The sequence below is a fragment of the Chenopodium album genome, chromosome 19 (genome assembly GCF_948465745.1).
Source record: "Chenopodium album chromosome 19, dcCheAlbu1.1, whole genome shotgun sequence".
Lineage (NCBI taxonomy): Eukaryota > Viridiplantae > Streptophyta > Magnoliopsida > Caryophyllales > Amaranthaceae > Chenopodium > Chenopodium album.
Genome location: NC_137852.1, coordinates 5,610,291 through 5,662,410, shown reverse-complemented (window position 1 = coordinate 5,662,410; position 52,120 = coordinate 5,610,291). Strand labels below are relative to the sequence as shown.

Here is a 52,120-nt window from a genome sequence, read left to right as displayed (position 1 = left end):
ATAGATAATTTAGGTATGAGTGTTCGGTAAAGTAGCGGTTGACTATCTGTTACATATTAAAATCAATATTTTATATTTAACACTATAGATTAAATTTTCAAAAGCTACCTCTAATTTCAAAAGCTAATATTTCTAACTTTTTACAAAAACTACCTTCACCACTAAAAGCTACCCTAACATGTGTGTATTACTAATTTCAAATTACATATTTAAGGTGATATTAGCATGTGTGTCAAGTTTATTCAAAAAAAAAAAAAAAAAAAAAAAAAGGAAACATCAAATGCCTTACCATCTTAACTACCAATTATTTATGTTCTATTCTTCCACATAAATTTATTTAAATGCAGAATACAAAATTGCATCGATCCAAACTCAAAAACAAAGAGACACATATTATTCTTTATGTTCTCTTCAATATTCAACATTACATTCCAAATTAGTAATATTTCAAATACTTTATTTAAAAAAAAACGAAAAGAAATTACTCAAAGTAACATCCCGGGACAACGCACGGGTGACACACTGGTTATACAAACTAAAAAGTGCACACTATAGTTTAAACTTTGAAAATCATGGAGATAGGGTTTTGCAGCCGAACATATATAAAAGTCGGCTAATTTGACTCTATGTTATGCACTCGTCGTTGCTCCCTGTATTTAATTTCGCACAAAAACTACCCTTTCTTACTCTCCCACTTCTCCCACTTCTTCTGCACTTCAAAACTGCCCAGAAATCACCAAATCTTCAATTGATATCTACCCTTTCTTCGATTTTTAAGGACAGCAAAAATCAGCGGGAAGAAAAATTTGTGGGATTTGAGGAGATGGGTGGTTCTAAAGATGGGTCAGTTGAAGATGAGCAACATAAGGGTAACTCTAATTCAATTGATGTCAATGATTATGTTGTTGTTAAAGAAGGAGAGGCTGAGATTCTTATGCATAAGGGTAATCAAGTGTTCTTTAATAAAACCCAGGTGATTTTTTTAATTAGTTTATGTTGATTTTCATCTGGGGTTTATGTTAATTGGTTTAATATTATTAAATTTGAATTGGGGTTTTGTGATTTTGCTCATTGGGTTATTTTTGGTGAAATGATTATCTGCCTTTTTTGTTGTTCTTTGATGCATTGGTTTGTATGAATATAGTGTTGTTGATTATTGTAATTTTTGATTTGCAATTGGAATAGATTAATGTTTGCTGATTAGGGCAAAGATTTAACCTTTGATCTTGTATGTTGGCTTGTTTAATTTAGTGAGGTTACCTCGTTTTGTATGAAGTTTTGTGGAGGAAGTGTTAATGCATTAGTGCATTTATTTTAGTAGGGCCACATTGCTTTATTTTTTTTTTTTTTGAATAGCAAAAATATTTCATTAATTAAAAGTCATACGACATCTACAATAGAGATTCGATGTTAACAAATACATAAGATATTGAATCAAATAGAATTTTCCTTCATAAAAACTACGATCGTCGAGTAGATCTTGCACTGCGGAGCATCTCTCGCTTATATCGCTGAAAGTTACAGCCTTGTTGGAGAGACAATCTGACGATCCTTTGTAGCCGTGAGGATGTTTTCCTTCTGATTCATCTGTCCGTATTCGAAAACTTGATAACTTTTTCACCAACGAAATAATTTCACGACAATCCATTAGATCTGCTACCATGGAATCAAACCTAAGAAATTTCTCCCTCGAAAAGAGGAGATAAACCTTGTTTTTCGAAGGAGGTCGAAAAACCCTTGTCTTTCGAAGGAGATCGGAAACCCTTTCTTTCGAGGGAGAAAAGTTCCTCCTTTGGGAGGAAGCATTATTATAAACCTAAAAAAAAACAATAAAGAAACAAGGATATATTGGGGCTTTCCACCGATTAAAATCGATGGAAGCCCCTTTAAAATTCAACAATGGAGGCTAGGGTTTTGGAGAGAGAAAGGAGGAGAGAGAGAGGAGAGAGTTATCAATTAGTTGTTATTACCACATTGCTTTATTTAAGTACCCTAGCAAACATACTAATTGGTTTGTGCTCATTTGAGCTGAAGGATTGTGGATTGGTGTAGATTAAGCTGTTGCAAACTTGCAATCCTAAGGTTTTATTGGTAATTGATCTTGCTAGCTTTATCTTTTATTCCGTGATAAAATGGGGGATATAAGAGTGATAAGCTATACAAATCGCGGAATGAGGAGATGAATGGAGTTTTTTTGGGTGATTTTGCTTCTCGATTTGATTCTAAGACTAAAAACTAGCTGGGGGTGATGATGAGATTTTGTTAGAACTAATATTTTTACAGCATATTATGAGACGGTCTTCAATTTGTCTGGCACTACGGAATATAAAGTGACTAAAGTTAGTTTTTGGTGGATCAGTTTTCATTATGACTGATATATTCTCATGATTCTAACTTGATATCCTGTCTTTTCGTTTAATCAGGTTAACAATAGGGACATATCTATTGCAGTCCTGAGAACATATATAGACAAACGTAAACAAGAGCATGAAGCATATCTGTCAAAGAAGGCAAAGGGGGCACCTAAAAGATCTGAAGAAAAAACTGATGCCCCAGCTTCTGAGAATGGACCAGTAGAATCAAAGGATGATTCCCATACATCTAATGGAGTTCATGATAATAATGTTGCTACTGATGGAAAGCCTGAGGATGCTTCTTGTGGAACTGTAGCAGAACCAAGCAAAACCGTGGTAGGCAAGTTTCAGCGGGAACTAAAGCCACCAAGAGTTCTTGAGGTATCAGCTTTTGATTTGCTTTTGTTGTTTTGTCTAATTGTTGAAGATGCTGAAAGTGGCTGATGTTAATATTTTGCAACATGCATCATTATACTTGTGCTTGAGATGAATCTTTTTTATGCCCAACTCTGCAGGCTTTGTCTGCCTCTGGTTTAAGAGCTCTTAGGTATGCTCGGGAAGTTGAGGGACTTGGTCAAATTGTTGCCTTGGACAACGATATAGGTAACTTTCTTTTAAGATTGATTTTCAGAGTTAGCTCTGATACTCTGTGAATGATTTGTTCTAGTTTTGTACATGGCTAGTTTCTTTTATGATTTGTTAGTGGGTTGCCATTGATTGATGGACGTGCTGTTGGAGTTTCATATAATGGATAATCTCTTCTCTGTTTCTTAATATTTGGCCATTGTTGGTTTTATGGTCAAATGCCACTTTTTCCCGATTTGAAAGGTAATCCTATTTAAAAACTGAATAAGATATATCTGCAATATAGTTTATTGCAAAATTGTCAAATGAATTATTGTTCAAATATTGACCTACTTTGAATTGGAGGCAGAATTCGCTTAAGATTTATATGATTTTTATATTTTGCATGAGAGTGCTGTCTTACTGATAGAATTTACCAAATTTATGCAGCTTCTGTTGAAGCATGCCAGAGAAATATAAAATTTAATGGTTCAGTGGCAAGTTCAAAGGTGGAATCTAACTTTGCTGATGCTCGGGTTTATATGCTTACTCATCCTAAAGAATTTGAAGTGGTATGGTTTCATCTTATGAATCTATCTCTAGTCCTGCTTGATATCTGAAATTTTGGAGTTCTGCTATTGTTTTGAAACTTTTGATACTCTATGTTAGTACAATCATTAGCACAATTGCTGAATTGTATCTAAATGTTCATGAATGGATAGAAAAGAGAGCTATGCTCTCATTCAATATTTGTTGTCTTAGTTTGCTAAAATTAATCGTTCTCAGAGATCTTGTTGGATTTGCTTTAAAAATTTCATTGTCTCGACCTTCTAAAGAAAATTTATTGAAAATTTACTTTTGTTCTTTTGACTTGGTAGCTGAAGAAGTGCTATTTTCTTTTTATTTGCTTTTTTTATTATCTTTTTTTTAGGGAATGTACTAATTAGCTATATTGATTTGCTTCCAGGTTGATCTTGATCCTTATGGTTCACCGTCTGTGTTCTTGGACTCTGCCATTCAGTCTGTTGTTGATGGAGGCATGCTAATGTGCACAGCCACAGACATGGCAGTATTGTGTGGGGGTAATGCGGAGGTTTGCTATTCAAAGTATGTATTTTTCTCTATCAAACCCTAATTTGATGAGTTCCCATTCCTGCTTATAGATTATATGTTGTGTTCCTGACTGGTGATTGGTGAATAATTCAAAATTTCAAACAGGTATAATTCAATTCCATTGAAAGCTAAGTACTGTCATGAAATGGCTTTGAGGATTTTGCTGGCTAGCATTGAGGTACTTAATTTTGTAGTCTGAAGTCTGAACCCTCTCTTGGTACTCAATTTTTGCCTACATTTCCAACTTTGAGTAGCCACTTAATTAACTGATTGTTTTTCAATTGCTTGGCATGAATTACTTTTGTTTCTGTATTGATAATCAACCCTGCATTGCTATCAATTTAATCGATGATTCAAGAACTGTGTAATTACTACCTCCGTTAACAGTTATGTGCAACATTTGCCAAAAACAGGTGCTATCTATTATGTGCAACAAACTGATTTTTTTTCCTATTTTGGTAAGTTTTTTTGTTTGAAATGACCAAACTGCCCTCACTTAACCAACTTACTCCTTTAATTATTTCACTAACTATACTCTATTATAACCCTAACTTAAATCATCTAATCTTCTAAAGAAAAAAAATCAAATCTGTAAAAAAACCAAACCTCTCAACATTCATCTAGTTCATCACATTTCTCACTCCTCATTCATCATCATATTCATCAAAATCTCACTCCCCCTTCGTGGTTCATCAACAAAATTTCTCTTTCCTCCTTCATCATCAAAATCTCTCTCCTCCACCATCAAAATCTCACTCCTCCTTCATCATCCCCATCTTCCATGGAGATCTAAAATTGGAGGTGGTTTTGGGCGGCACGAGTATCGTGGATATGGTGGTCAAGGTTTTGTGGGTTTCGTGGGTGGATCTAAGTGTCGAGGGTCTAGGTGGTGTTCAAGGTTTCGTGGGTGTTGTGGGTGGTCTAGGAGGTGTTGGGTTTTATGGTGGTAGTTGGGATTAATTCAATTCGTGGTGGTGGTGGTTGGGATTAATTCAATTCGTGGGGGGAAGGGGGTGGTTCGATTGAGGATTTCGTGGTTTTGGTGGTTGTTTTCAGTGGGTTTGGTGGTTGTTTTCGATAGGTTATAGTGGTGGTTTTCAGTGGTGGTATTTAGTGGATTTTGGTGGTTTTCAATGGGTTTTGATGGTGGTTTTCTGGGTGTTGGTGGTATTCGGTGGTGGTTGTTTCAGTAGGTTTGTTGGTGGTGGTTTTCGGTGGGTTCTGGGTGTCGGTGGTGGTGGTTTTCGGCGGGTTCTGGGTTTCGGTGGTGGTGGTTTTTGGTGGGTTCTGGGTTTCAGTGGTGGTGGTGAATTTGGGTTTCGAGTTTGGTGGTTTATTGATTTTGGTTAATTGTGGTTTTTTAAAAATTAGATTAATACTTAAGTACTACCCTTATATTTCAATAATCATGTTTTAAAACTTTTGCCTAGGAGTCCGCACATGTCCCTTTCGTTGCAAATAACTGTTAACGGAGGTAGTAAATGTTTTGTTGATTGTGGGGCCTGAAGAAGCCTATTTTTTTTTTTTACTGTTGCTCCATAGTTTATGTCTAGATCTCTAGGTGATGATCTTATTATTCCATACAGTAACAAAGTGCCTTTTATGAGGCTCTTACGTAGGCCAAAATAAGGTGTTCATATGTATGCAATAAGGGAGACACTGCTTCTATTAAATGCCATACTGAAATGCCATTGACTCATCTATTATTCCAAAACTACAGTAGTACGATACAGTTTAATGAAAATTTTATGTAGTAAGTTGTGATCAAAAGTTGAAAAATCACCAAATAGCAATTGTTAAAGCATTATTGAAGATGGAAAACCTTGAGAGGGGTGAATGGCCTGTGATCAGCAACTTTCTGTGATCTCTGGATTTCAGATTCCGTGACCTATCTTAATGTATGTAATTGTGGAGATCTAGGTAATTTAATGGTTTTGCTAGTTTGTATTAATTCTGGAGCACTTTCTCAGACCTACTCTCTTGATTGTAAGAGAGTAATCCAAAATACGAGTAAGCTTATTTATCCATTTGGTATAATATATGTATTCCCCTGCTTGGAGAATATATTTATTTAGGAGAGCACAAAGTACAAAGTATTTGTTTTTCCCTCCGAAATTTCATGTTTTGTATTTGACAAACTTTTGAATTATTATGGTCCTTACTTCTAAGATCTCCCATATATATGCCATTAGGGTTAACCTTTTACTGTACTGTGCAGAGCCATGCAAACCGGTATAAACGCTACATTGTTCCCATACTCTCTGTACGGATGGATTTTTACATTCGAGTATTTGTTCGCATATACAGGTGGGTGACCTATCCTACTCAACCAGCTTTAATTTTCAGAGCACACCATGCTACTAAATTTTTGCTGTTATTGTTTGGATTTTCACATTATTTAGTTGCTGCTTCCTCAAATTTGTGTCTTGACATTATGCAGTTCTGCAAGCATTATGAAGGAGACTCCTCTTAAACTATCATATGTTTACCAGTGTGTTGGATGTGATTCTTTCCATTTACAGCCTCTGGGGAGATCTGTCTCCAAGGTAATGTTTTTCTTATGAATAATTTGTCTATTATTTTATACGAAGTATATGTCTTTTTCTTCTTTCGTAATTACCAGTTTGTTTAATATTTACTTTTATTTTTGTAGAACAACAATATGAAATACTATCCTGGCTATGGTCCTGCAGTCCCACAAGAATGCTCTGATTGTGGCAAGAGATTTAACATGGGTGGGCCTATTTGGTCAGCTCCTATACATGATCAAGAGTGGGTGACCTCTATACTATCAGATGTGAAAGCTATGAAGGATCGTTATCCTGCTTATGATAAAATCGTTGCAGTCCTGACAACTGTTTCAGAGGTATTATTTTTTCTCAAGGATTTAATTATCGTTATCTCGTTAAAGAAGCAGAATCTCTGTACATATGTTAACGCATGAACAGTGATGAATCATTTCATAGCTTACTTATAATTTGACCTGTCGTGCAGGAGCTGCCAGATGTTCCATTGTTTTTGTGCTTGCATAACCTTTGCGGAACATTGAAGTGCACATCTCCGGCGGCTGTTATATTCAGATCAGCTGTACTAAATGCCGGTTATCGCATATCAGGAACTCATGCAAGTCCTCTGGGTCTAAAAACAGATGCTCCTATGAGTGTCATTTGGGACATCATGCGCTGCTGGGTAATTATTTGACCTACATGTCTGACATATTGTATTGGACTATTGATGGCTTATGTTAGTATGTATTTGAACTTGGTATATACTCCACAGAGCAAGATTCCTTAATTTGTATTAAGTTGTGCACTGAATTAACATTTTTCTGCTGTAGGTGAAAAACCATCCAGTAAAACCGCAACCTGCCGATCAATCAGGAACTGTGATACTCTCCAAGGAACCAGAAATTCAGGTAACTACCCTCCCCTTGGCCGTCTCCATCTCATACTATATATCATGCCCTCTTTTTCAAAATTATAGGCCACATTCACTTCCATCCTCGAAGTTCACTATTTTGGTCTTTTTGTAACCATGAAAGTCCCATGTAATTTGCATTATTTCAAATGATTTTTTTTTTTCTTTTTTTTTTTTTTTTTTTTTTTTTTTTTTTTTTTCTCTCTAATATAAACAATCTCATGTTGTGTTGGATCTTCTGCTAGGCAAACTTTACCCGAGCAGTTGCCTCTCTTAGCAAGGCACAAGCGAAGAAAGTTGCTCGTTTTCTTCCGAATCCAGAAAGGTATTGGGGGCCTAAAGTCCGGGGAGGCCGCCAGATTACCAGCAAACACGTATCTCTTATGGGTCCAGAGGCCATCAACGGTTCTGCAAACCACGACGAAGAAGAAGGTGAAGAGTCTGATGCTAAGCGTCAAAAGATCGACAATCATACCTCTGATTCATGATAATGGGACTGATGGGAAGTCCAACAGTATGAAGCCATCCTGTGTTGGGAAAGCATTTTGTTTTCTTAATTAGGGTTCTATCATGTGCCATTTTTGAGTTTGGCCTATGTTCTAGATTTTTTACATCTATATGTAATTCAGTTATTGTTTGCTTTCTAATATTTGGCAATTTTGTGACTACAATTATATGATTCTTTGTTATTAACTCGATTTCTTTATATTGATTGATCTTTGAGAAATTTCGACATTGTTGTCTCTCCCTGTTTTTCCCCAAGTATTCAACCATAATTTAGACAAGAGATCGAATTACATTCAGGGATCAAGAAATTAGGAACGTAGTATTAGACATGCAAATCAGTCATATTACCTTCTTCCAATAATACTCTTTAACAGCGTGATTTGGCTTATGTCCTTTGTTCTTTACATCTAATAGTTAATACTTAATATTAGACGATTTTTTTTTTTTTTTTTTCGATTGAGTGTTTTCGGTGTTTTGTGGTCTTTTGTTCGTAGGGATAGTTGGCTTTTCTTAGTACTGTGGTTTCATGGAGAGACTCTGATTTGGAGTCAAGTTCGGTTTTTGCTACATAAGTATGCAGCTAAGAAGGCATGCTTACCCATCAATTTCATCACAGTATAAGCGAGTCTATAAAACATAACAGAACAAAGATCCACAAGACCACAAGCTAGAAGGCGATATGAAGTAAAAGAAAACTCAAAATTTTATTGATCTAAAAGCTCATGGCCTGCAGATAGCCAATGTAATACCTCTATATTATCAGTCCTGAATAGCATAAGCCTGACGTCAAAAGAAAAATTTGCTGAAAGTAAATGCAGAATATAAGAGCAGCTCTGCTAACCTATATAAATTACCCCTAACTCCGACCTCAAGTCAGAAAACAGATGCTTAAAAATAGAGTTTTGGAAAATAGGAGAATGATGTATAATCTGAATAGTTGTTAGTTGATCTACTTGGCATCGCCATTAGCCAACTTGGTCTCAGCTGGGTTGAGCTCGTCCCATGCATCGATCCAGGTGACTATAGCATCGGAAAGCTTCTCAAAGTAGGGGTCTATCTTGGCTAGCTTATCCTTGACCTGAGTAGCAAGCTCCTTGTAGCATTGCTGAACAGTGGTGCATTCCTTAGGAATCACGGCAGATTGGAAGAAGGGGATGATCTCTTCTTGCCAGAAAATGCCCTTGTACTCCTTCCTCAAGTTGGTGAACGGGTTGCTAGCCTTGCTGTGGTAGATGTAGGGAAGTCCGGTTTTCACTCCCAATCCCAAGTGATCACAGATGACCTAGGAAAACCATAAACCGAAGATACATTGTCATTAGCAATTGAAAGAGACTGACTTACATTCCATGGGAAACATCTGAAATTTGTTTTGATACACTAGTTCTTTTTTTTTTTTTTTTTTTTTTTGATGATTTTATATAATGAGTAATTGTCGAAAAAATCAATTTTTTTCGAAAGAGCACCTGAAGGACAATGGTGCATATTAGAAATTCATGTGTGTGTGTGAGACAACAGGGAGAATAAAATACCTTTGTGCACCATCCAGCCCACATATCATCATAACGTCCAATAGGCTGACCATCACCCATGAGTCCAAAGTACATGGCAGGGCCGATGAGCTCACGGTCAAAAGCCAAGTTCATACCACACATGGGAAACAATGTGCCCTTAGGGATAGTCAAAACTGTGTCCACATACCTGAGACAGCATACATAACCAATGATTTAATCAGCAAAAAAATTTCAGTTGAGTAAAACATTAAAATTTTGGAACATGGGTGCACTAGGAAGTCACCTCTTGTTCCTCTCAAGGGGCTTGACAAGTTGAGTGGGTGCGTCATAATCAGGGATGTTGAGCCAGAGACCATGGGAAACAGCAGTAGGAACACCCTCGCGCAGGCTGAAGGGGTATCCACGGACAAAGTCAGCACCATCACGGAATGGGTCATACAAAGTGTTGAAGAAGTATGGTGTTGATGGGCACAGAAGGTTCCTAATGTGCTGCTCGAGAGCATTGATATCATTGCCGGATGGGTCCTTGGCAACCTATACGCCAAAAGGATAGATTCGAGGTACATTAGACAAAGAATTTATTATTTACTTCTAAGAAAAACAGCATAGCATCACCAATAATGTAATATGTAAAGGAATTAGCAGATCAAAGGATTCGGGTCTTTTGACAGACAAGAATCACAGGTCACCACAATCGAATCACAGATTTAGAGATAATTATAAACAATCTATAATAAAGAAAGCTGCACATGGTTTAGCAGGTAGCATCAGTCAACTAAAGTACGTCAAAACACATAAAATTAAACATATTAGTGTCATAATCCTACTAGAAAAATCAGATGAAAAACAGAAATGCAAAGATCAATTCATGATTTTGTCGCGGAATTATCTCTAATTATACACATGTCATCCATAGATTTAAGACTTGTTAACATATCCCTAATACTGAATCATTAGCTGTTTGTCCATAGACTCATAATCTTCCTATCCTATTTTCGGCATCAGCATTGTCAGTTTCAAATGATTTATATCAAATCAGTCTCTAATAAACATGAACTTCATTAGTGTTATAATACAACCACCTTTGCCCCTTATTAGAGCTAAGAGTTTCAAAAATATCTCAGTTATAGAACAGACAATGTGAACAATTAGAAGCAACATTATTCATGGAAAATGATACATTGAACCAGTTAGCGACCCTCACACTGTGATAGGCTAATTCGCGGTATGTCAATAACTGCAATTGAAATTGTAATGATATCTTAATTGAAAAGGAAAGGAAATTAAGGCATAACATGCCATCTGTTTCATTTCCATTTAAAAAGGTGCAAGATTAGAGGCTTTTATGACCCATGATAATAGACTAATAATGTTGTGAGAAAAGCAAAAGGTTGTTACTTTTTGTAGTCAAATGTTACCTAAGCAGAAAGATCTCATTCAAATTTCAAGTGGTATCAAAGAGATCAATGCTCAAAATTAATAATTGCGTCATTTATTTGCAAAAAAAATAGCATTAAAATCATGATATGCTCATTAAAATTGCCATGAAAAAGAAATCAAATCACAATAGACTAACCTCATTCAACAGTTCAATGGCAAAATTCACTAACTACACAAATTCAGCAATTACTCCATCCTAATTTCGTCACATTACTAGTTCAAATTACAATTAATTCTGTTGTCACATTACTAGTTCACATTACACTATCAAAATAAGTTAATAACAATTGAATCTAAACCCATTTACAATATATCAAAATACATCAACAAAAGATAATAAAAATCACAACTTTATAGAGATAGAAATTGAAAACCCCAGATCCATGATCAAAACCCATAATTCAAAAACATAAAAATACATAATCAAACCCCAGAAAACAACAAGATCTAACAAAATTCAACAACCCCGGATGAAAAAAAGAAAAATCAATCAACACCCAAATAACAAAATCAACCAATCAATAAAAAAATAAAATAAAAAAAACAACAAAAATTTAAAAAATTTAAGAACTTACAAAGCAATCATCATCAATGGTGTAGATATACTTCTTCTTAGAAACCATGTAACCAAAACAACGACAAGCAGAATCCTTAAAAGAGATACAATTAGCTTTAGGACCTAAAATCCTGTTAATGTCATCTCTGTTATAGAGTTCATAATCAAAACCATCAGGAACATGAATCTTCTTTGTCGGATCACCATCTTGTACGATGATTAGATGATATGGTTGGAAAAATGGTCTCCACATTTCGAGGAAATCAAGGTTTCTGATTGTCGGAATAACAATGTCGAGCTCATCTTTGAGCAGAGGAGTTGCAGGGGTCGACATTGTTGGAAAAACAGGGGAGATGAGAGAAAGTTAGAGAGAGAAAGAATGAGTTTGGGATGAATTGGAATGATATAATTTTCAAATTTATAGAGGTTTGATTTTTTATTTTATTTTTTTGATGGAATTATTGATTTTTTTAGGGAATTTTTGTTTTCAGAAAAAATAAATATTGATGCGAGAAGAACGTGAGGGGCACGTGGTTTTTGATATGTGAATTCTCCTTAATTGAAGGTTTTTAATTTTTTGGGGGGGGGGGGGGGGGGGGGGGGGGGGGGGGGGGGGGGGGGGGGGGTTGAGAGTTAAGGAAAGAGCGTTAATTTGGGGGCCTACTTTTATGGTCTTGTGTTAAAAATTAAACGTTTTACTCTTATTTAGTTTAGTTTATTTTATTTTAAACTAAATATATGATTAATGAAGGAAATATATGATTGTTGATTTGTTTCCAAGGTCCAAAGGAAACAAATAATTGTGTGATATTTAAGAAAATATTTTGGTTTATTGTTACCATAAGTCCATAAAGTATTCTTTGTAGTTAGACCCTGTTCTCTTCACCTTAAAAAAATAATATTAAGTAAAAATAATTTCAGTTCAGTAAAATTAATTTCAGTTCAGTAAAAATAATTTCAGTTCAGTAAAAATAAGTTCAGTTCAGTAAAATTCAGTTTTCTTAAAGAAGAATTATAATAGAAAATCAGTAAAAATAATTTCAGTTCAGTAAAAATAATTTCAGTTCAGTAAAATTAAGTTCAGTTCAGTAAAAATAATTTCAGTTCAGTAAAAATAATTTCAGTTCAACAAAATTAAGGTGAATGAAACAGGGCCTTACGTGTAAAAGTTGTAATTTTACTATATTGAATTGTAGGGAAGAGAAAAAATAGATAAAAAAATTTTTACCTAGCACAAATGTTAAAATAAGGTGAATATAAGTATATCATTATCATACTATATATTCTGTATTACTTCTTATGGTTGGTTTATTAGTTACCTCGCCTTTTTTTTTAGGTATATCTTACTATTTATATACGATATTTACATAAAAATTAAAGGTTAACATGCTTCAAACAGTATTCTGATCATACATTTCATCACACGAAACACATATACAAGGAAGTATAAGTCCCATGAGAGTAATAATGTTGTAACTTCACATGCATGACTCTTGTTTAATGAACTGAAATACTTACTAAGGTTAAAGAAAATGCAACTTTTGAAGACATCTAGTTAATAAGATGCATTATATGTTGCTCATGTATAAATCTCACACATGAAACAACCACTCTTAGATGAAAATTCTTGTTTAAATTAAAGTTGTCAATTATGAAATGAACTCAAATACATTTTGTTATAGTTTTAGTTTCATGCATCTTGTTGTTCACTTGTCACATTTTTCAAGTTTTAGGGGACTTTGCAAGAAATCACATGGATATTGACATATTGTTCTTCTTTAGCATTTGCATGGGTATGTTTTTAATTATTAAGGGGCATTGTATATTTTCACTGATAAAGCAATAAAGCATGCAATGCATTCATCATATTGTATATATAAACGAGAAATCACCACATTATTATTTAATTCGTTATTTAATCATCAAACTTATCAAGGGATGCACATATTATCAAATTTTCCCGGGAGTAGTAGCTAATTCTTTTGTTAATAATATAATTTTACTTTATTTTTTTTTAACTATGGCTATATTATGATTGCATGTAGACTCAAAGTCATGCTGAATTGCTGATAATCAAGCTAGCACTCGAAGACACGCAGAAAAGAGTGGAAAATAAGTTGGAAATTGAGAGTGGAAGTAAACTAGAAAGTTAGGTTAACTTAGACTTGGACAAAGTGAAAGTGAAAGATAAAGGAACAAGTACTAAGTACTAGGATTCTACGAAAGTGGGAAAATTAATTGGTTTTGTCCCACTTCAAAAGATTGAGGAGTAACTTGCGGTGTGGGTGACACTTTTCTTAATCCTTGAACAATGTTTTGTCTATTTATTCTTATATTTGTACAAATCTTATTGGCTTAGATCCAATTTTTAAGTACTTTTAACATTCTTAATTTTCAAATGTTTATGATGTGTCAATATATAGTCAAAGGGCTAATATATGTGCATTGAAATAGTCGGTTATTAGGTAATAAAATTTTAATTTGCTGCCTTCTTCGTAACTTCTTCTCAACTTAAAGTGTTTCTAGCTCTAAGTACTAATATGGAAACATGTATAATTGTAGAGTACTTATTACAAGTAATATACTACTTCTTTTGTTTCAAAATACATGCTAACTTTAATCAACTATATTAATATATAGAATAATGACATTTAGTTTATTTGTTAACAAGTTAATTCGGTCAAAGTTAAAGAAGAACACTTTAAAAAAAATCAATTTTATTAATAAATGGACAATGTATATATCTTCTAATATATCCCAAATTCATTTCCACAACTTTCACAATATGAATTTCAACTTAATTGGGTCTTCTTTCTTATTAAAGTGGTGATGTGATCAATGACTATAATTAACTACTAATTCTTGCACTAGATGAAATTTCCGCTAACCATTAATATCAATAAACTTTTTTCACGAAATATAAAAGCTTATTGAAATTTCATTTATACATCTCATCGAAATTAAATTCAAGTTTGGTAACTTGAATATACAATAGAAAGTTTTTGTATCATTCTCAAATAATATACATGCATATCTACTACATGAGGCATAAAGCAAATTCCAATTGGAAGACATCAATTTGACTAATACGTAATTTTTTATTGTTGTACATGAACTATTTTCAAGGAACACTTGATAATTATATGCAAAACCAAATAGCCTTGACGCCCTCAAAATGTTTCTATCATAGTCAAATGTTAGGTCGTGGAGTAAGTATTATTATACGGTTTGACTTTGGAATATTTGGTGTCATACTAGTACTATTTTAAACTTTGGTCAACCGCAATCCCAATCTCTTGTCTATTAGGCCTACTGGATATCTGACTGAGCCTTGTTCTTTATAAGGTTTGTGGTTGGCCCAATAAAGCTCAATTATTTCTTCTTTAAAAACTAGTCTAATTGTTGAAAGTTAAAGGTGGCCAACTTTACTTGATCCAAATTGAGTCAAAATTCGAGTTTAATGTTGGACCGAAAATTTAAATGGATTCATTTGCATGTTTGGGCTGAGTGATATTAAAAAGGGCCCAATCATCAGGTTTCATTTGCATGTTTGGGCTAAAAATTTACCCAAAATTGTGCTTGACATTTTTTTTTAATCACTAGAATGTGCTCATATTAATGCATATAATACTTCATATAACAAACTTACAAAGAATTCCGTCAAAAAAAAAAAAAAAAAAACATACTTACAAAAGAAAATTAATGTTGAAAGTAATGATATATTATTGGCTATTTATGGAATGCACAAAAATGAAGGATGATGAGCTTTATATATGTAGGATTTTCTGATCGAGATATATTCACTGCTAATTACTAAAACTTTCAAAATGCTTCTCTGAAATAATTCACAAATATTTCTAGTTTTTTTCAAAACTCGCTTATTAAACATTTTAAGCATACATAGAAGAATATCATTACGTCGCAATTAAAAATTGCGCAAGCCTTGGCGTCCCTTCCTTTCAAGTACTCTTAAGGTCCATACACTAATTGTTTAAGCATGATGTAATCATAATATTGTAAGGTAGAGGAGACACAAAATGATCAAACAACTTGCAACATCATTATCTAAATCATGGTGCATGATAATACATAATAGTACCTTGCTTTTAAAGAAGCTCAAATTCAACAAACCTATTCGTGTGCTTTTAAGGAATATCAAAATTAAAAATATCACACTAAGTTTGTTGCACTTTCTTATAACAAGATGGGTTATGCTTCACTCCTTTAATTTAATTGTGCTCTTTCTTTTTAATTTAATGTTGTTATAAATTTGATAACCTTTCATTTGTGGACATAACTTTCCAGCCTACAAAATATTTATATAAATATAAAATTATATAATAAGGTAAGATAATTAATAAAATTAGTGCAAATGATGATCAATAAAATTGGCAAAGGATGAGATTCACTTTAGGAAGCACACATAGAGAATATGGACAATAAGGCTTTAAGCTAAGACCAGACTGTAAGGTTGCATTTGCTTCTGGGACCAATTTCCAGACTGTACCAAGGTCCCCATGAGATTATACAACCAATCATTCTTACTTCTACATCATTAGCATCAAGAACTACTTTTTTTTTTTTGGAAGAATTTTTATTTTTTATGTTTATATTGACACCTAAATTATTGAAATATGTACTTTAATTTTATCATCATTTTATTCTAAAATTGAGTATCATTTGTGATGGGAATGAAGTTATTGTTGTATGAAATCATAACATCTTTATTTTATAGATGAGTGTTGAAGATTGACATTGAGATTCTTGATACATTAGTTCATTCATTAAATCTTTTTAGCTTCTTTGCATGCTTATGGGTTACGTATTAGTTATGTGACATGGGTGTGTGTCCAAATGTCAAACACAATTACTTTGTAAAATTTTTACTCATATATGATTTGACCTCGCCTTATACAATAATTATATTAGAGAGTAATTTTAATTTAATAAAGGGTATTAAAGATAAAATAATGAGTTTTCGTCAATATTTATGTAAATAAATAAATGAAGGGACTAAGTAACATACACTTTAAATTTTTATGCTTCTTTTAGACCTTTTTTTTTTTCTTTTTTTTTTTGGTTAGATGTTAAGGCAATGAATAGAAGGTTCTTATTTTAATTAATTAAGTTAGTTCATCATGTTTGATGATGTAATATTCAATTGATCTGATTCTATTTGAGCGATGTATAATCAATTATATTCACAAAAATGACCTTTTTTTCTATGACAAATTGATTAAGATTGGGCATATTAACTTAGGACGATATATTAATGGACAATTAACAACAAATTATCGATCAACAAGTTCTTTAAAAAAAAATATATCGATCAACAAGTAATTATTCCCATGTATTGTAACTGGTGTACAAAAGTTTTTTACTAGTAATAAAATACAAGTAAAATTAAAAGAACACGAGAAACAATCAGGGCACCTCATCAAATGAATGTTATATTTCATTATAAATTCTACATGTGTTAGATGTTAGGGAATTATTGTATAAAAAATCCCTTATCTCATCTGCCTGTGCTAATTCTGTACACTACAATGGAGTCTAATTCAATTTTAATTTCCCTCTAATAACTCGAAACTCGAATTCGCAATCCATTTGGTGCTTCCACTCTTGGGAACTTGACAAGCTTATTACCCTCAACCTCTTCCCATCTGCAATTTTACAGCAAAATTAGAACAAACTTGTTAGTTTTTCGTTACATTTATATACCATCAACTATGTAGTAGTGATTAATATAAGGTTTATATTAATTTATCAATATTTATACCTGTATCTTGTCACAAAATAATGAAGAAATGTAGAAATTTCAGCAATTCCTAATTCCTTGCCAGGGCATTGCCTTGTCCCTCCTCCAAATATTAGAAAGTAATTCTGCGACTCCAAGCTCCTATCCTGAAATATTATGTAAGAACAAAATGTGAATAATAATGTACATTTATTTCAAATTAATTAGTTGTTAATAGTAGGTCGAATTGATTAATGAATTTGTTCGCTTACCATCCATCTCCATGGATTGAATGACAATGGATCAGGGTACAAGTATGGATCATAATTTACTTCTCTTGTATATACATAAATTCTCCATCCTTCCGGGATCACGAAACCTGATATTTTGTAATAAAATTACGTTAGTCATTAATACGAGTACTATTATCAATTTAGCATATATAGAGAGTAAGCACAAGGTAAGTTTCAATGTCCAAAATCGATGATTAGAACTCTTCTATATGTGCACGTTGGTTTTAAAAGTCTAAAAACATATTGAAAGAGCTATCATACTTTATATACACAACTTTATTGAGAGTGAAATATAAGTGCATGTAACATAACATAGCATGTTGACTTTAAGCAAAATAAAAGTTATCCTTATATGATTATATATGAAGATCTTCTTATAGAATTATGCAATGTGCACCAAAAGCTATGGGCCTAAAGGGATGTAACACTATGGGTCAGAATTATAGGCAGACCATGTGGATCAAAATATAATAGGGCCCACTAAAAAAAGGATTTAATTAACCCAAAAGTTCACAATAAGTATGGTCTTTTACATTTTATATTTCCAAAGTTGTAATAAAGTGTAACTTAATTCTAACTTCTTAGCCACCTTGAGCAGATCAACCCACCAAAAAGGCAGTCCATAATTAAATGACTAGTAACATGGGCTAATCACATATTTATGCATTAAAATATTTTATAATATGGTTTAATGTCAAATAAACCCACCATTTATTTCCATATCTTTTGTTGTTTTTCTCAATACTCCATTAACAATTGTTGCTAATCTTGATGTCTCAAATATCACCTGTTAAAAGAAAATATATAAATTAGATCATATGTTAAAAAGAAATTAAACAAAAATTAATGTAGTAAAGTATGGTTTAGTATTGTTCTTACAGCTCTAGTGAATTTCATAGCCTTGTAATCTTCCCAAGTAATTGGGTCTTCTGGCTTCTTTTTTGCTCTGATTGCCAAATGCTCTTTCTACAAAAAATGACACATAAATTGTTAGAACTTTGATAGACAACAACGAGAGGTTACGACAATGTGACAACTGATTCCGACAAAGAAGTACGAGTATAGCTTACTCTTAGCTCTTCTAGAACATGGGGGTGATCATGAAGGTACTTGACAGCCATCATTGAAGTAGTGGAGACAGTTTCATAACCAGAATATGCAAGAGTAATGATGAGATCAATGATCTCTTCATCACTTAATTTATACTTATTTTCCTCTTCTTTTAAGAGACAATTAAGTATATCAACTTCTATTCTTTCTGTTGCTCTTCTTTCTTTAATAAGTTGTGTCAAAATATTCACTATGGCCTTCCTTGCCTGTAATAACACAAAAAGGAAAATATATTCATCATTCTGTTTTTTTTTTTTTTTAAATAACAAAAATGAACCAAAAAAAATAAAAATAAAGATTTGTTATGGTAAAATTACCTGAAAACCCCTACGATAGTTGGTGCCGGGGAGGTCAATAGGGAGAGACAAGGTCCCAACAACAAGCTTGAAGAATTCAGACATAAATTCTTGAGCAGTTGAGCTTGATTCAATCCCAGCAATTTGCTTCAAGGAAGATAAGAAAGCCATCTGAACACAAACAAACACATGCAACTATTAGAAAAATAATGTTAATCAACACGTTACAGGAACATGTTATATTGTTATGTTACTTGGACTCTTCATTTCAGGCACGTGTGGGCCGAGTTTAAAAGACATAATGAGTGAAGAAAGGAAAAAGTAAAAGGAGGGGGATAGAAGAACTGACCTCCTTAGACTTTTCTTGGATGTCAATGACATGATCTTGCCAATTACTAAGATGGGATCTCATGAAGTGATCAACTTTGGGAAGAATATGATCTCTAATCATAGTGGGGCTGACCAAAGAAAGAAGGGCACCTCTCATGTACTTGTGAGTGGAGCCATGAACAGCAGCAATGTTACATTTTCCAAGAATGTCTAACATTGACTGTGGGTACCCTGGTACTAACCCTTTTGATTCATTCATTAGTATGTACCTGTTTAACTCTGGATCCATTGACACTATTGTTGGGCACCCTAATATGTGGGACTTAAAGAAATTCCCATATCTACAAAAAAACAAGTAAAAATTCTTAATTAATAAAGATATAATCTTGGTCAAATAATAGTCACCCTTCAAAAAAAATCCCGTCTTTGAAAGTTCTTCCTATTTTGATTTTAACGGTAAGATAATCACTGTCGAAACACGAAGAACTTTTAGAGACAAAAGTAGAGAGGTGGGAAAAACAGGGGATATTTTTAATGAAAAACAGGGGATATTTTTAATGAAAAAACAGGGGACTCTGTTTTAAGAAGAGGAACAAACCTTGATCTTTGGTTTTTAATGAAGTTAGGGCCTTGTTTAAGGAACTCAGTAGTTTCACCAAAAATAGGCCAGCCCATTGTACCAGGAGGCAAACCTTTCTTCCTATATCTAAGTTCATTCCATCTTAACAAAGCAGATGAGAAGCAAAACAAGCTGAAAATCACAGCAAAAGCTACAATAAAAAATGCCATTTTTGATGATTTTTTTCTTTTTCCCTTTCTCTCTCTAAGAAACTCCCTTTGTTGCTCAAATGAGGAGAGAGAAAAAAAAAAGTGAGAGAGGAGAGAGAAAGATGGTTTAGAGAGAGAAATGGAGAGTTGGTTTTAAGAACTAAGGAGGGTGAGGTGAAAGAAGGTGTATATATAGGTCTTTTAAGGGTGTGATGGGGGGGGTCATATATAGGGCCAAAATCATGCACCCACCTTAGCTATGGAAGGGCACTATCCTAGTTAGTAGTGTTTCCTATTTTAATAAATGTATTGTATCTAGGGGTGCTTATCGAGCGATTCGATCACGAGCTGAGGGGTGCTCGACTCAACTCGAAAACTTTTTACATGTGCTCAACTTGTGCTGCTAAAGTTCCGAGCAAATAAAACCTGCTCGACTCGTGCTCGTTAAAGTTTCGAATCGAGTCGAGCAGCTCACATTCTGCTCGTTAAAATTTTGGTCCTTCTATTATTATATGCCTTTATTTATTTTTTGTTCAATTAATATTGTTTTCCTTATTATATATAGATTTTATTAAAAATTTACTCTTTCTTTTTTTATGATATAAATTAAGGCTTAATAAGTGTCAAATTTGTTTAAAGATAGTAACTTGTTGTTTGCAAATTCTATATTAATATTATATTATCGAGTTGCTCACGAGCTTATCGAGTCGAGTTAGAGCTTGCTCAACTCGTGCTCGTTAGCATCTCGAGTCGAGTCGAGCCAACTCGAGTCGAGTCGAGCCAACTCGAGTCGAGTTTTGACCGAGCGTTGACCGAGTCGAGTACGAGTTGCTCGCGAGCTGCTCAACTCAATTAGCACCTCTAATTGTATCCTATATTTTGTCATTGGGAGGGGAATATTGTGTAGGTTTATCATAGATAGATAGCAACTTACTTTGATATTAAATCTTTAAGTTGGATTTTTATTTTCATAAAAAAAACTATATTTTAATAATAATAAATTGAGAGATATAGTATATCACAATTATAAAACATTATCGCTTTTATTTATGTTATGTGTAAGAATTGATCCGAGAAAAATGGAAGTTGATGATACTACGTATATTCTGTGTTAGCTAAAACTACGTATATTCTGTGTTAGCTAAATATGTCAAAAGATTACTTGTAATCAGAATTGGTCTGCATAATATTCATGATCATTTTTAGCTGGAAACAGATCATGGTCATTTTTAGCTGGAAACAAATCATGGAGATAGGATTGTATGTGTAATCTAAATTAATAGGATTGTATATGTAATCTAAATTGATAGGATTGTATATGTAATCTAAATTGATAGGATTGTATATGTAATCTAAATTGATAAGATTTTATATTTATGTAATCTAAACTGATAGGATTGTATATGTAATCTAAATTGATATGATTTTTGTTAGTAAAACAAACTCCTAAATATATGCTTTTGCCACCCATGAAAATTATGAGTTGCTTTTGACACGAAGATAAATAAAAAAAATGTTGTTAAATTGATATGAGTATGAGAGTATCAATTACTTGCGGGTGAATTGAATAGTTGAGATTTCATAAAGCAAGAGCGATGAAATAGAAGAGAGATGATATAAACAAAGAGTGATCATAAGAAAAAACTGTAAATTATTTCAAAATATTGAAAGCAAAAATCAAATAAGTTATTATGGAGGGAAGGAAGTACATTCCAAAAAATTCCAAGCAATAATTATTCAGAGATCTGACATTTCTATCAACTTTTAGAGCACATAGTATAATACATTGAGCTCATGCAAATTGTTTTACTGTCCATTAATCTTGTTAGCTAAACCACCAATAACAACAATTAACTTGGTACGTAGTAGTAACAAATTATTATGTTGAAGGAACCTAATTAAATCAATAAAAAAAAAAATAATAAGAAAAGGAATAAGGAATAATAAAATGACAACTCTTCAAGTCTTTCAAGAGTCTGCTCATCTGTAAAAACTTTTGTTGTTATGTGTAATAGTGCACACGTGTGGATGGAAACACACAGAAAGAGATTGAGATATGGGGAGGATGTTGACAGTTGATTACAATATTATTAATTAATTACTCATTTTACAGTTTTCACTTTCTGTTGACAGTTGATTACAATATTATTAATTAATTACTCATTTTACAGTTTTCACTTTCTTTAATCAATCAAGCTACTGTTTTTCTTTTTTTTTTTTTTTTAAAATGTTATTTAAATACTTGCTTCAAATCTTCATGCGCGGAATGTCAAAGTAGAAATTGGAGAAATTGTATAAAAGGAGTCAAATTACTAGTCAAAGTAGTTTTAGGAAAAATTGAAAAAAAAAGTAATAAAATATAGAGATAGTGGGGTTAGTAGAAGGTAAATTGGAGGAGCGAGAATCCAAAAGTAATAAAATTGGGTCATATTGGTTGAGAGATACGAGTGCAAATTAAATATTATAAAAACTTTCAAATAAGAAAATAGAGCAAGTATTTAAAAACGACCGTAAAAGAAAAGTGGAGCAATTATTTGAAAACAAAGGGACAGGTAATAATTTAATTACCTATACTATATTCAAATGAATTTGTTTTTAAGAAGAAATGTGAAATTGGAAAAAAGGAAAACAGGGTCAAAAAAAGGTGTAAATGTGGTTACTCCTGGTTTACTATTGAGCTTGTGCGGTGAAGAAAGGGGCAAAGGAAGAGAAGAAAGTCACATGCACATGCATGGTCATCATTCCCATTTCCCAATTAGAAAGACAAGTGAAATAAGGGTCTGAAAATCACAAGCTCTACAAGACTACATACTACTTTCAAAGTTTATGTTATAGGTATCCCAATGAAATAAGGTGTTTTGGTCTAAATTTATTAACGTTTGATTTAATCTGGTTTGAATTTTTCTAGTTTGACCTAATACTTCATTGTATCTCCTAATTTAACTTAAGTTGATTGCTTGCATACACAATTTGGACTTAGTTAATGGGTGGGTTGCGACGAATTAGGGTTTGTTCTCATACGTTGAAATTCAGTTCAACTCCTAATTTCTTTCTCTTATAAAATATTCATTTCAGTTCAGTTCAGTTCAGCTGAGTTCAGTCAATGAGAACAGGCCCTTAGTACAGTGTTGTAAGCAAACTTATAAACGGATGAATAAGAAAAGAGAGACATATGATGAAGCACATAAGTATGTACTAGGCTATACTTTTTTTAAATCTTACTTAATTTCTTTGCTACAATTAAAGTTACTAGGAAATCATGTTGTCCAAGTATTAAAAAATAATAAGTGAAGATAAAATAAATGGGTTACTTTGATAGCCATAAACCGAGCTCAATCTATATATCAAATTTAGCATCGTATCGGTATTTTATTTTTTGTTCATCAATTATTGTAAAACATAACTTTTGTAAACAATCAATACTCCGTATATTTTATCTTATCCCAAAACTATTAAGACTTAACTAGTACAGTACAACCAATTAGCTAATGAAAAAAAAAAATGCAAGTCAAGTGAACAAGCCAACAACCAATAATTGATTGCGAACATTGCAATACTGATTGCCAAATTTTGTCAACATGAAATTTGTATAATTTTGACAATTAAAGACAAACTAATCCGAAAAAGAGTGTTTTATTTGGAAGATTGACAATCAAATGACAAATTATTAGAGAATTTTGTGTGGGATCTCATCGATTCATATAAGACAACTGAACTTGTCATTCAACTATGAGGCCATTTGTATATAGTGATATAAATTAAATTATATGCTAATCACATCATCAAATTTTATTATCAAAACTATGCATTAATAAGCGTTGGATTGACATACATGCACGCATGGGTTGAATTTTCAATTACCACAAATACCCTTTACAATTTGGTGCTAATATATATGATAAATTAAATTTTTTGGTGTTAATATATTATATTTATTCTTGTACTACTATATGATAAAATTAAAAATTTGACCGATTTTCTTAAATTCAATGATTGAGCATCAAAGTGAACTGCAAATACTACATGCTAGAAGTGGGAAACGTGCCCCAATTGGTTTCCATAAGTTTTGGCTTGGTCCTTGGTTGATTATTCCATATTTTTTTGTTATATTTTTTATTTTCTCGATAATTATGAACATGCATATATATAGAATTATAGATAGATCTTTCAGTTAATTATAATAATTGACGACTAAGAAAAACCAAGATATTTGAATTAAAGAGTACGGGTACATTATTATTCTATCCTACAAGATTCAGATGAAGTCAGTAGATCCAAGTATCGATCAAACGAGCGACCGTGCATATAAGTATCTAACATTTTGTCCAGGGAACCGTATAGATTTCTTTGTGTAGACGACATACGACATATATCGTGCATATATGTATACAAACTTATCTCATTCGTCATAGTTTATCACACGTACATAGGAGTAATTTATCGGTGTTTTGGCTATCTCGTGTGTTTAGGTAGTATGTGACTTACGATGCACACCATATATGTTATGGAGTAGAATATTTAATACATAGAGTATTATGTTTAATACCCTTTACAAAAACGTCGGCAAATAAGAAACAAAATTATGAAGACCACCAAGTCTAACCACCAGATCCTACCTGATTAGATATCCTAATGTATGATCTGAAGCAGTCAGTAATAAAACGATTTTCAATCATTATTAATCATATTATTAGACACTTTTATTAATTAAAATGACGCATATTATAAAGAAAAGGTTGGTCGTAGTTTATGCATGACTGCATGAGTAACATATATTATGTCAGAGAATAAGGAAAATTTCATCTTATGTGAGTGCAGACTAAATTTACTCAACTGCTATTTGTCGCTCCCATTTTACCAGGTAACGCTCCCTTTTTGACTTGAATGGACCACTATGCCCTTTATGCATAAAGGACCTTGTTCCCCATTTGGACACAATACATGAAACGGTCCCCTTACTTCACGACATTGTTGTCCCGAGCTTCCCAAAATCGGTCCCCACGACCATGCAACCAAATCGGTCCCCACGACCACCTAAATTTTCTATTTTCAAAAATCGTTAAATTTGCCGACGGGTCTTGGGTCATGGACGGCGAGTGGAACATACGTACGCCGGAGAATGCGTCGGATCATTCTGTAAGTTTTTTTTTTTTTTATTTTCGGTAATTAGGACATCCGCCTAAAATTTCCGGATGTCCTAGGTACATCCGCCTAAAATTTCCGGATGTACCAAGGAACATCCGGAAATTTCAAGCGGATGTACCTAGGGACATCCGGAAATTTTAGGCGGATGTCCCTATAATTTTTTTTTTTTTTTTTTTTTTTTTTTTATGTATTTTTTTTCGTGGTCTTGTGATTATTGTTGTGATTTAGTATTTGATAATTAATGTAATTTTGTTGTATTAATATGATTATTAGTAATATGTTTATTTTTTGTTTCATTATTATTATTATTATTATTATTATTATTATTATTATTATTATTATTATTATTATTATTATTATTATTATTATTATTATTAGTAATATGTTGATATTATTGTTGTTGTTGTAGTTGATATTATTATTGTTGTTGTTGCTGTTATTTTTATTGTTGTTGTTGTTGTTGATATTGTTATTATTAATTAGTAGAAATATAATTTTAATATTAATATTAATATTATTAATATTGTTATTATTAGTAGAAATATAATTTTAATATTAATATTAATATTAATATTATTATTATTATTATTATTGTTATTGTTATTATTATTATTATTTATTTATTAATTAACGTTATGGTCTTATAAATTGTTTTGTAGTTGTTGTTATAATTTTTTATTATCATTATATTTTTATTGTTTTGTATTTGTTGTTATTATTATTAGTATTGTTATTAGTATTGTTATTATTATTATTATTATTATTAGTATTGTTTTTATTATTTTTATTATTTTAATTATAATTATTATTATTATTATTATTATTGTTTTTATTATTATTATTTTGACATAAAGCATGTTTTGTTTAATTTGTATAGGATATGGAATCTGAGGAAGGCGGTGACGGTGTGAATTATAGTGGGAATTTTGTCACCGATACGTTTTTTCCTACATTTGACGATGCTGTTACATGGGCTGATGGTGTTTCCATAAAATTGGGATTTATATTGGTGAAATCGTCTTATAAAAAAACCAGATATGGTCGGCCATATCGGTATTTGCGATGTGATCGGTCACGAAGGAGCAAGCCGAGAGATTTGGAGAACGCGATACGGAAGGACACCAAAACCAAAGCTAATGGTTGTCCATTCTACATCAAGATATATTATGATGTCAGCACCGAAAGTTGGAAGATCATTGCGAAAAATGATCACACCGGGACACATAACCACCCAATGATTGTGTACCCAGAGGGTCACCGTAAAGTGAGCGGATTGAGTCCGGGTGCAAAACAGGTTGTGCGGGACATGACAAAGTCCAAGGTTGTGCGGGACATGAATCGATAGTTGCACAGACGGGATTGTATAGCAGCCAAATTCATTCTTTCTGGAAGACACTGGTTATTGGTTGTGATGGTGTTAACATTCCTGAAGTGGTAAATGATTCGATCGAGGAGGCTGCACATTTTCGGTCCCTGATCGACGAAGTCATGGAAAGTGACCCGGCCGTACGTCGAAATGTAACGCGAATCATTGAGGAGGAGCTACATCCAGATCATTCACACCTTGAAGAACCACATATCAACCTTAACACTCGTGGTCGACCGAAAAGAAATAACACCAGGCGTGATCGTAGCTATTTCGAGCATGTGAACCGTCAACACACTCAACGTGGTGGTGACCAAGAACCAGGTAATACTAAAATTCTATATTTAACATAAAAATATGTAAACTTAATACTTGTAGCTTTACTAATAATTTATCTTTTAATTTTGTGTTGTAGATCCAAGTGACATTAGTCAATGCAGGTATTTGAACTTGCTTCCAGCCCCAATATTGCCGTACATTTCGTCTTGGAAGGATGTCATTGGTGATGGGAACTGTGGCTTTCGTTGTGTCGCCGACTTCTTCTTTGGCGATCAAAATAAGTGGTATGACGCTCGGGAAACAATAGCGAACGAGGTCGCTGGTCATCCTGATTTGTACGAACGGATTTACGGGCTTGGGCGACTTTGGATGAACGTGGAGTGTATTCGATGGGATGGTGGGGCTGTCGGGGAGCGGCATTGGATGGTTACAATTCAAGATTTATTTCCTATTGCTACGTGGTTCAACGCAAGGGTGATTTGTCTCGGAGTAGGCCTAGTACCAACTTGCTACTACCCATGCATCACAGTCTTACCGCTTAGGGCACGCAACGGGGTTCGGTCACCGACTCGAGAGTTTGTGATTGCTACAGTTGGTGGATCACATTTTATCCGTCTTGACCTTGTACCTGATTCACCACTCCCGCCGATCGCCGGTTGGTGGACGGAACACCACGAGGATAGTGTCAATTGAGATCAAGCATATCAATTGAGAAGGGACATGTGGGATGCATTAGTTAGGTAGTTTGTAATGTACATTCACTAACTTTGAACATTTGTAAGAAAATTAGATTTATGAAATTAATTTTATATGTATTTGGTTTTAATCTAACATGATATGCAACAAAACATCAAATATAAAATAAAATAAGTGTCCAGTTTATACATTACATTTTTAAAAATAAAATACAAATAAGTTCATAACATAATAAAAATAAAACCATCACTAACAGAACATCTAATTAAAATAATCTAAAGTCCCATTTTTGACTTCCAATCAAATACAAGTTGCTCAGTCATTGTTCGAGTCTCACTCGACATTTCAGGATACTCAGCTAGTGCTCTTTGGTGAATCTCCATGGACCGACCCATCCACTGCAAATAAAACAATAACATATTATAACACAAAAATTAATAGAAGTCATTGTTAATATAATAATAAGCATTAATACTTACGTAATCAGTGTTAGTCCGCTCAGGCAGGTTGCTTGTAACTCCTGGACCTGGAGATACCCGCGGGTGAGAAAACCTGTACAGCCACTGCATGTAACCGGGCGCAACCGAAGGAGCTGCAGCACTAAGCCTGGGTAGGGCACCTAAAACAACACTCTGAGATACCCCAGGGACAAACCTGTTCCACATCACAGCTGTCATCTCAGTCGGGAAGTCTACCCGATAAATCTTCAAGTTAGTCGGCCTCTTGGCCTTCTCTGGCCTGATGATCTCGCGGGGAATGCCTTGCACGAAACCAAGCTGGCGGAGCACTCTATCAGGCATGTACGACTCAATGATGTTACGGTACTGGATGCAGCCAATGAATAAAGTGGGGGGCACTCGTAATGCAGGATCAGCTCCGTACGGTAGCCAGTTCACCTCACGGTCAGTAACCGCATCAATCCTAGTACGAAAAGCTAACAGGCGCTCCAGGTTCTTGCTAGGACATCCCGCTCCTACATCCCAAGCAGACGCACGAGGCATTTGAAGGTCTCGGGTCAAGGTACCCTGTTGTGGCCGAAAGCACGGAAAGTACTTGTAAATCCACGCTTGCAGAAGCGTGAGACAACCAGCAATCGAATCAGCACCTTTCCGTGATGCCGTGCCCAGTTGCCGATACAAGTAGGCCAGTGCGCTGTTCCCCAAGCATACTCGTTAATAGGGACATCCGTGTGACATAGCTCGTGGAGGAAGGAAGGATGCGTACAGTTACCACTCTTGTCTACAAACAGTGTACCTCCAAGCACTAACCACAAGTATGCATCAAGCTGCTCACTAAAATCCCGGTCGACCACCAATGTCAACTCAAAAATCTTATCAGTCAACACCCCACTACCCTGCCAAATGGTCTTTGTGCCGCAAACCTCAGACAGATCATCTGGAGTCATATCCATGGTGACCGAGCACTCGTCCCGTAACACGTCCGTGCTAGGAGTAGTGGACACCATATTGCCTGCAACCCGTAACCCAAGTATGTTGTACACGTCGTGCAGCAAGATCGTAATCTCCCCAAATGGCATGTGAAAGGTGTTCGTATCTGGCTGCCACCTCTCAACAAAAGCAGAAATCAACGGCCAATCAAGTCTCTTAAACATCAGGCCGGGCAAGTGAGACAACCAACTAGCATCAATCTCCGCAATGTCCTCCACAGATTGACGGCCTCGCCAAGTACACAAGTCAGAACATAACTTTGTCCTACTCAAACAGCGTAAAACACTACGCTCCTGCTCCATCCAGATATACCGTGCCACGTGACCGCCAAAACTAGGGATAACCGACCCATCCTCAGGCCCACCCGGCATCGGTTCCTGCACTAACCATGCCTCTGCAGAGCTGGAAGTAGGCTGACTCGACCCACTACCAACAAATCTCCCAAACTGACCCCTATATACCATATGGAAATCCTGAGGGTCCTGTTCTTCATCCCGGTCACCAGCATGACTAGCCGAACATTCGTCTTCCTCGTCAGATATGGGTGCTCCACTTGCAGAGTACAAGGGCCGACTACTACCAGACTGTTGGTCTCTCGACCAACCACTAGTAGACCCGTATTGCTGCTGCTCGGGCTGAACCGGTGAAGATCGAGATGTCTGTCTCCTAACAGACGCATTCAGACGTCGTGATATTGCATGTCGAGCACCAGAACCCTCGATCTACATAAAATTAAAAAATAATCCGATTTTAGTAATAACAATAACCATAATAACCATAATAACAATAACAACAATAATAATAACAACAACAAAAACAACAACAAATACAAATTAACAACAACAAATATAACCTTAACAACAACAATAACTAACAACAATAACTAACAACAACAACAACAACAAATACAAATTAACAACAACAATAACCATAATAACAATAATAATAACACTAATATCAACAACTATAATACTAATCATAATTAAAAATATTAATAATAGTACTACTAATAACACTAATAATAATATTATTATAACAACAACAACAACAAAAAAAAAAAAAAAAAAAATAAACAACAACAATAACCATAAAAACCCTAATATCAAATTAGTTTAATAATAATACTAATCGTATTTTTAAAAATAATAACACTAATAATAATTATAATAATAATAATAATAATAATAATAATAATAATAACAATAATAACAACAACAACAATAATAATAATAATAATAATAATAATAATAATAATAATATCAACAATAATAATAACAACAATAATAATAATACTAACCATAACACTTCAAAATAACAACAAAAATAACAAAATCCAAAAAAAAAAAAAACAAATTAACAACAACAACAATAACCTTAGCATTAATAATAAAAACCTAATATCAACAAAATAATAAAAATTATCATATTTTTTAAAATATAATAAGCACAATAATAACAACAACAATAATAATAATACCAACAATAATCACCATAACACTTCAAAATAACAAAAAAAAAAACAAAATCCGAAAAAAAAAATTAACAATTTTATTAACGGGCCAAAAAAAAAAATTACAAAAAAAAAAATGGAACTTCCGCCCAAAATTTCCGGAAGTTCCTTGGAGGATCCGCCTGGAATTTCCGGATCCTCCATGGAACATCCGGAAATTCTGGGCGGAAGTGTGACATCCGCCCAGAATTTCCGGATGTTCCATGGAGGATCCGGAAATTCCAGGCGGATCCTCCATGGAACTTCCGGAAATTTTGGGCGGAAGTTCCTGGGATCCGAAAATAAAAAAAAAAAAAATTACCTCGTCTCCACCATCGCCGCCGCCGCCTACGCCCCTGCCACCAGCGCCGCCGAAGGTCCTCCCTCCGAATCTCAGCCTAATCCGCCTCGAATCACCCATTTTCTTTTGTGTTTATGATGATTGTTGTTTTTTTAAAAAATGAAGAACAATTTTGGAATTTTTTTTTTAAAAAAAAAAAATTGTTTTAGAGAGTTAGAGAGTAAGAGAGTTTGAGAGTAAGAGAGTTAGAGAGAGAAGTAAAGAAGTGAGAAATGTTGGTCGGGAAGGAAAAAACCGTATTTATATATTAGGGGCAAAATTGGAATTTCAAGAAAAAAAGGGAGCGTTACCCGGTAAAATGGGAGCGACAAATAACAACACCCCTAAATTTATTCGTATTGAAGCTTATTAGTATTATTCGGCAAATATTACTGGAGCAAAAATGAGACAAGTGATGACGAAGGAAAATAGCAACTCCATATTACTACATATACAAATTAAAAAATAAAAATCAAAACAAAAACAAAAATACAAAACTTAGCTTCAAATTAAACAAAACTACGAGTAGTGAAAGTTCATTGTACGGACGACAATCGTCATGCTATTATTTGAATATCCTGATTATTGTTTTGATGATATATGAAAAAACAAAAAACTTAAAAATTTCTTAAATTAAATTTGTTTTATTTCTAATGCTCCTCTTTATATACCAACGATCCAAATTAACTTTAGTTATTCATGCATGATGGTCAAATTTATATCACTCTAACCATTAGTTTATTGTTTCAAATATATATATATACTTGTCTAAATTGCATGACATACTTTTTACATCAAGAAATTTCATTGACTTTAATATAATGATATCAAATACTACGAAAAAAAATGCTTCTATTAATCAATTACGGAGTATTCCCTCCATTTTTAAATATTTGCTCCATTTCTCTTGGGCACGAATGGCGATGCTACTCTTTGATCAATAATATCTTTAATTATCAATAAGTATAAATTCTAACAATTAAAAATTAATAATCTATTCACTGAGACGATTCCAACAAGTACTCACAAGACTATATTTTTTTTATGTATAAATCACAAATATTAGTCAAACTAGGATGAATGAATAGTGTAAAAAATAGAAATGGAGCAAGTATTTAAAAAAACAGAGGGAGTAATAATTATCATTTTTAGGGCCTGTTAGTTCTGATTTACTGAAATGAGCTGAACTGAACTTAACTGAACTGATTGGAGCTGAACTGAACTGAAATGAAATGAATTGTTTATGAGAGAAGGAAATTAAAAACTGAATTGAACTGATTGAAGCTGAACTGAATTAAATTGAACTGAAATTAAACTGAAGAGAACATTCCCTTAATACAAGTAGGGAAAAAAATAGTGTATGGGTGAGAAGCAAGTAACATCAGGCGAGAGGAATGAGTTTGTCATGGTGTGGCACAAAAGTTTATATTGGGATAGTGACCAAAAGAAAAGGGAGGATCCGTATAGAGATCCGTGGAAAGGGATTGGACACACAAAGCATGCAATTTTTTCTCAAAATTTTATCAACTAATTATGTTAAAATGGTACCATTCGAGGAATTCTTGGTCTCAAGTAGGTAGAGACCAAGGTGGTCTCTAGTAAGGTCATTTTCGTAATTTAGTAAGTAAAAAAAAAAAAACACCTTATCTGTAAGCACCAACGATCTATATAGACAATACCATCCTGATTAGTATTAAAATACCATCCTATAACTCGTTGGTATCATCATAATACTGCGGTTGGTATCATAAAACAACAAGTATTGTTGGTGGTATAAGTAGCTTTATAGTTGGTATCCTAATTAAAACTTTGTTGGTATCTAGCTGCGTTCGATTGGTATAAGAGCCATACTATTAAAAGCTAAATTAGGTCGTAATTAATTAAGTAAAACTGGAGAATACTAGACCTTCTACTGAGTGTAAGAAGCCTGAGTTTAAGCATTACTATCATATTCCAGAAAATTCTAATAATCTTGGCCCAGTCCTTAATTATGTTGTAGACCAAATTGGTGAGCTTAAAGTAGAAGTTGGTAGCGTACATTGTCGTTGCATGAGCAGTGAGCATAAGCTATTAACAAAAACATCAGAGATTAATAAAAATTTAAGTGAGCTAAAAGAACAAGTTAAACAAGTACAACTTGCTTTAACAAACGAGGTTAGACATCAGTTTAACAAAGAAGTATCACCTAGTAAGGAAAAGATTGTTCCATATAAATATAAATATCCTTTTCAAAATCTAGATAAAAATAAGAAGTTTACTGTATCACTTCTTAAAAGACATATTAGTAATCAAGAAAAGAACCAAGAAACTAAAAATGAGCCATCATCTTCAGGAGAAAACGCTTGAAGAATTACAAGTCTTATTCGATAAGGAAGAAGACCCTAATAAGCTTAACGAAATCATGAATTTAATTTCTAAGAAAGGGATTTCTTCTATAGAAGAAAATAATTATGTTACATTAGAAGAAGACCTATATCAACAAATGGGATTAATAAAGTTAAATGATCTGGACTTTCTACCCATAGAAATAGTCCAACAAAAGATTGAAAATAAACTAGGTAAAAGAGTAATGGATAATAATGATGTGGGAGAAGAAATTATTGATGAAAACATTAACTTAAACAATGTTATCCAAAGACCTAGATATCAAGGAGAAGGAAGTTGCACACGACCAAGATACATACCAGGTAAAACTACCCGGTTTAGTGTCAAGGTTATGCCAAACCAAATTCCTAAACAAGAAGAAGTAACTCTTGAACCCATAAGTCAAACTGGATATAAGCTTAAGTTAGACGGAGTAAGAGATAGACAAAATGTTTTAGATCAGTGGAAGAAGAGCATGAGTAGTGTACTAAACCTAAACACTGACTGGACCTCTGAAAATTTCTTAAATTATATCGAACATAGTTTTTATGGCTGTGTAGAAGATTGGTATGATGGTATAGATGAAGAAGTCAAAGCTACATTAAGAACCAGTGAATCTCCTACTAGAATGTTTAGGCAGTTATGTCAATACATTGAGGTAGAGTTCATTGGTCCAAAAGCTGATCCTAATGAAAAACGAATAGAATATCAAAGAAAGTTAAGTAACATATCCATCTGTAATATGAAATCTGTTGAAAGTTACATTATGGAGTTTGAGACATATTATTATAAAATTGGTGAAAATGAAACGAATCTTGGAATGTTCTATGATAAGTTACCAAGTCCCCTTAATGAAGAAATTAGTGAAAAATATCAAGAATGGAAAGAAAAATTCTTAGCTAGGGATGCCCTAGGAAACAGAATTGCTTTTTTAAGAAAATGGATTGAAAAGAAATGTAGAGAGGTTGCAGGAACTCAACAAATGAAGAGACAATTTCTCACTTGTTGGGATTTTCCAAATAACTATGGATGTGAAAGAAAAAACTATAATAAGAGAAGGAATTATAAGAAAAATAAATTTGACAGATCAAGAGGAGAAACTTATAAAAAAAAGTACTCTAAACATAAATATAGAAAACCAAGTAGGTTTTTCAGAAAAGCAACATATTGTCCTGAGAAAAAAAAAACATGCAAGTGTTGGTCTTGTGGAGAATTAGGACATTATGCTAATGAATGTAAGAAAGCTAATCATAAATTAATGGAAGCCTTAGGTAGTTGGGATTACATAGAAATACCAGAAGACGAGGCTTTAGAATTGGCTTTAAGTAATAATAAAGGAATAGTAGAAATAATAGAAGAAAAAAATGAGTATAATGAAGAACCTGAAGACAGTGAATTTGAAGATGAAAACTACAAAGAAATAAATAATATGATGGAAGGAGAAGAAGTAGAAAACTCAGAATCAGATGACAATGATGAGGATAAAAGCAAAATGACTATAGGTCAACTAAAAAGAGCTGAATATTCATTTGAAGATAATGACCTAGACCAGAAAAACAAAGAAAGCTGGAATTTTCCTCAGATTACTAAGGATAAAATATTTAAAACTTCTTTCTTTACAACAAGAACTAAATATGTATGTGAAGAAATGGAAGGAAGTATAGTAATCGAAGATTGTGAACAAAAAGCAGCTGAAATTAATATCATAAACTGGAAAAGTATTAAAAACATAAGGAAAAAGGAAATTATAGTTATATTTGTATTGGTGCGGTACAAGTATACATAACTCCTTTACAAGACTTTGGCAAAGATGTTAAGTGCTTAAGTTTTATTTGTGATATTAGACATAAAGAATTTTATGATCAAATAATTAGTGGTATCACATGTAATTTAAGTCAAGGAACGGTAAGCTACATATGTGAACCTAGATATTATGTGAGCTTAGAAGATTCATTTGCGGCTAAGTTTTTAGCTATCAAACTACTAACAGAAGGAGTAAAAATGCATATTGGAACACGACCCATACAATTAAGATGGAAGGTGGTTTACAAGTTGGTAAACACTATAGACTCATCTTTTAAGAAACAGATAGTAGATGCTCAGAAGTATGAGCAAGGAGGAGGTCCTAAGAAGAAAATTACGCCCATAAAAGTAAATCCTAACGAAACGAATCCTGCAGTTAGTAATAGATCAAGTAAAATGTTAATTGATGAATCAGGATTACTTCATATTGGAGTAGCTATAAAACCTAAGATACAGAGAAATTTGAGTCTTAGAACACCAAGTCTAAGTAGACAAAACTCAACAATTATAAAAATGAAAAAACAATGTGATGAGAAGCCAGAAGAAAATGAAGAAGAAATATTAGTTCTACTAAAGAAACTAAATGAAAAATATGAGAATAAAAAGGCTTTAAAACAACCTGTAAGGCATAGCATTGATATGGGATCATGTTCTAGTTTTGAGTTAAATGAAGATCTAAATAATCCTATTGATAAAAGAAAAGTAATTGGATATAAGACTAAAACTGTGAGTGAACCAGTATATGAAGATGAAGTTAATATGCAAATAGAAGCTTGTAATGAAGTAACCAGTACTAATCCTAATAGCATTTATATTCCAATTGATATATGCATTGAGGATTATAATAAATATAAATTATGTGCGTATATTGATAGTGGTTGCTCTACATGTTTTGGAAAAAGATCATTATTTCCAGAATTCTTATGGAAAAAGGCTAAAAATCCTATGCAAGTTAGAATTGCTAATAATAGTGTCATGATGCATACGGAGATAATTGAAGATTTAAAAATAGAAATTGGAGGAGTTCGATGTGTTATTCCTATTTTATGGGCAACTGATCAGCCAAGTCATGATATGATAATAGGAAATAACTTTCAAAGGTTATACTCCCCATGCACTCAAACAATTGATCAGCTAATCTTTACTATTAATGGTCATTCTATCCCTATACAGAAAATATCAAAGGCTTATACCCATCAGACTATGGAATTTACGCGCAGCCAGCGTGGTGATAGGGTTACACCTACACAACGAGAGGTTGCACTTAGAATTTCTGAGTGTGAATCATCATTAATAGAACAAATTAATAAGCAACAAGAAAAGTTATGTGAAAAGTTATATTCAACAAATCCTTTAGAACATTGGGAAAAGGATAAAGCATTTGCTAAGATAACTCTAACAAACCCTAATAAAATTATCAGAGTAAGACAAATGGTTTATACCTACCAAGATATATTAGAATTCAATGAGCAAATAAAAGAATTGTTGAATAAGAAGTTAATTAGGAATAGCAAGAGTCCTCATAACAGTCCAGCGTTCATGGTTAGAAACCATACAGAAGAAAAACGAGGTAAGGCTAGAATGGTCATCAATTATAAGAAATTAAATGACAATACTATTTTTGATGGCTACTATATTCCTAATAAAACTGTGTTATTTAATAGAATACAAGGAGCCACATGGTTTTCTAAAATGGATTGTAAGAGCGGTTATTGGCAAATTAAAATGGAAGAGGAAAGCATTCCATTAACTGCATTTAGTGCCCCTCAAGGGCATTATGAATGGTTAGTCATGCCTTTTGGATTAAAAAATGCTCCACAAATATTTCAGAGAAGAATGGATAATATTTTTAGAGAACTTAATCATTGTTGTTTGGTTTACATAGATGATATTTTAATCTTCTCAAAGGATTTAGAACAGCATAAGAATGATCTTAAAGCTGTAACTCAAAAATGTGCTGAACATGGAATAATCCTTGGAAAAGATAAATGTGTATATGCTAAACAAGAAATTGAGTTTCTAGGATTAGAAATTAAAGCAGGAAAAATAATATTGCAAAAGCATATCCTAGAAAAGATTGAAAAATTTCCAAATAAAATTGAAGATAGAAAACAACTAGAAAGATTTCTTGGATGCTTAACCTATGCTTCTGATTTCATAGAAAATCTTGCTCTATTAAGAAAACCATTACAACAAAAACTCAAGAAAGAATTAACTTGGAGCTGGAAGGATTGTGATTCTAAAATTGTTCAAAATTTAAAAGCTATGTGTAAAGATCTTCCTGTACTAACACTACCTACCAGCGAAAATGATTTAATCCTTGAAACAGATGCTAGTAATGAGCATTGGAGTGCTGTGTTAAAAATAAAAGAAGGAGAAAAACTTTGCAGATATAGCAGTGGAAGTTTTAATAAAGCTGAGTTAAATTATCCTACAATGCAAAAGGAAATCCTTGCAGTTATTAGAGGGATCGAGAAGTTCTTAATCTTCTTAGCCCCTAAACAGTTCTTAATAAGAACAGATTGCAAAGGCATACTCGGTTTTGTTAAAAAGAATTTGTCTAATATGCAAGCGCAAGGGAGACTCCTGTGTTGGCAATTATGGCTTAACCGATTCTCTTTTACTGTTGAACATATACAGGGAACAAAGAATTCTTTGGCAGACAGCTTAACCAGAGAATTAGCCAATGTCGTCCAAGAAGCTCAAGACTACACAAAAACCTCCTGCATACCAACTTCAAAAGATGGATGTAGAGAGGAAAACTCTCATTGATGAGACCGAAAAGGCAATGGAGCGGGTTTCACCCTCCAGCTGGGCCTTAATGCAAGGCTTAATCATATCAGCAAAACAACGTTCACGAGATGGTTTAATTAAGGGTTGCCATCGGGCAGTCCAGAAGTTATTGATGTTCGAAATAACAATTATGTTATTTTAGCTCATTCCTGATGTACGAAATATAATACTAAACAAAATAAGAGATAACGATTTTAGGACATGGTACGAGTTGGTGGTCACGAGGTCCAGTAAATTCTTTGATGTTCGAGATCTATGGGGAGATAGGATAGAGTTTCCCAAAAACTCTAAAGTTGCATCGGTACGACTCTATCTATACCCTCTTGATAAGAATGCTCCATTCATTGATATACATTACAAGGCTTGGGATTATGGGATGGTACACGATTTCTATGAATTCCCTACTCCTAATGACTCTTTCTTTCCAAGACTCACGAAGTTCCAACAGTATGCATTCAACAGGGTTCGAAAATATTGTGATGACAAAAAAGAGGAATTTCAGCTAGGTGTAAAGGTGCAATGTGCTAATATCGAAGTTAAGGAAGGAAAAGTTAGTCCACCGCATTACTTGATAATGTTTGGAAGAATAAGGTGTTGCAAAGATCCCATACTAATTCGTCAGAAGACTGTTAGAAATCCAACTGAAGCCAGAGCACTGGGATTTTTCTACATTTCACAATATCTTAACGATTTTATAAAAAGGAAAGGAATTCCTCTTGTCATGTTTCATGTTGGTAACACTACAATTGTGGCGCCAAACGAGATGAAAGAATATTTAGTAGATGGCATAAACAACACCGAGTCAATCTACAAATATTTAGAAGATATTGAAAGTGGAAAGTTTATGTCATTTGAAGGCCATGAGTATCTGTTTGAAGCATTCATGAGTTGGGATGAGGAGTATGCAGCCAAATGTGTTGCAGACCTTTGCAGAGAGAATCCTATGTATGAAGACAGCAAAGATAGTGAGGGAGGCCTACAAGAAATAATGATGGATGAAATTATAAAGGCTTGAGCCCACACCAGCAATAATGCAAGGAATCTTCACTATAGCCACGTTTTACTAATGGTTTCTGTTTCAAAATATCTCTGTAAAAAGCAATGGTGTAGAATTGCTTGATAGGAATCCTATGTAACTTTGTATCCCTATATAAAGGGGTTTAGATCAAGAAGTGAAGGCAGAGTTGGAAGAGTTAGCTAGAGAATTACTCTGAAAGTAATAGAGAGTCCTCTAGAGAAAAATACTCACCTTAAGAGACAGATTGGTTCTCCATCTCTCTTAAAGTAGAGAAAACTCTAGTTCAGCTTATGTCGGTTTAAGCTTTCAGTTTGTGTGTGTGTGTTGTAATATATGAGTGTTGTAATCTTTTCAAATTAAATAAAAGTTTAGTTCAAGAAGGGAATGTTATCCCCTTGAACCTTATATATCAAATGAGTTATCTTTCTGTTTAAATATTTCCATCATAAACACAGTAAGGATTGTTTAATTAGAGATTACGGTCTAAGGTAGGAAACGAAATAGATCTGTGCTGAGCCTGATCTAAGGAAGACAGGGTTGGGGTTAGCTACCTTGGTAAAGCCGGAAGCTCAGAACGCCGGAGGTTTCATTGTCGACTAAGTTCAGGTATTGGTCAAAACTCTCTAGTTAATTAATAATTATTGAGAAGCATGGTGGGCTATTAAACTGTTAAAATAACTTATTTTGATGTATAAGTAGTAGAGTTGTGATAACTAGTACCGTTAAAAGTCATTAATCAAGAAACAAGTAAACATTAGTTGATATCATATTTTGTAAGTACCAGTAAGGTGTTCGTTGGTATTGAAAAGGTATTAGATAGTATTAATAGTAATACCATCTAAGAGTTCGTAGGTATCAAAGAAGAATACCATCTAAGAGTTCGTAGGTATCAAAGAAGAATACCATCTAAACTTAACTTGGTTATTGTTAGTATACCATCCACGTTGAAACCAGAACCAAACCACTAAAGACAAAAGTGTCGACAAAAGTACACTTGGTCCCCACTTGATAGAGACCAAAGTGGTATCAAGTAGGTAGAGGTTTAGAAATCCTCGGTACCATTCTTATACAATTTACTTTTATTATTGTTCTATTGGTTTGTAATTGTATGAGAGCAAATAACGTTATACGGAATTTTATTTCTTTTTTCATTCATAATATCAAAATTGAAGTATATTGATGATTTGATGATAAGGAAACATGTGGTTATAGTTATATTGGACAACTTCATCTCTTCACTCCTCAAAATGATTCCGTACACCTCCATTGTAAGGTCAAGTCCTAATCTAGCTATTGACTTTTGTATAGTCGGCAATTTGGCTTTCAACCTTATAAATTTTGATTACTATTATTATTTTTGTTTTTATCATATATTGTTGAATAAAGTTGAGCTTGTTATATGCACAAAAAATTTAATTGAATATGTATGTACGTATACATGCATTCATGCAAACACATTTTTTTTTTTTTTTTCCAATTAAAACTTAAACTTAATGTTTTAAAAACCAAATTCATAAGATATCTTTTACGTCTTTAATATTTAAAAAAAATAAAAAAATAATAACACTGACGACAATACTTTTTAAAACAAATATAAATTTTATTTTGAATTGGTATTAGACTTAGCTTGAATTTACATTGTACCTTATATATGTGTGTAAAGATTGTTATAGGTGTTGCAATGTCAATAATGAAGAGTACATTTTGTGTAGAAAAATAGTTCTTTTCATTGTCATAGGTTGAGGTATATAAATAATGACTTAACATATTCACTTAATTTAGTAAGTAAAGGACGAAATGCCTACATTCAAATGAAGTAACATTCATTATAATGAGACGATGCCCCTTCATCATCGAAAGAGAAAGGGGGAGGGAGGGTTGGACAAATAGATAGGGACATAAGATCTCAATCATTCAATGATACGATTGTGAGCAACCATAAAGCAAACTTATGGATACAAAAGAAACACCAATTGCACGGAATACCCTTCAATGTTAGAGGATGCATGCAACTATGCAAGTATAGAATGGTTAGGACAAACACATAACTACCTTTTAATACGTGTTAAAAAGACAGAACATCATATATAGTACAATTGTGATTAGTTACTCTGTATGTGAATAATACGGAGTATGATTAATACTTACTAATGATACAGTATGAATATTGATTCGGGTAAAATACCCTGGCCACTTGGCCCAATCAGAGTCCGCCACGTGTCACTGGAAGGGGCGCCACTTTGGACCTCCCAGAGCACGACACGTGGCAGGCAGATAAAAGGACCTGGGATTGGCGGCTTTCAGGCCCAAATCCCAAGGCCTGCAAAAAGCTGCGTGACATTCCCTAGGGCACGAAACCCTAGGGAGTGCACACTTTTCTAGGAGCCTATAAATAGGAGACAACCTCCTCATTTATGGGCTACAACTTACGTACACATTTGCACATCTTACGAGGAATATTCAGTGATTACCTCAGAACTGTCACTCTCAAGAGAACAGTACATCCGAGCTCGGAATCCGAGCAGATAACCCTTTCATTCCGCACCTTACTCTTCGGACCTTTACTAACTTAGGCTTCGGAGGCGGACCACCGACTACTCGGTGCTCCGTTGTTTTGCAGGTACAGGCGTCCAAGTGAGCATCCAGTCTTAGTGTTGTAACTCTCCCGAGGGACACAAAAAACCCCGAAACAAATATCATCTCTTTTGAAATAATACTTAAAAGAATTGGTACTAATTCTACTTTTTTTTTTTTAATGCGAAATAAAGGGTGTATATAGTCTGATTGATATTGATTGTAATAGTAATATTATATGATAGAACGATAAATAGATCTGTTGTTCGTCCAATCTCTATATATTTTTTTTGTATATGGGTTTGTATGGGAATTTGGAAAGAGACTTAACAAGGAAATAGTTGAAGTCGATATATCAAGAGGGTTGGTCACACAAATAATACAATGTTTTTCCACTAAATTTTCAAAATGATTTGGATTTTAACTATAGTGTACATGTATGATAAACAATAATCAGTTGGAAAGTAGTTTAGGGTGATGTACATCTAAAAATCCATCCATTTGCACGAGTGTCTGTGTTTTGTAACTTAGTGGCTTCACTGTCCCACTGGCTTTATTTGACCCACAAATAAAACGACTCGTTTCCCATTGTGAGGTGAGCTATTGCTATTTTGTTAAGGGGCTCACCATTTTTTAATTTGTTTCCATTTCAAATACCTCTCCCTTATCCCATATCTCTTTCATTCTTGTGCATGATTATATTTTTATTTAGCTCTAGATGGATCAATTCCGAAAAATCTTCCAATCAAGTCCTTTATGCATTTATAAATTATTTGTATAATTGATTGATATGAAATTTGTAATTGAATAGAGTAATTTTCCATGAATGTGTGCCTTTTGAACTTTTTTTTTTATTTTTTTATTTTTTTTATATATGTATAAGAAATTGTCAATTGTTATTGTCTTTTCGTGTATTTGGCTGGCTTAGCTTGGACATTTAACAAATAATTTCATTTTAAAAAACCGAATTTGTAGATTTAGCTATAAAATAAAAAATATCATAAGAAAATTAAATTACGCCTATAATAGAATTTTAGTAACAAAGGCCAAATAGTTTACTTCTCCTTACATGTTGAAATGCTTATTTGCATTTTTTTTTTCTTTTCATATTAACAAGGGTCAAGAGCCTAAGCATAAACCAAAGTTAGGCATGGACACTGAAAAGTGAAAACACCCTATTGTTAAAGTACACCTATATAAAACACGCAAGATACAAAATATGAAGCACCTTCATGCATGCCTTGCCTGGCCTTTTGGTGTCTGAAAAAATGTTCACCAAGTGCTAAATAAAATTGAAAACTATAATACACGAAAAGATAAGTTCAGAGATTTTTGACATGTTAAAAACTCGAGTGATTGTGGGGGTAGTATCTTAGGTTCATAAAAAGGTCGAGAGAGAGAGAGAGAGAGAGATAGAGAGAGTAAAGTAGATGGTTTTTATTATCGAAGTGGCTTTCTGGGGTCCCTTAATGTCCACGGAAGTAACTTTTTCCTTTTGGTTGTCTGAATGTAAAAGTTGAATATTCTCTCAAATCGAAAGCTATAATACAGAATTTTGGTTCAATATCGAAAAAATATTCCAAAATTGAGGTGCATGTGAAGTATGTATCTAAACATCATAAACATTAGTTTTGAACCATAATAAACCTAACAATATGTCTCTTAAGTCTCTATAGTTAGTTTAATTGATTCAAACCATTCCCTCCTTGAAAACAATTTTTACATCATCTTCGCAATATTTAAAATCTTTTCTTGATGAACAAAAAATACCAGTAATGAACACCAATAAAGTAAAGTAGGTAAATAGTGTATAAATTTAACCAGCACTAGTATTCCATTATTTAGTACGATAATCATAAAATAAAAAAGACATTAAAGCGGGCCCGGCCAAAGCACGGCGCCACATAAGTAAGTAGGGCGTCGACCGCATACGTGATTTGTGGTTGGGGACCAAAAACCATACCCCGTATTACCCAAAATCATTTAAATTTCAATTATGTAGAGTGACTCTAGCTCAAATTGCTCAATAGAAGAAGAAGACTAGTACTAGTGTACTACGAGTACAATATATATATATATAATTTCAGTTCAGTAAAAATAAGTTCAGTTCAGTAAAATTCAGTTTTCTTAAAGAAGAATTATAATAGAAAATCAGTAAAAATAATTTCAGTTCAGTAAAAATAATTTAATTTCAGTAAAAATAATTTCAGTTCAGTAAAATTAAGTTTAGTTCAGGAAAAATAAGTTTAATTTGGTAAAAAATAATTTCAGTTCAGCAAAATTAAGGTGAATCAAACATGGCCTTAGTTAATACTTTGACGGTGATCTGAGCCAAGTAAGGGTAACAGTTCACGCTTTCCTAGATTAATAAGTGGGGGCCATTTTTCCCATTTTAATCATAGAATTTTCATATTTTGGGTGATAAAATTTCGTCACTTTGCATTATTCATCTAGTGACGGTACTGGGCTCGACACAAATTTATTCAATAAAGTTATCAAAAAGAAATAAAATTATATATATATAAAATATTAAATATTTAAATAAAATAAAAGGGGTGGGTGAGAAATTTGGCTCTTTTCACATAAAAGATGGAGTGCACGTGTGGGCGTAGAGCAGATAAATAAATAGTGAAGGAGCATTTTTGTAAGAGTCTTCGTGTGCTTGTTTTTATGTGACTCACAATATTATACTGTACTATTATTATTATTATTATTATTATTGTCATTATATACTCGTACTCACAAATATTATATACTCATACTCACTTACTACTTGTTCTTTAGATTTTAATGAAGAGAAATAAAAATATTTGTTCTTCGTATATTTTGGATTTTGTTCTTTGCTTTGATTTTTGTTCCCCTACTATAAATATTATCTTCATAGTCGTCAACTGATCGTCATGGATTTGCGTGATTGATTATTATCCATCATCTCCTTTGTTCATTTTTTTTTCTACGGGAGTAGTTGATTTTGGTTTGACTGTATGAAGTCACTTAGCTTATACTTGTACTTTCCTAGTTTTTAGGTTGTGATGACACTTGAACGGGCCGGTATAATGTACTATAAAGTATATTAGGGCCTAATACAACATTGACACAACATGATACCACTTATGAATTATAAATTATAATTTCGAAAAATTATATGACAAAATGTATATTTTAACCTATTTTTACTCATATTGCATATTATAAGCTTAATCTCTTTTGTAAGTTTTAGTTATACAAATATTATATTATCTTTTTGGCTGAATAAATATAAAATAATATTAAGGAGTACAATTTTTCAAATATTTCCAATTTTAAAAGTATATAATTTGAAAGTCATATGTAGACGAATACAATAAGTCATGGTTATATTGAATGAATTGAAGGTACAATGTACCCTCGTGAGTCGTGACAAGACTTGATGATAACTATTAACCAGGTAAATTTGACACAGTCTGAATGAACAACATGACCTTGATCTAACACTAGAAGACTAAAATCAATACTTATCATAACCCTAATATGACATACCTCATCAATTACATATCCGATCTGAACCATATGATGTACTCATTGCCCAAATACATCCGAACAAAAATAAATCAATTCCAAAGACATGTTTGGCACCCCTTGTATTAGCTACCTAAGTTATGGGTACAAATTAATATCCTAGACTCCTAGAGTTCTAGAAGGCTACAACTCTCCCAAACCACATAAACTCTCCCAAACAATAACTTCAACATCAAGAGATCGAGATTTCCCTTTCTCATGCTTTAACTACCTCTACCTTTTGTTTCCACAAATTATTAAAGCTTTCTTACATAACCCGAATGATGGATGAGTGGATATAGAATAGATTTTAGCATAGAAAATGCAATTTAATCAAAAAGAAAAGAAAGCATGCAATATATTGAGGGATTTAATTATCAACAAACAGCCTTACCATAAGTGTGTGCTTCCAACCAACATATCGCAAAAGATTCCTAGCCCTTGTTTTTGGTTCCACTATACAACTTCCCCATGTGTTAAGGTCCCCATTACAAGCAATTTGTTGTGTATTTATAAATTAAACTAGCTTTATTTTGATTATATATTGCTTGTCCTTGTTATTTTGCCATATCTCATGCTTATTTATTTGCATAATGTAATATATTAAAGCTTCTCCTATATAATCTTAAATCAGCATAGAAGTTTAATTAGGTAAAAATATAGTGACATGAAAAAAACTTATACATGTACGTTATTTATCATAACATAAAGAAAAAACGTACCAAAACCATGTGATAGGGGCATATATATTACATGGTGATGAAAAAGGGATAAATTGGAACCCATTAGTGGGGCTATACAAACTTGTTATTTCAGTTAACAACAATTGAAACTTGCCCATTAGCATGTTATCTCCTCGTGGGGGTGATAACATTTTTCCAACTGTCCTTTTGGGTTACACTCAAATGGAGAGTTGAAATTTGCCAAAGTTTTTATTTTTGTGGTCCTTTTTGCCTTTTGGTGGTTTAATTAGTCTTGTGGTTTCAAACAACATAGTTTTGGCCTTTGATTTTTGTCAAGCTAAGGCAGCTACCTAGCCTATGTTATGTTGGCTTATACGTGTGTTTCACCTATGCATGGGTTCTCCTCCTTTCGATTTATTGTAGGGTTTCCATTCTCATGAATGCTACTTTTTGGGCGGTTATTGTTTATATATGTATGTTATCTCAATATTGTCAAACAAGTAATGTACGTCTGAACCTTGTTCAAACTTTACTCTTATTTATTTATTTATTTATTTATTTTATACAGTAATACAACAATTGAACCTGCAACTTTTACATGAAAGATAAAAGCAAATTACAATTATGAAGATGTTGTTTCCCATTGTTCTATTATCAATTTTACTTATATGTGCATGTTATAAGTATGGAATAATTTGTGTTATAAAATAGCAATATATTTTTTTTCATCAAATTGTGTTGTTTCCCATAAGATTAATACTGACCTATGTGAAAAGGTTCAAATGTCCAACTAACTATTCATTCATGGGATGTAACAAGGAATAAAATGTCAACTATAATATTAATTCCTCATTGATAGACATCTTAAATTCGTGCATGGACCGTAGCCTACAAGCTACTATGCTACCTCCTGCGGCTTTGTTGTCTGTCTCTTTTACTATGAACATGTATGTTATGAACCCTTCATTAACTACACACCCTAATTAATAAATCTAACTTATCAAATTTAATGTCTTTACTTACCCCTTTGTAAATGTGAGATAGTGACATTCTACTCATCAGTCATCTGTCATCACAATGTCATGATTAATCTTTTTGCATGATTATAACCCTAATTATTATTATTTGATTGATGGAATAATCTTACATATAATTTCATATTGTGATATTTCCTTAAGTCTCTCAAAAGTGTCGGTTGATAAATCATTTTAGTTAGTACATATTTCAAGCATGCTTATCTAATCAATTATAACCTTCATGTTTGCTCAGAAGCTTGAAACTAGAGGCATGATTAGTTGGTTTTAGTCTAGTACATACATTTCAATTTCAATTCAATTGTGCAATAATTATATTGTTGTTGGTTATAAAATAAAAATTTCTTTTAAAGTGAAAATGAAAGATCAAAAGGTTTTGTGTGAGACCGGACTCACGTGAGACCGGGCTCAATAACAAAAGTCCAATAAAAAGGCGTGGGCTAACTAAACCCGATCGCGAGGCCCGCAACACCAAAAACATGATAGTGGACTCACGTGAGTCCGTCTCACCCAAAACTTTACGATGAAAGATAATTAGATTAATTACATATACAAACAAAAAGAGGACCACTAATTAATATGTTAATTATATGATTAGTTCAACACGTGTTAAGTTTTTAAGATACATGAAATGGACCAGAAATGCTCTTAAACAAGCATACGAACACTAGTTTAGGATTAGATATTTGGAAAATTTGTATGTACATCCAAGTGAATTAATTGTTTTTTCATCTTAAATCTATTGACGACATTGAATGAAAGGCTCTCGTATATAGGTATACAATGGTTATATATATTTTTTATTCTTTAGCATGAAATAATGTAACTCACATGTTTACATATATGTATAACGCGCGTGTTATAATCATTTCTTACTTTTGGAAACAATCACAAATTAGATAATAGCTAGATATCATATCATCATTAATAGTGATTAAGCTACAATGGTAGTAAAAGAATTGAAGTGAGAAAATAAATAGAGATGCATGAGAAAAAAGATTAGAGAAAATTAAGAATGAATCTAACATGAGCATTATCAATACTTTGTTGATATAGTACAAAATTTATGTTAACATTATTATCAACCCATTATTTTTATAGTTCGTTAATTAGTGAGAAATTATCTTAATAATTTAACAAATTCATAGATTATCCCCTTGATGTTGTTTAGATTGCCTAGCTTTGTCCGAAATGAACCTCAAGTTGCTTTCATTCCTTGTCACGTATGTATATATATTCTATTCTCTAACAAATTGCTTTCATTCCCACGCACGTAGGGCTGCTACATGCCTACATTTTCTGCTTTAATACCCTGAACAACGACAACTAACAACAATTAATTAATATTTACATTAATACTCCTCATGTTCATTCTTTGCAGTTTTACTCACTTTCTATTTAAACTGTCTCATAGTATAATTTATTTTCTTTGCAATTTTATTTCTTTTTATTTTGTAAACATAACATATTATAATTATGGTTATATGGACTATGGCCAATTTATACTCCATCTCTCTTTCTTCTATTCGAATTCTATTACGGAGTAATAAATGTACAGTATTCTCTCTCTAATCGTTATAAAATACAGTACGAGTATTAAACAAACCAACAATGGTCTCCAATTATTACACTAGTTAAAGTTTAAAGAACAATGAGATGTAGTTTCATGCATGTATATCTTCCACGTACTGCAACATAGGTTTTTTTTTTTCTCAAAACATGTAAATATTAATTTTCAAAATATATCAATATGTAACTCTAAAATAACCACAAAAATACTTGCGTGGACCCGGTCCACAATAATATTATTATGGACCCGAGGTTTATACACATGCAACTGGCATTATATTGAAAATAGTTACCCTTATTTTTAACATGGTAATCTTATTTTTAACATAGTAACCTTTATTAAAAGTTGTATAACGTTTAATACTATTGTGAACTTGAAATACGACGTAATGACCCTAACTTTAACATAGTCACCTTTCTTATTTATATTGACCTTATAAAATATTTCATTGAAAAAATTAACCTCTTATAGCCTATATATTACTTAAATGACTTTTATTTTCAACATAGTGACCTTCATTTTATTATAGTGACCTTTTTTTTTTATTAATAAAACAACCATAGTTTCTCTAATGTTAGTGGTCCACAATAAATTAGTGTGAACCAGATCCATTTAAGAAGTTGTAAATAACCATACCATTAATATTTTTTAGTACATCTATCATACATTCATACATAAGGATGTGTTAGTTGTTACGTGAGTCAATTTACTACGAACTTTGTTTGTCTCTATCCATTAATATGACAAAAGTCTTATATTATTAGCCAAAAAATAGCTATACACTATACACTAGCCAAAAAAAAAAAGTCTATTATATATATATATATATATATATATATATATATATATATATATATATATATATATATGCATAAAATAGAAAAAAGCCTTCTAAAAGCACTACCATTAATAAACTATACACTGATTTGTTTTCCACTACATGATAATAAAACTACAAGATGAAAGAATGATAATAAATATTCACGGAAAAGATATATTTTAACTAATATATCTTAACATTTTTCACACTCTAAAGTTATATGCTCAAACTTAGTATATGTGACTATGAAATCGATCCATGCATATAAGCATATTCTATAACAATCATATTATTGCTAATATATAATCTTCTGGAATTAAAGTATGATGGTGATACGAGTGAGTTTTCAAGAGAATAAACAAGTGGACCAGTTATCTCTTCTCATACTGTCATACATTGTATTTGATTTGATATTATAATTTAAATCATTTCATCCAAAAATCCACTAAAGTTGGGCGTGTTCATCATCTTACATACCTTTACAGATGATTTATTGTCTATAACTGTATATGATGTTGATTCTATATCTTTGTTTGATAATGTGATAAATGTTTTTTCCCAAAAAAAAAAAAAAAAAAAAAAGATAAATACTATAATTAATAAATAAATACATAAATGTTTATTGTACAAGCTTTTCTTCAATGATCGACTATTTTGGCGGCCCATAATTTTAAGAGCATGTAGCAAACTTGTACAGTATGTATGAAGTTAATTTTGGAACAGAATAAATCTTAATTTCTTAATGCAATAACATTTTATTGTTGTACCTGTCAACTTTTACTAGACAAATAAAATGCATGTAGAGTGAATTAATGAGTAGCTAGTCTAGTAAAATTTTAAATTAAATGTTGGAAAAAGATGGCTTATCCAACCTAAATTTAATTATAGCTAGCTGGTTTTTTTTTATTTTTTATTTTTATTTTTGGGTAAAATTTATGTCATGATATTAATAATTTACTTATTCACTTAACAATAACAACTAGGGCTTTTACTATTCAAGCACAACCACCTTGTGCCATTGTGGACATGCACGCTGGAAATATTTTGTAGTATCAATTTTGTTATACAAATTATGAACCTAAATCTTATTAGTGCAAAACTCTGCAAAAATACTAATGTAAAACGTACTGTTGAAACTATATAAAATGTGGTTAGACAAACATCTAGCCACCTATGCTATATGCTATACACCTATTATGGAATTATCATGGACATTAACATACACGAGACTCTTATTATAAAATTACACTCTAAATTCAATACCATTATCACAATTTATTACCGCCTAAACAAACAAGTCAATCTCAAGAGAACAACTGGCCTTTAATCGTCTAATGAAATTAGATGAGAACTAGACTCTTGGAACTTGGTCTCTTATCGTCCTACATAACAACAGCTTTTCATTAATCCTTTTTTGCTGGTTTCATCGAAGAAGAGTACAGATGCATGTACATTTCATCTTTAATGGTCCTCCTTAGCTATCCTGTCACTGCATGCTCAGAGTTTTGTCCAATTCTTATTTTCTCAATTCTTACCTTTTATTTATTGTTAACTATATTTGGACCTACATAATATTTTTAGAATCTGCTTAAATGATGGTAATAATCAAATCCTGATTTTATAGGTATCCCAAAAGATTTGAATTTTTAATTTTTGAATATTGATTAGCTTATCACTGAATTTTATTTTTACACCTAATAATGCCCAACATAATTCAGTGAGTTGAATGTGTAATTGTGTATATTGGTAGAAGCTTTCCACTATCATTTAATTGTAATTAAGAATGTAAGTAAACTATGTTTAACATGATAATGTAGCCGAGGATTGCTATACAAATAATATATATGATCAATCGATTAAAGATTACCTGGAGGATGAAGCTCCCTTAGGCTAGGTATGGTGATTGGTGGCCATGAGCTTTCGGCCTATCATATATAGTCAAAGGAATATCATACTACGTATAACTTGATGCATATTATATAAGTGAAATACGGAGTAACTAGTTCATTTAACGCGAAAAGATAGTTAGCTGATCAAAGTTTTAAGTTTCCTACATGCACATATTGTGAATTCAAATTTGTGTATGTATCTACTATGAAGCAACATTTCTATATTTCAGTAGCCTGCATGATATCTGTAGGGTTACTTTTTTTTTGAAAATTATTTTATACAATTAAACACATAAATCTTATTAGTCCAAACTCATTAATATCAATAAAATGACTGAATATAATCACATTTCTAAATAATTGACAAATCGACTCAACTCAACTCAATTGGAAATTCTATTCCGAGCTAAGCTACCTCCCTTTCCATTATTACAAAATAACTCTCCCCATTAATTTAGGGTGTAAGTGTATGACTAGGCCTCTAAATCTAATACCTAATTTACTGAACTTCCATGTGATAATTAACTCATTACAGTACTATTTTCTTTCCCATTGAAAAAGTCGACACACTCATATCCACTAATCTTAATTAGCTTAACCTAAGTATATATTATATCTCACAAATCTCTCTACATATCAACACATAATTAAGTGTAAAAAGACATACACAAATGACACATTAGCCATGCTTCTTCCTACTTGTTTCCTGTAACAGAGAATCCATTAATCTAATTAATAAAGCTAATTATTTCATAAAAAGCTGTTAATGAGATCACTAATTGACCTATGAGAGGTTGAGATTAACAATGATTGGACGCTTTATCTTAATTTATAATACTAATTACTTTATAATACTAATTCTAAAATGCATCTTCCAATAACGTGAAGCCCATTATACCAATGAAATGCAATGCAATATCCTGCAGCCATGTGTTACTATGTAAAAGTAATCTAACTTATTCTTAACTATATTCTTAGATCCTTTAACCATATTTATTAACATTCTATTGGTCCGTATTATGTATTAGTGTACTAATTTATTAATATAAGTAGCTTAGCTTTAGTTCAACAAGGAAGGAAAGTCCACCTTGATTTAGTAAGCTACTAACTAATAATCTAGGTACTAATCCTTTTCCAAACTTATGCTATGTCATCAATTTTCATTGGCTAATGGTGTAAAATTTTTATTTATTTAGTTATTTATCAAGGGGTAATGGTGTTAGGTTGCTTTTGTGGGTTTTAGGTTAAAAACTTCTTGATATGTTTTCTCTTTTCA

The 52,120-nt window shown here is 32.7% G+C and overlaps 4 protein-coding genes across 4 annotated transcripts; 1 reads left to right on the top strand and 3 right to left on the bottom strand.

Moving 5' to 3' along the window:
- The first annotated feature begins 616 nt into the window (after positions 1-616).
- LOC145594469 (tRNA (guanine(26)-N(2))-dimethyltransferase 2-like) lies at positions 617-8,168 on the top strand. The gene is made up of 12 exons (XM_081650774.1): positions 617-973; positions 2,424-2,735; positions 2,870-2,957; positions 3,369-3,490; positions 3,886-4,025; positions 4,137-4,209; positions 6,250-6,338; positions 6,472-6,577; positions 6,685-6,897; positions 7,026-7,220; positions 7,369-7,446; positions 7,694-8,168. Exons 1-12 carry the CDS (start codon positions 632-634, stop codon positions 7,934-7,936), a joined length of 2,001 nt encoding a protein of 666 aa, XP_081506900.1. The 5' UTR covers positions 617-631; the 3' UTR covers positions 7,937-8,168.
- A 467-nt stretch (positions 8,169-8,635) lies between these two features.
- On the bottom strand, positions 8,636-11,860 carry LOC145594468 (UDP-arabinopyranose mutase 1-like). Its single transcript, XM_081650773.1, has 4 exons — positions 11,482-11,860; positions 9,750-10,000; positions 9,485-9,653; positions 8,636-9,237 (listed from the first exon to the last, which is right to left on the bottom strand). Exons 1-4 carry the CDS (start codon positions 11,794-11,796, stop codon positions 8,905-8,907), a joined length of 1,068 nt encoding a protein of 355 aa, XP_081506899.1. The 5' UTR covers positions 11,797-11,860; the 3' UTR covers positions 8,636-8,904.
- Positions 11,861-16,811: 4,951 nt separating this feature from the next.
- Positions 16,812-20,173, bottom strand: LOC145594479 (cytochrome P450 85A1-like). The gene is made up of 9 exons (XM_081650785.1): positions 19,827-20,173; positions 19,248-19,569; positions 18,920-19,069; positions 18,563-18,808; positions 18,372-18,458; positions 18,201-18,279; positions 17,472-17,578; positions 17,242-17,366; positions 16,812-17,125 (listed from the first exon to the last, which is right to left on the bottom strand). Exons 1-9 carry the CDS (start codon positions 20,015-20,017, stop codon positions 17,038-17,040), a joined length of 1,395 nt encoding a protein of 464 aa, XP_081506911.1. The 5' UTR covers positions 20,018-20,173; the 3' UTR covers positions 16,812-17,037.
- A 7,584-nt stretch (positions 20,174-27,757) lies between these two features.
- LOC145593873 (uncharacterized) lies at positions 27,758-30,961 on the bottom strand. The gene is made up of 4 exons (XM_081650236.1): positions 30,742-30,961; positions 29,318-29,652; positions 27,962-28,220; positions 27,758-27,880 (listed from the first exon to the last, which is right to left on the bottom strand). Exons 1-4 carry the CDS (start codon positions 30,838-30,840, stop codon positions 27,758-27,760), a joined length of 816 nt encoding a protein of 271 aa, XP_081506362.1. The 5' UTR covers positions 30,841-30,961.
- Positions 30,962-52,120: the final 21,159 nt, after the last annotated feature.

Coding starts and splice junctions, on each gene's coding strand:
- LOC145594469 (XM_081650774.1), top strand. CDS start 632: ATGCACTCGTCGTTGCTCCCTGTATTTAATTTCGCACAAAAACTACCC. Junction 4,026..4,136: donor GCGGAGGTTTGCTATTCAAA/GTATGTATTTTT, acceptor AATTTCAAACAG/GTATAATTCAATTCCATTGA. Junction 6,578..6,684: donor TGGGGAGATCTGTCTCCAAG/GTAATGTTTTTC, acceptor TTATTTTTGTAG/AACAACAATATGAAATACTA.
- LOC145594468 (XM_081650773.1), bottom strand. CDS start 11,796: ATGTCGACCCCTGCAACTCCTCTGCTCAAAGATGAGCTCGACATTGTT. Junction 9,654..9,749: donor CCCCTTGAGAGGAACAAGAG/GTGACTTCCTAG, acceptor ATGCTGTCTCAG/GTATGTGGACACAGTTTTGA. Junction 9,238..9,484: donor GGGCTGGATGGTGCACAAAG/GTATTTTATTCT, acceptor TGGTTTTCCTAG/GTCATCTGTGATCACTTGGG.
- LOC145594479 (XM_081650785.1), bottom strand. CDS start 20,017: ATGGCATTTTTTATTGTAGCTTTTGCTGTGATTTTCAGCTTGTTTTGC. Junction 19,070..19,247: donor TCCAAGAAAAGTCTAAGGAG/GTCAGTTCTTCT, acceptor GTTTGTGTTCAG/ATGGCTTTCTTATCTTCCTT. Junction 17,579..18,200: donor AAAAGATATGGAAATAAATG/GTGGGTTTATTT, acceptor ACAAAATATCAG/GTTTCGTGATCCCGGAAGGA.
- LOC145593873 (XM_081650236.1), bottom strand. CDS start 30,840: ATGGGTGATTCGAGGCGGATTAGGCTGAGATTCGGAGGGAGGACCTTC. Junction 29,653..30,741: donor GCGGCGATGGTGGAGACGAG/GTAATTTTTTTT, acceptor AATTTTATGTAG/ATCGAGGGTTCTGGTGCTCG. Junction 28,221..29,317: donor TCCAGCTCTGCAGAGGCATG/GTTAGTGCAGGA, acceptor CGAGATCATCAG/GCCAGAGAAGGCCAAGAGGC.